Source organism: Trematomus bernacchii, unplaced genomic scaffold (genome assembly GCF_902827165.1).
Source record: "Trematomus bernacchii unplaced genomic scaffold, fTreBer1.1, whole genome shotgun sequence".
In the NCBI taxonomy this organism is placed as follows: Eukaryota; Metazoa; Chordata; class Actinopteri; order Perciformes; family Nototheniidae; genus Trematomus; species Trematomus bernacchii.
The window spans coordinates 10382-82470 of record NW_022987542.1 but is presented as its reverse complement, the minus strand read 5'-3'; the positions used below and the strand labels follow the sequence as shown (position 1 = coordinate 82470).

Here is a 72089-nt window from a genome sequence, read left to right as displayed (position 1 = left end):
TGTACGATATAAGCGGAAGTGGGCGTGGCCTACGCAATTTTTAACGTAAAGTTCCTGGGACCAATTAACACATCGCAATTTTGCGCACTTCTGACGTGCGTGCAACATTTGGTGAGTTTTCACACATGTGGCGGGGGTCAAAAGTGCGCTCAATGTATTAAAATAAGAATAATAATAATAATAATAATCGGACCAATATCAATAATGCGCAAGTTAGTCACATGGGCGCGAAGCGCCCATGTGACTAGGTTCGCGTGGGCTACCTACTGTCATGATTTAGGCCACTTTTAATGGGCTTTTACCCGTCTTTTCCCTGTTTTTAGTGGGTTTTGCATGGTTATCGCTCGCTTCGCGAGCGACTAAATTGATCGTAACGATATTAATTATGCGAGTTGCACTCACGTGGGCTTCGCCCACGTGAGTGGGCTCGCGCGGACTATCTGCCGTCACTATTTCCGAACCTTTTCTGTGCTTTTGTCGGTCGTTTTCCCTGTTTTTATGTGTTTTTCGCAGGTTTATCGGTCGCTGCGCGACCGATTTCAATAGGGTCTTCGCCGACCTATGGTCTCAGACCCTAATTAAAGCTGCAAGCAGCGTTGAGCGGGTCTTCGACGCTCCGCAGGCTGTTGTCCGCACGTCGACGTGTGTGTCTAGGTGTCTCAAGGACTCGGCCGTTGGCAAACGTGGGAAGTTTCAGGCCGATCGGACAATGTATTTAGGAGTTACAGCAGTATCATAAACATTGTGTTTGATGGCGAGTGATCTGTCGCCATGGCAACGGAATTTGATGACACCCGATAATACGCCTAGATGTGTTGAGGGCTGCATCGTTATCAAACCTGTGAAGTTTTGGGCCGTTTGGAGCATGTTAACTGGAGTTATGAGAAAACCGTGTTTCACGGCGACCATTTTGTTACCATAGCAACGACATTTCACGAATCTAAAAACTGACACATATATGTCTCGAGGGCTTGACGGTTAGCACACATGTGAAATTTGAACACTTTTTTACCATTTACACAGAAGTTAAAGCAATATGGTGCTTAACGGCGAGGGATGCGTTGCCATGGCAACAGCTTTTGACGAAAACTCACTATTGTCATATTGAGGTGTTGAGGGCCGGACCATTAACTGTCATCTGCAGTCTCGTGCCGTTTGGACCATTTTCCATTGATTTAAGACAACATTGTGTTTTATGGCGAGGGATGCGTTGCCATGGAAACGGCATACGGTGAGATCTCAGATTTCACGTAGAGTTGTTGAGGCATGCACCGGTGATATAAAAGTGAAGATTGGGGACGATGGGACCGTGTCCATTGGAGTTACAGCGACACCGTGTTTTATGGCGAGGGATGCGTTGCCATGGTAACGCCATATTAAGTAACATCACATTTGACGTAGAGCTGTTCAAGGCCGCAGTGTTAACCATCACGTGAAGTTTGGTGGCGTTCTGAGTATGTCAGTTGGCGTTATGACATCATCGTGTTCCATGGCGAGGGATCGCCTAGCATCGAGCGAATGCGAACTTTGGCGCCAAATCACGGCTACGCCGTGCGAAAGAAAAAAACTTCCGTGATAACTTTGAATTGCCCATGTCTCGAGACGCTACCCGACGAATTTCGAGTCGTACAGATAAAGTCCCTGGGAGAAGATAGATTTCGTGCGGAGGACGAAAAACGCGATAAATCGCGTTTTTCCGACGCCAAATTCAAAATGGCCGGCTTCCTGTACGTTATTTTATACACCTCCAAGAGGCCTTTTGGTTTGTCTCCGCACCCTAGATATGCGTAGCGAGTTTCGTTCGTTTACGTGAAAGTTAAAGTAGGGGGAGTTTACGTTAAAAACGGAAGTGGGCGTGGCCTACGCAATTTTTGACGCAAAGTTCCGGAACCAATTACACATCTGAAGTTGCACCACTTCTGATGCGCGTGCAACATTTGGTGAGTTTTCACATATGTTGCGGGGGTCAAAGGTTTATCGGTCGCTGTGTGACCGATTTCAATAGGGTCTTCGCCGACCTAGGTCTCAGACCCTAATAATAAATAATCGGACCAATATCAATAATGTGCTCGTTTACAGTGACGTGGGCTACGCCCACGTCACTGTAGGCCGTTGGCCTACCTACTGTCATGATTTAGGCCACTTTTAATGGGCTTTTACCCCTATTTTCCCCTGTTTTTAGTGGGTTTTGCATGGTTATCGCTCGCTTCGCGAGCGACTAAATTGATCGTAACGATATTAATTATGCGAGTTGCACTCACGTGGGCTTTGCCCACGTGACTGGGCTCGCGCGGACTATCTGCCCTCACTATTTCCGAACCTTTTCTGTGCTTTTGCCGGTCGTTTTCCCTGTTTTTATGTGTTTTTCGCAGGTTTATCGGTCGCTGCGCGACCGATTTCAATAGGGTCTTCGCCGACCTATGGTCTCAGACCCTAATAATAAATAATCGGACCAATATCAATAATGTGCTCGTTTACAGTGACGTGGGCTACGCCCACGTCACTGTAGGCCGTTGGCCTACCTACTGTCATGATTTAGGCCACTTTTAATGGGCTTTTACCCGTCTTTTTCCCTGTTTTTAGTGGGTTTTGCATGGTTATCGCTCGCTTCGCGAGCGACTAAATTGATCGTAACGATATTAATTATGCGAGTTGCAATCACGTGGGCTTTGCCCACGTGACTGGGCTCGCGCGGACTATCTGCCGTTACTATTTCCGAACCTTTTCTGTGCTTTTGCCGGTCGTTTTCCCTGTTTTATGTGTTTTTCGCAGGTTTATCGGTCGCTGCGCGACCGATTTCAATAGGGTCTTCGCCGACCTATGGTCTCAGACCCTAATTAAAGCTGCAAGCAGCGTTGAGCGGGTCTTCGACGCTCCGCAGGCTGTTGTCCGTACGTCGAGGTGTGTGTGTAGGTGTCTCGAGGACTCGGCCGTTGGCAAACGTGGGAAGTTTCAGGCCGATCGGACAACGTACATGGGAGTTACAGCAGTATCATAAACATTGTGTTTGATGGCGAGTGATCTGTCGCCATGGCAACGGCATTTGATGACAACACATAATACACCTAGATATGTTGAGGGCTGCATCGGTATCAAACCTGTGAAGTTTTGTGCCGTTTGAAGCATGTTAACTGGAATTATGAGAAAACTGTGTTTCACGGCGACCATTTTGTTACCATAGCAACGACATATGACGAAATCTCAAAACTGACACATATGTCTTTAGGGCTTGACGGTTAGAACACATGTGAAATTTCAACACTTTTTTACCATTTACACAGGACTTAAAGCAATATCGTGCTTAACGGCGAGGGATGCGTTGCCATGGCAACAGCTTTTGAGGAAAACTCACTATTGTCATATTGAGGTGTTGAGGGCCGGACTATTAACTGTCATCTGAAGTCTGGTGCAGTTTGGAAGCTTTCCATTGACTTAAGACAACATCGTGTTTTATGGCGAGTGATGCGTTGCCATGGAAACGGAATACGGTGAGATCTCAGATTTCACGTAGAGCTGTTGAGGGCCGGACCATTAACTGTCATCTGAAGTCTGGTGCAGTTTGGAAGCTTTCCATTGACTTAAGACAACTATGTGTTTTTTGGTGAGGGATGCGTTGCCATGGAAACGGCATATGATGACATCCCAGAATTGGCGTAGAGCTGTTGAGGGCCGGACCATTAACTGTCATCTGAAGTCTGGTGCAGTTTGGAACCTTTTCCATTGACTTAAGACAACATTGTGTTTTATGGCGAGTGATGCGTTGCCATGGAAACGGCATATGATGACATCCCAGAATTGGCATAGTGCTGTTGAGGGCCGGACTAGTAGGCATGATCTGAAGTCTGGTGCAGTTTGGAACATTTTCCATTGATTTAAGACAACATCGTGTTTTATGGCGAGTGATGCGTTGCCATGGAAACGGCATATGATGACATCCCATAATTGGCGTAGAGCTGTTGAGGGCCGGACCATTAACTGTCATCTGAAGTCTGGTGCAGTTTGGAACATTTTCCATTGACTTAAGACAACATTGTGAAGTTTGGTGGCGTTCTGAGCATGTCAGTTTGAGTTATGACATCATCGTATTCGTTTGATGGGCCTAGCATCGAGCGAACGCGAACTTTGGCGCCAAATAACGGCTGCGCCGTGCGAAAGAAAAAAACTTCCGTGATAACTTTTAATTGCCCATGTCTCGAGATGCTACCCGACGAATTTCGAGTCGTACGGATAAAGTCCCTGGGAGAAGATAGATTTTGCGTGGAGGACGAAAAACGCGATAAATGGCGTTTTTTGACGCCTTTTTCGACGCCAAATTCAAAATGGCCGACTTCCTGTACGTTATTTTATACCCCTCCAAGAGGCTTTTTTGTTTGTCTCCGCACCTTAGATATGCTTAGCGAGTTTCGTTCGGTTACGTGAAAGTTAAAGTAGGGGGAGTTAACGTTAAAAACCGGAAGTGGGCGTGGCCTACGCAATTTTTGACGTAAAGTTCCGGGACCAATTACACATCTCAAGTTGCAGCACTTCTGACGCACGTGCAAAATTTGTTGAGTTTTCACTTATGTGGCGGGTGTCAAAAGTGCGCGCGAAAAGTTCAAATAATAATAATAATAATAATAATAATCGGACCAATATCAATAATGTGCTCGTTTACAGTGACGTGGGCTACGCCCACGTCACTGTAGGCCGTTGGCCTACCTACTGTCATGATTTAGGCCACTTTTAATGGGCTTTTACCCGTCTTTTTTCCCTGTTTTTAGTGGTTTTGCATGGTTATCGCTCGCTTCGCGAGCGACTAAATTGATCGTAACGATATTAATTATGCGAGTTGCAATCACGTGGGCTTCGCCCACGTGACTGGGCTCGCGCGGACTATCTGCCGTTACTATTTCCGAACCTTTTCTGTGCTTTTGCCGGTGGTTTTCCCTGTTTTTGGGTGTTTTTAGCAGGTTTATCGGTCGCTGCGCGACCGATTTCAATAGGGTCTTCGCCGACCTATGGTCTCAGACCCTAATTAAAGCTGCAAGCAGCGTTGAGCGGGTCTTCGACGCTCCGCAGGCTGTTGTCCGCACGTCGAGGTATCATGCAGGAGTTTTCCGGACTCGGCCGTTGGCAAACGTGGGAAGTTTCAGGCCGATCGGACAACGTAAATGGGAGTTACAGCAGTATCATACAGTAAACATTGTGTTTGATGGCGAGTGATCTATCGCCATGGCAACGGCATATGATGACATCCCAGAATTGGCGTAGAGCTGTTGAGGGGCGGACTAGTAGTCGTCATCTGAAGTCTGGTGCAGTTTGGACCATTTTCCAATGACTTAAGACAACATTGTGTTTTATGGCGAAGGATGCGTTGCCATGGAAACGGCATATGATGACATCCCATAATTGGCATAGTGCTGTTGAGGGGCGGACTAGTAGCCGTCATCTGAAGTCTGGTGCAGTTTGGACCATTTTCAATTGACTTAAGACAACATTGTGTTTTACGGCTAGGGATGCATTGCCATGGAAACGGCATACGGTGAGATCTCAGATTTCACCTAGAGCTGTTGAGGGCCGGACTACTAGCCATCATCTGAAGTGTGGTGCAGTTTGGAACATTTTCCATTGACTTAAGACAACATCGTGTTTTACGGCGAGGGATCCGTTGCCATGGAAACGGCATACGGTGAGATCTCAGATTTCACGTAGAGCTGTTGAGGGCCGGACCATTAACTGTCATCTGAAGTCTGGTGCAGTTTGGAAGCTTTTCCATTGACTTAAGAGAACTTCGTGTTTAACGGCGAGTGATTTGTTGCCATGGAAACGGCATATGATGACATCCCAGAATTGGCGTAGAGCTGTTGAGTGCTGGACCATTAACTGTCATCTGATGTCTGGTGCAGTGTGGACCATTTCCCATTGACTTAAGACAACATTGTGTTTTATGGCGAGGAATGCGTTGCCATGGCAACGGCATACGGTGAGATCTCAGATTTCGCGTAGAGCTGTTGATTCATGGACCAGTAATATAAAAGTGAAGATTGGGGGACGATGGGACCGTGTCCATTGGATTTACAGCGACACCGTGTTTTATGGCGAGGGATTTGTTGCCATGGCAACAGCTTTTGAGGAAAACTCACTTTTGTCATATTAATGTGTTGAGGGCCGGACCATTAACTGTCATCTGAAGTCTGGTGTAGATTGGACCATTTTCCATTGACTTAAGACAACATTGTGATGTTTGGTGGCGTTGTGAGCATGTCAGTTGGTGTTATGACATCATCGTATTCCATGGCCATGGCGTTTGATGGGCCTAGCATCGAGCGAACGCGAACTTTGGCGCCAAATAACGGCTGCGCCGTGCGAAAGAAAAAACTTCCGTGATAACTTTTTAATTGCCCATGTCTCGAGATGCTACCCGACGAATTTCGAGTCGTACGGATAAAGTCCCTGGGAGAAGATAGATTTTGCGCGGAGGACGAAAAACGCGATAAATCGCGTTTTTCCGACGCCAAATTCAAAATGGCCGACTTCCTGTACGTTATTTTTTACTCCTCCAAGAGGCTTTTTTGTTCGTCTCCGCACCCTAGATATGCGTAGCGAGTTTCGTTTGTTTACGTGAAAGTTAAAGTTGCCGGCTGTACGATATAAGCGGAAGTGGGCGTGGCCTACGCAATTTTTAACGTAAAGTTCCGGAACCAATTACACATCTCAAGTTGCAGCAGTTCTGACGCGCATGCAACATTTGGTGAGTTTTCACATATGTGGCGGGGGTCAAAAGTGCGCGCGAAAGATTAAAATAAGAATAATAATAATAATGAATAATCGGACCAATATCAATAATGTGCTCGTTTACAGTGACGTGGGCTACGCCCACGTCACTGTAGGCCGTTGGCCTACCTACTGTCATGATTTAGGCCACTTTTAATGGGCTTTTACCCGTCTTTTTCCCTGTTTTTAGTGTGTTTTGCATGGTTATCGCTCGCTTTGCGAGCGACTAAATTGATCGTAACGATATTAATTATGCGAGTTGCAATCACGTGGGCTTCGCCCACGTGACTGGGCTCGCGCGGACTATCTGCCGTCACTATTTCCGAACCTTTTCTGTGCTTTTGTCGGTCGTTTTCCCTGTTTTTGGGTGTTTTTAGCAGGTTTATCGGTCGCTGCGCGACCGATTTCAATAGGGTCTTCGCCGACCTATGGTCTCAGACCCTAATTAAAGCTGCAAGCAGCGTTGAGCGGGTCTTCGACGCTCCGCAGGCTGTTGTCCGCACGTCGAGGTATCATGCAGGAGTTTTCCGGACTCGGCCGTTGGCAAACGTGGGAAGTTTCAGGCCGATCGGACAATGTAAATGGGAGTTACAGCAGTATCATACAGTAAACATTGTGTTTGATGGCGAGTGATCTATCGCCATGGCAACGGCATATGATGACATCCCAGAATTGGCGTAGAGCTGTTGAGGGCCGGACCATTAGCCATCATCTGAAGTGTGGTGCCGTTTGGAAGCTTTTCCATTGACTTAAGAGAACTTCGTGTTTTACGGCGTGGGATGCGTTGCCATGGAAACGGCATACGGTGAGATCTCAGATTTCACGTAGAGCTGTTGAGGGCCGGACCATTAACTGTCATCTGAAGTCTGGTGCAGTTTGGACCATTTTCCATTGACTTAAGACAACATTGTGAAGTTTGGTGGCGTTCTGAGCATGTCAGTTTGAGTGATGACATCATCGTATTCGTTTGATGGGCCTAGCATCGAGCGAACGCGAACTTTGGCGCCAAATAACGGCTGCGCCGTGCGAAAGAAAAAAACTTCCGTGATAACTTTTAATTGCCCATGTCTCGAGATGCTACCCGACGAATTTCGAGTCGTACGGATAAAGTCCCTGGGAGAAGATAGATTTTGCGCGGAGGACGAAAAATGCGATAAATCGCGTTTTTCCGACGCCAAATTCAAAATGGCCGACTTCCTGTACGTTATTTTGCACCCCTCCAAGAGGCTTTTTTGTTCGTCTCCGCACCCTAGATATGCGTAGCGAGTTTCGTTTGTTTACGTGAAAGTTAAAGTTGCCGGCTGTACGTTATAAGCGGAAGTGGGCGTGGCCTACGCAATTTTTAACGTAAAGTTCCGGGACCAATTACACATCGCAATTTTGCGCACTTCTGACGCGTGTGCGAAATTTGGTGAGTTTTCACACATGTTGCGGGGGCCAAAAGTTTGCGCAATGTGTTCAAATAAGAATAATAATAATAACAAATAATCGGACCAATATCAATAATGTGCTCGTTTACAGTGACGTGGGCTACGCCCACGTCACTGTAGGCCGTTGGGCTACCTACTGTCATGATTTAGGCCACTTTTAATGGGCTTTTACCCGTCTTTTCCCCTGTTTTTAGTGGGTTTTGCATGGTTATCGCTCGCTTCGCGAGCGACTAAATTGATCGTAACGATATTAATTATGCGAGTTGCAATCACGTGGGCTTCGCCCACGTGACTGGGCTCGCGCGGACTATCTGCCGTTACTATTTCCGAACCTTTTCTGTGCTTTTGCCGGTCGTTTTCCCTGTTTTTGGGTGTTTTTCGCAGGTTTATCGGTCGCTGCGCGACCGATTTCAATAGGGTCTTCGCCGACCTATGGTCTCAGACCCTAATAATCGGACCAATATCAATAATGTGCTCGTTTACAGTGACGTGGGCTACGCCCACGTCACTGTAGGCCGTTGGGCTACCTACTGTCATGATTTAGGCCCACTTTTAATGGGCTTTTTACCCGTCTTTTTCCCTGTTTTTAGTGGGTTTTGCATGGTTATCGCTCGCTTCGCGAGCGACTAAATTGATCGTAACGATATTAATTATGCGAGTTGCACTCACGTGGGCTTCGCCCACGTGACTGGGCTCGCGCGGACTATCTGCCGTCACTATTTCCGAACCTTTTCTGTGCTTTTGTCGGTCGTTTTCCCTGTTTTTGGGTGTTTTTAGCAGGTTTATCGGTCGCTGCGCGACCGATTTCAATAGGGTCTTCGCCGACCTATGGTCTCAGACCCTAATAAATAATCGGACCAATATCAATAATGTGCTAGTTTAACAGTGACGTGGGCTACGCCCACGTCACTGTAGGCCGTTGGGCTACCTACTGTCATGATTTAGGCCACTTTTAATGGGCTTTTACCCGTCTTTTTCCCTGTTTTTAGTGGGTTTTGCATGGTTATCGCTCGCTTCGCGAGCGACTAAATTGATCGTAACGATATTAATTATGCGAGTTGCAATCACGTGGGCTTCGCCCACGTGACTGGGCTCGCGCGGACTATCTGCCGTTACTATTTCCGAACCTTTTCTGTGCTTTTGCCGGTCGTTTTCCCTGTTTTTATGTGTTTTTCGCAGGTTTATCGGTCGCTGCGCGACCGATTTCAATAGGGTCTTCGCCGACCTATGGTCTCAGACCCTAATAATAATCGGACCAATATCAATAATGTGCTAGTTTATACAGTGACGTGGGCTACGCCCACGTCACTGTAGGCCGTGGGCTACCTACTGTCATGATTTAGGCCACTTTTAATGGGCTTTTACCCGTCTTTTCCCCTGTTTTTAGTGGGTTTTGCATGGTTATCGCTCGCTTCGCGAGCGACTAAATTGATCGTAACGATATCAATTATGCGAGTTGCAATCACGTGGGCTTCGCCCACGTGACTGGGCTCACGCGGACTATCTGCCGTTACTATTTCCGAACCTTTTCTGTGCTTTTGCCGGTCGTTTTCCCTGTTTTTGGGTGTTTTTTGCAGGTTTATCGGTCGCTGCGCGACCGATTTCAATAGGGTCTTCGCCGACCTATGGTCTCAGACCCTAATTATGTACAGAAACATTTGCATGCGATAGTCCACCTTCTCTTCCCTTCCCTTTCTAACACACGGCAAGTGCAGCAACAGTCCTCGTCTCTGTAATTAGCTCAGTCCGTAGTCCAAAAGTCACTAATAAATATAAACAATCTCATCTATTCAGGTGAAATCGCCAGCCGCCTCTGAAGGGAAGCCAGAGCCAGCTGGCTTCCCTTGGCATGGCCCTGACCAATCACAGGTTGGCAGGGGCATCACGTGGGCCTCATCTGATTGGTCAATCCCTCATTTTTTTTCACCAAGGGAAGCCCGATTCAGCTGGCCTCCTCTCGCAACAGTGAATGCAATCTACTGTTTCACCATAACATCTAGAGGGGCGCTGTTTGTTTCACTCTTTGTAAAATACTCAATGAGAGTGGGGGAGAGACGGGCCGGCAGCAACACACAGCAAAGGACAATTATCTAAACAAAACAAAGTGTTTTTATTTATTTATTTAAATTATAACTACAATCCGAAAAAACAGGGGAAGCCTGGCTTCCCTTGGCCTCCGGGAGAAAACGCCACTGTTTAGCTGTCCTTTCAGGTCCCTCACCTTTTGGGAGCGTAGGGCAGAATTAGGAGGGAATCCCGTCTCGTAGCGTTTGTGCACTGTTTTGAAATGCCGCTCCTAAATTACCCTTCTTCGATAAAGCCACGCTCGCATTGCAGATGAGACAGATGGACTTTGAATTGGAATAGATACAAAAATAATCATCCTCCCACTCGGAGTGAAAATTATATATTTTGGGCTTTTTTGCTTCTGCCATAATTGCGGTCTTGTGTGTGTGCGGACTGTCACTCCTGTTGCCACGGACAACGTCAGCGAAATAGTGCCCACTGCCCACCAGCCACGCCCCGACACATGGGGTCACGCCAATCACAAAGCTTTGATGCGTTCAAGTGCATTATTCTGGCACAGGAAGATTATGTTATAGGACATTAACGATAAAACTGAATATTGTTGTTCTATTTTTAGACACATCTCGCGATCGACTTGGAATCTCCGGTCGATCTAGAGTTAAAGACTTTTTTTAAATATCAATCTACAATTTTTCACCCTGCTATACCCTTGATGAGTATCAGCTCCACTAATGTAAAGAGCTATAAAGGATGTGTTCCTCTCCACAGAGGGAAGAGGAAGAGTCGTGTTCCTGTGAAGGAGCAGCTGTCCAGCTGTGCTCTGTGTCAGGACGTCCTGAAGGATCCAGTCTCTACCAGCTGTGGACACTGGTTCTGCAGACAGTGCATCGCCTCATACTGGGAGCAGGGACCTCCATCAGGAGACTCCTGCTGTCCTCAGTGTGGAAAAAGATGCAGCCTTGTACAAAGTAAGAGGCCGAACACATTCAAGGTTCAAGGCTTTTATTGGTCATACGAACATAGCTACAGTGTAGTTATGACCAGTGGTGTAGTGGGGATTTGTTTTACTGGGTGGACGCTATTTTAATTAGGTCATCCCAAACAATGCGCAGTGCACTCACAAAATGGGCAGACAGGTCTACAGAAACTACCGGTATGCTTAGTCCTACTTTAGTTACTGTACTGCAAAAAGCAGACGGCGCTGCGCTCAACACACACACACACACACACACACACACACACACACACACACACACACACACACACACACACACACACACACACACTCAAACCATGGACACTCCGGCACATAAGTTACATAAACAATTTATAGGCCTAAGTTGCATAAATGCTCTCTCTCTCTCTCTATCTCCACTTTCAAAATCTATTTAAAACTCATAACAAACAAACAAAATTCCCAAAGTTGTCCTGAAATTAACTTATTAAATAAACGAAACGAAAAATATAATCTACTTTTGCAAACAACATTGAATCTGGACTTGAAATGATTCTGATTAGGCCAAGCCTACATGCATGCCGAATAAACGGATCTTGTATGCACACCGCTTCGGCATTATTCCTGGCATGCGCGCTCTCTCTCTCTCAATCAAGTTGCATAAATGCTTGAGCTACGTCATTGCAAACAAGCAGACACTCACAACAGGAAAGAATGAAACAGAGAGGAATCAATAAAACACAAACACAGAAATAGTTGAAATTAATCATTATTATTTAGTTGTGCACCACCAAACAACAATGGGGAAACATGACCTGCCCTCAAGCAATCATACAGCAATGCTCCCAACAAAGTACAAGAAACACAGATATAGGTTTCCTAAATGACACACGAACATGTTCCCTAATCATTTTTAACGCACACACATTGTCAGTTCTCTTAAACTTGGACATGTTCCAGATGTTGAAAGGTCATCATCTCATGACATCTTTAGGAGTCTTGCAGGATATGAATTATCCAATTAACAAACTATATATAAGTCTGCACATGAACGCACATACATTTCTTTACATTAACTAACACACCAACCTCAATGTTTTCCCTCTAACTCTATCATAATCTAAACATCCTCTTTGTCATCTCACTTTAAGTGAATAATTAGCAAAGAGACGATTAGCCTCTTGGCTCTGAAAACTGTAATTCAATAACATACCTAGTTACTATGACTAGGTCCAAGATTGATATAACATTCCCTCCTTTTATTAATTTAAGTTTCCAGATCATCCAATAAATACTCTTACAAATAACCTTTTGAGATCCGCCCTGGATAGTCCAAAATGACTTTCTGAAAAATATTTATCAATTTGACTCAAGGCAGAAGTCACAGGGTTACCTGTCCTACTCACAAATAGCCAAAAAAACACCTTTTTGATTATAACACAAAAAGTGGAAGAAAACATAATTTGCGCTAATCTACTCCACTAAAATGGAAAATCATTAAAAAACCTCAGTATGCTTAAGAGGAAAACATCTATTTGTCCCATTCAAGTTTAACAAACTTACATACTGAAAAATCTTCCAAAACACTTATAGCAAACTCGTTCTGCTTCTGTTATATTGTCCAGTAAACACTTCTTCAGGGAGTGCACGTTCTGATCTCCATGCGTAGCCTTTAGATGGAATATCTATCTTAGCCTTCATGCTGTGATGTCCCATCTCATAGCAACATCCCTTGATGACATCTGAAGCAACATCATTACCATTTGAATTGGACGGAACTGTAGTCAGAAAAACTGAGACTTCTGTAAAAGAGCAGTTGACGGTAGATCTTCTTCTCTGGAGTGTTGAGATTACTAATATACTTGGCTGTAAATCATCTCAGACATCTTGGGTTTTGTTCTTCGTGTTGACCCAAACCCATAAGACAATAGCAGTGGAAGAATAGCTGGAAGTCCTCAAGATTGCAAGGGAAAGACAGCTTTGACCTGGGTAGAAAATAGCACTTGCATTCTGGGTTAACAGCCTACAGTCGACCACTAGGCCTTAGAGTCTTATCTATAATTTTTAAACTTCTTGAAACCATGAAATGTTGTTTATGTTGTGTTTTTACTTACCCACAATTTCCTAAACACACAACAAACATCTCCTGCAACATTGCTCAGCCATGGTGCTGAAACCAATCAGATCTCAACTTCAAACAATACATTTAATCATACCTGTCTTAGCAGAACCCAATCGAAGCTTGACCATGTAGGAAAAAAGTTGTTTAGGCAAAAAGTTGTTTCATTTGCCCTCTGGATCATGTGAGGATTAAAAGATTCACGTGACAAGAATTAAAAGACATCTGAAACCAATGTGTCACAGAAGAAATAATGAAAGATTTCACCTGGGATGGAAGCAAAATGGTATCAAGTACATTTTAAAATTCACTTACTAAATGTAACAATAAACCCATTATACCCCTCCTGGAAACATTGTCCTCCAAACCATAGAGACCATGTTTCCCATATAAGATACATTAGAGTACCCATCTTCACATACATTGTTATTTCAAAGTCCTCAGTCTGACTAGCAGCCCGACCCGGGATCCCCGCTTTGTCGTCCTCCTGCGTCTCTCAGGTAGGACAGTAACAGGTAGCCATGGCGAATATCCATTGTCTGACGGTGGGCTGTTGTCCACAAAGTTTCTGATCTGTAGAAGTTCCTCTCTGCTATATTGTATAGCCAGGGTTGTAACGGAATACATGTAATGGCGTTACGTAATCAGAATACAAAAATCAAGTAACTGTATTCAGCTCGTGTTACATTTGAAAAACGACTAATCTGATTACAGTTACTTTCGTAAACCTGAAGTGAATACATTTTGGAATACTTCTTGGAATTATTGGTGGAAAGGTTTCCTCACAAAATGTAATTCATTACCGGCAGAACAGTGTGCACGGCGCTGCAGAGAGAGAGAGAGAGAGAGAGAGAGATGCAGCGTGTCTGTGAGGCCCCGCCCCCGCACGCAGATGAGCGAGAGATCTCTTTTAAAATATATTGAAAGTTAGAAACGGCGATGGTTCGATAGAATGTGCAAGATAACGTTTATGTAGCATTTCTTTATTGTTGAAATGATGACATTTCATAACGCGTTCAAATCAAAGTGAATGGTCTGCTGCTGAATGCATCGGGCAAGTGACTGGAAAAAGTTAAAAAAGTTATTACATCGTTTCAGATTAATAATAATAATAATAATTAATAATAATAATAATAATAATTAATAATAATAATAATAATTCACTCTATTTAGAGGCGCCTTTCACAGCACCCAAGGACACCTTACAATTCATAAAATATTCGAAGGAAAGGTTTAAGACAGTACAAAAGGACTGTAACAGGGAACATGTTGGGAAACAGGAGACATGTAGCACTACAGTGAGTAGGCTGATCTGAACAGGTGGGGAGAGAGGAGGGAGGTGAATTTGGTGATTGTGTCAGACTGTCGGATGTGAAGGGGGAGAGAGTTCCATAGTTTGGGAGCAGCTAAAAGCCAGAGCCCCCATCGTGACTATAGCCGTGGGGGGGGGGACAGTTAGCAGGCCAGCAGAGGAGGAGCGGAGGGAGCGAGAGGGGGTGTAGGAGGTCAGCCAGATAGGTGGGGTCAGGAGAGAGGAGAGAGAGGAGAGAGGAGAGAGGAGAGAGAAAGGTCAGCCAGATAGGTGGGGGTCAGGAGAGAGGAGAGAAAGGAGAGAGAGAGAGGAGAGAGAGAGGGGGTGTAGGAGGTCAGCCAGATAGGTTGGGGCCAGGTGAGAGAGAGAGGAGAGGAGAGAGAGAGGGGGTGTGGTCAGAGGATGGGGGTGATGTGGTCAGAGGATGGATGGAGGTGATGAGGTCAGAGGATGGGGTGATGAGGTCAGAGGATGGGGTGATGAGGTCAGAGGATGGGGGTGATGAGGTCAGAGGATGGAGGTGATGTGGTCAGAGGATGGGGGTGATGTGGTCAGGATTTGGTGCGGGTGATGATCCGGGCAGCAGAGTTCTGAATGATTTGAAGTTTATTGAGGAGTTTGATGAGAAGGCCTGAGAGCATGGTATTACAATAGTCAATACGGGATGTGAGGAATGCATGAACCAGGACTTCAGTGCTGAGACAGGAGTCTGAAGAAGAATGCAGTCCGGGTGATGTTTTTTATGTGGGGTGCAAATGAGAGGGAGCTGTCCAGAATGACACCAAGATGTTGTGTTTGAGTTGTGCTCTTGATAAGCCATTAAAACAGTAACATAAGTGTCTCCTGTACACCAACACATACCCATCTGTTATGGGAAAAGAAAGTATTCTAAAAGTAATCTGAATACTTTTTTAAGACACGTAACTGTATTCGGATTCGGATTACTTTCAGAGCCATGTATTCAGTATTCAGGAACTAATTACATTTACAAAGTAACCCTCCCAACCCTGTGTATAGCAGAGTTGGTGCGGTCGGCTCACATGTTGCGGTCCAGAGGCCTGTACTACGAAGCAGGATTTTCGCTTAGCGAGCTAACTTCAGGGAAAACTCAGGGTTTCCGGTCCTACAACGCTGGTTCTCTTTTTAGCGGGCTAGATCTCCATGGTAACTTATGCTGAGCGGCTAACCTGCTCCGGAGCAGGTTAGGTTGCAGGCTAAGAGATCAACTCAGTGAAAGCACCGCCTGCTGACCAATCAGAGCTCAGTGTGCAGAGTTTAAAGCGATCAAGTCATATTACAGGATAGAGGAAATACAGAAAAACTGCCGTTGCAGGAAAGACGGCCGGCAAAAATCAACTGACTGTGTGAACGTGAAAATTAATAGAATATCCCCTCCCATCTTCAGAGCAATCTGACTATTATAACATTAGCGTTAAGAAAGCTTACTTAAATATCTGCCACAACATAAGTAACCGGATCAGAGTAACATTACGTACAGTCCGCGGCACGGTGAGTGCAGACGTCGATGTGTCCCATTATCATTCATATCATATCACATCATAATGTATCATATATTTCCTTATTTGAGTCAGCTTCTTGAGCCGTATCTGGCCGTGCAACACTCACAGTGTCACATACTGTATGCAGAAGTATTATTTTAAGCAACACATTAAGTTGACGAAACACTCCAGTCAAATGTAATTAAAGTCAGATCGTGTCTTAGACGGGGCAGTGATATCATAAACCTGTTAATGTACGCATTCAAACACTTTTTCTTTTACCAGCTGTATTCACCTTGCAGGTGCAGCTATGTGGCTTTTATCCTGGATAAAGTGTTTAAGTCATGGATGTTTAAAGTTTAACTTCTTCATATTTGACTAATATTAAAGTTCACTTTTCATTCAGGAAGTATGACGCTGCGCTGTCAGTACGCTTGTCCATGTTTGTGATTGGTCGAATGCTCCAGATACCACCCCTTTCATGTGAACGCGCACCTAACTAGATAGGACACGGCTGGCTTGAGCGATCCACTTGATAACCAGCGTCGGAGGACCGACGTATGTTTTGGATTAGGCCAACCGGCTAACTCAAACATATTCAGGTTATGTTGAACCGGCTTCGTAGTACAGGCCTCTGGTTAAAAGCACACGGCAAAAAGTAAATAAACACTGAAAAAATACGAGAAAAAGGCAAAGTTGGAGAGGAGCCAAAAGACAATGCAGCCATCTTCACCGGCTCATTCCTATCAGCATCTTGACCTGGGCGCTGGGTGTCTACTCTTCCACAGAAACACTGTATAATCTGATCTCTTTTTCAAGGCTTTGATTTAAAAGTGTGTACACAAATATTTCACGTGGGACAGCAGTGTTTCCCTAAAGAATGCTTTCTGTCTTACTCAGACATTACTACATCAGCCCAGCACTTATATAACATTTTTTTTAGTGTTGTAAAGTATAGACATAAAAGTGTTTTATAAAAATCATGACATTTAAAACCCTGACTGTTTTTTTATTTTATTTTCATCATCAGATTCTCAAAATAATTTTCCTGATTCTCTCATGTTTCCTTCTCTTCCAGCAGATAGTGGTCTGCAGAACGTTTTAGATGAACATAGGCTCAGTCTGAGGAGGAGATGTGAACGTGTGACTGAAGGATGTGAACGTGTGACTGAAGGAACTGATGAAAGTGAAACCCTCCTCAACAGCATCTTCACTGAGCTCTACATCACACAAGGCCTGAGTGAAGAGGTTAATACCCAACATGAGGTGAGGCAGCTGGAGACAGCTTCCAAGAAAGAGACCCTCCATGACACTCCAATCAAGTGCCAGGACATCTTTAAAGCCTTACCTGACCAACAGACTCTCATCAGAGTGGTCCTGACCAACGGAGTCGCTGGAGTTGGAAAAACCTTCTCAGTGCAGAAGTTCACTCTGGACTGGGCCGAGGGTTTGGAAAACCAAGATGTCAGTCTGGTGATCCCGCTCTCCTTCAGGGAGCTGAACCTGATCAAAGGTGAGCAGTACAGTCTTCTCAGGCTGCTCCATGTTTTCCATCCAACCTTACAGAAGGTCACAGCAGAGCAGCTGGCTGTCTGTAAAGTGCTGCTCATCTTTGACGGCCTGGATGAAAGCAGACTTTCTCTGGACTTCAGAAACAATGAGGTTGTGTCTGATGTCTCACAGCAGTCCTCAGTCAACGTGCTGCTGACAAACCTCATCAGGGGGAAGCTGCTTCCCTCGGCTCTCGTCTGGATAACTTCCAGACCTGCAGCGGCCACTCAGATCCCTCCTGAGTGTGTGGACAGGGTAACAGAAGTACGAGGCTTCACTGACGCCCAGAAGGAGGAGTACTTCAGGAAGAGATCGAGTGATGAAGACCTGTCCAGCAGAATCATCTCTCACATCAAGAGCTCCAGGAGCCTCCACATCATGTGTCTGATCCCAGTCTTCTGCTGGATCACTGCTGCAGTTCTGGACCACATGTTGACTACAGACCAGAGAGGAGAGCTGCCCCAGACCCTCACTGACATGTACTCACACTTCCTGCTGGTCCAGACCAAGAGGAAGAAGCAGAAGTATGAAGAGGGACATGAGATGAGTTCACAGCAGCTGACGAAGAAGAAGAAGAAGAAGAAGAAGAAGAAGAAGAAGAAGAAGAAGACGAGTCCACAGCAGCTGACGGAGGCTGACAGGGAGGTTCTTCTGAAGCTGGGGAGGCTGGCGTTTGAACATCTGGAGAAAGGAGACATCATGTTCTACCAAGAAGACCTGCAGCGCTGTGGCCTTGATGTCACCGAGGCCTTGGTGCACTCAGGAGTTTGTACAGAAATCTTCAAAAGAGAGAGTGTGATCTTCCAGAAAACAGTCTACTGCTTTGTTCATCTGAGCATTCAGGAGTTTCTGGCTGCAGTCTACATGTTCCACTGTTACACCAACAGAGACACAGAGGTACTGAAGGACTTCCTGCAGGGAGACTATAGCAACAGGTATAACAGAGATCAGGATTACCCATCCCTGGATGTCTTCCTAAAGGGAGCCATGGAGAAATCCCTCAGCAGTGAAAATGGCCACCTGGACCTGTTTGTACGCTTTCTCCACGGCCTCTCTCTGGAGTCCAACCAGAGTCTCTTAGGAGGCCTGCTGGGTCGCACAGACAACAGTCCAACATTCATCCAGAGACTCTTCAGAGGCCTGCTGGGTCGCACAGACAACCGTCCAGAAATCCTCCAGAGAGCCATCAGCAACCTGAAGAAGATGAGCAGTGATAAAATCTCTCCTGAGAGGAGCATCAACATCTTCCACTGTCTGACAGAGATGAAGGACCACTCAGTACATCAGGAGATCACAGAGTTCCTGAAGTCAGAGAACAGATCAGAGAAACTCTCTGAGATCCACTGCTCTGCTCTGGCCTACATGCTGCAGATGTCAGAGGAGGTTCTGGATGAGTTGGACCTGAGGAAGTACAAAACATCAGATGAGGGACAACGGAGACTGATTCCAGCTGTGAGGAACTGCAGGAAGGCCAAGTAAGTCCAAATGTTATTAACTTTATAAGCTAATTTGGATCAGAAGTTTCATTATTCAAATAAACACTTTAAAATGTTTGATGTTTTAAATACTTTGAGAGCGAAATTAAATTATCCTAATTATTCTATTTATTTATAATAATGTGGCATTTTAAAGTGTTCTCCTCTTCATATTCCTTTTGAGTGATGGAGGCGACATGTCAAACAAATGAAGGACTTTTTTCTCAGAGCAGCATGTGATCACACCATACAGCAGTATTTACAGTTATCAGTGAATTAAGTTATTAATATATCATTGCAGTTTCTTCAACATTAAATCAGATCTGTTTTTACCACAATGCTTAAAGGAGAGGTGTCATGGCCATTTCCACTGATCATAATTCCATTGTTGAGGTCTACTAGAATAGATTTATATTGTGCATTTTTCCAAACTCACATTGGTTTCTCATACAGCATCTCTGTAAACTACGTATTCACTGAATTTCACTCTCTGCCTTTAACGGCTCGTTGTAGCTCCAAAAGCTCCAGCCCCCACCCTCCCTGTGAGCACAGTGTGCTCTGATTGGTCGGGACGTTGTGAATCGCGCTGAGCTCCGTGGAGGTGTTGTTTCCTTGTTTAGGATACATAGCGAAACACAGCCAAACTCATCCTGAGCACAAACAAACTCACAGCCGAAGTAAAAACAATAAGTGTGGCTTGATATTGAGTAAGAAAAAGGTTGATAAACACTGTGAGAATGGGTCTGCAGAGAGAATGGGTCTGCAGAGAGAATGGGTCTGCAGAGAGAATGGGTCTGCAGAGAGAATGGGTCTGCAGAGAGAATTTCGCCGCGATCCCAACTGTCTGTTATCAGCCTGCAGCCAGGGAGGAGAAATCAGCTGAGCTGCCTGCTCCCTGCACACAGATGTGTGTGTGAGGAAGTCCGTGGATTGGTCAATTTGGACCAATCAGCGGGGGCTTAACGTAACGGCTCCGCGGACGTAACGTAATGGCTCCACGGATTGGTCCATTTCGTTCCGGGTACGGGTTGACATCATGCCGTACCCGGAAGAATCAAATGGACAATGACGTATCTCCAACGAGGCGTTTTGGGGAGGTATTTTCTGTGTTAGAGTTTTACTCGCTATAGGGTGTACTTTGAGGGTTTTGACTTTGCACACCGTTTGCATGCATAAAAACCTTCATAACACACAAGGGGACGGGTAATAACCGGAAAAGCATGACACCTCTCCTTTAAGAGTTTAAAATAATGTCTGACAGGCTGACAATAAATATATAAAACTCTGTTATTAAATTAAATTGACGTGATGTGTCAAAAGTTGTTCCATCAAATTCAGTAAGTTAATTAAATGTTTCCTCTGTTTTTATACTAACACGTGTTGTAATATATGTGTTATTATAGACTTTCTAACTGTGGACTCTCAGAGACTCATTGTGAAGTCGTAGCCTCAGCTCTGAAGTCTGAGCCCTCCCATCTGAGAGATCTGGACCTGAGTCAGAACAAGCTGCAGGATTCACATGTGGAGCTGCTGAGTTCTGGACTAAAGAGTCCAAACTGCAGACTGGAGGCTCTCAGGTCAGTTCACTGACTGCAGTTCATATAGATCTGTTTGTATTTATCATTTTCAGAATTTGCCTGAAGACATTTTAATGGTTTTATTTTTTTTCTGTATTTCCAAATGGAAATGGAATCCAAACTTTAAGAATAACAAAGATCAGAGAAGGTGAATGTGTGAGGGAGAGTGTTTGAGCTTCCACAGACTCACTCTGTGCTCCATGAGTCAGTGGAGATGCTGTCAGTACTGATGAGCTGTGAGGGAGATGAAGGACCCGGTGGAATCTAGGGGTTACCCCTAATTTCCACCGGGTCCGTCTGCGTCGCGTTACGGCCGCGTTACGGCCGCGTTACGGCCGCGTTACGGCTGTGCCGCGTTACGGCTGTGCCGCGTTACGGCTGTGCCGCGTTACGGCCGCGTTACGGCTGTGCCGCGTTACGGCCGCGTTACGGCTGTGCCGCGTTACGGCCGCGTTACGGCTGTGCCGTGTTACGGCTGTGCCGTGTTACGGCTGCGCCGCGGCGTTCGCAAAGATCGCGGCCACTCTAGTCAATGGGTGCTATTCCACCACACGCGGTGCGTTACGGCTCAGAAGCGTCCCAGAAGCGTCTCGGCGCAGGGCTCCTCTAAAATTAGGATGAATCCTATTTTTGACATGACGCAGCCGTAAGGTAATGTAGGAGAATAAATGTCAGCGTTCTCCTCCGGTTTACAGGCACTGTAAATTATATATATAGAATAATTATGATGATGAATGCATTTGTTTATCACTAAAATACAGCAACACATCTTTGATTCATGTCGTTTATAACTGGACTATTACAATTATTATTAACTGTGTCTGTAGTCTACAACACAACAAAATAGGAAATAACAACAATAAACACAATTTAAACAGACACAAAAATGAACCATTTAACTACGTAGCCTACTTACTTGCTTGTAGAAGTACAAATGTCCAGGACGCCCAAATCAATAACAAAAGTGCGAGCCTGCATGCACGACGCTCCGCTTCTGAAACGCGCCCGGTGGGTTATGACGCTAGAGGAGGTCGGACCAAAACCGCGGCGCAGCCGTAACGCGACGCAGACGGACCCGGTGGAAACTAGGGGTTAGCCTTCCGTAGCATGGCAATGCTAACCGGCGATAGACCCGTTGTTCCCCGCGAGCTGAGGAGAAGGAGACGGGGACGCCGTGCCGGGGCAAAGCTGCGAGCCAGGAGGAGACGATATAGACCTGTCCTTACATCCATCATCATGGGGAATGTAAGATCTCTCCCTAACAAGATGTGGCGCTGACCCGACATCAGAGGGAGTATCGGAGAGTAGTATCCTGGTGTTTACAGAGACGTGGCTAACGGAGCTAACCCCGGACACTAATGCTACACTGGATGGTTTTCATCTGCTGCAGGCGGACAGGACGAGAGAGAGCGGTAAGAGGAAAGGAGGGGGGCTGGCTGTGTTTGTGAACGATAGATGGATCCAGGGCACATCACTATTCTGAAAAGTATGTTCATGTGTATGCACTCAGTACTTGGTTGGGCCTCCTTTTGCATGCATTACTGCATCAATGCGGCGTGGCATGGAGGCGATCAGCCTGTGGCTCTGCTGAGGTGTGATGGAAGCCCAGGGTGCTTTGATAGCGGCCTTCAGCTCGTCTGCATTGTTGGCTCTCGTGTCTCTCATCTTCCTCTTGACAATACCCCATAGATTCTCTATAGGGTTCAGGTCAGGTCAGTTTGCTGGCCAATCAAGCGCAGTAATTCCATGGTCACTAAACCAGGTCGTGTGTGCAGGTGCCAAGTCCTGCTGGAAAGTGAAATCAGCATCTCCATAAAGCTCGTCAGAAGAAGGAAGCATGAAGTGCTCTGAAATGTCCTGGTAGACGGCTGCGTTGACTTTGGACTTGAGAAAACACAGAGGACCAACAGCAGCAGATGACATGGCTCCCCAAATCTTCACTGACTGTGGAAACTTCACACTGGACTTCAAGCAACTTGGATTGTGTGCCTCTCCACTCTTCCTCCAGACTCTGGGACCTTGATTTCCAAATGAAATGCAAAATGTACTTTCATCTGAAAAGAGGACTGTGGACCACTGAGCAATAGACCATCTCTTTTTCTCCTTAGGTTCAGGAGCTGCTTGACACGAGGAAGGCTCAGTTGTAGCCCACGTCCTGGATACGTCTGTGCGTGGCGGCTCTTGATGCACTGACTCCAGCCTCAGTCCACTCCTTGTGAAGCTCCCCCACATTTTTGAATGGCCTTTGCTGACAATCCTCTCAAGGCTGCGGTTATCCCTGTTGCTTGTGCACCTTTTCCTACCACACTTTTTCCTTCCACTCAACTTTCTATGAATATGCTTGGATACAGCACTCTGTGAACAGCCAGCTTCTTTAGCAATGGCCTTTTGAGGCTTACCCTCCTTGTAGAGGGTGTCAATGACTGTCTTCTGGACAACTTTCAAGTCAGCAGTCTTCCCCATGATTGTGAAGCCTACTGAACCAGATTGAGAGACCATTTAAAGGCTCAGGAAACCTTAGCTGATTAGAGTGTGACACCGTGAGTCTACAATATTGAACTTTTTCACAATATTCAAATTTTCTGAGATACTGATTTTGGGGTTTTCATTAGCTGTAAGCCGTAATCACCAAGATTAAAACAAATAAAGCCTTGAAATATTTCACTTTGTGTGTAGTGAATCCATATAATATGAGTTTCACTTTTTGAATTTAATTAATGAAATAAATGAACTTTTCCACGATATTCTAATTTATTGAGATGCACCTGTAGAGCTGTTAGCCGTTAGCATGAGGCCCCATTATTTACCTCGAGAACTCTCACATGTTTTCCCCCCTCTGCCGATGCTGACGAGGCATGTGACGTCATCAGCTCTACTAAGCAGACTGCAGACACAGCCCCCAAATGCTCTTCTCCTGATCTCTGGAGACTTCAATCATGCCTCTCTCTCAAAAACTCTGCCCACTTTCAAACAATATGTTACCTTCACCACCAGAGACAATAAACCACTGGACCTACTCTACGCCAATACCAAGGATGCATACAGCTCATCCGCCCTTCCTCCCCTGGGCAGATCTGATCACAACCTGGTTCACCTCCTGCCTGTGTATCAACCTCTGGTCTACAGACAGCCGGTGCCCACACGCACCGTGAAGAAGTGGTCTGAGCTCACAGACACCTCTCACACCAGCTCCTGTTTCTTCTTCCCCCCTATCCCCCACCCGCTGACGACACCTCACAACCAACCAGGTGAGGAGGGAGCTGCAGAAGTGTAAAGGCCCTGACACACCAAACTGACACCAAAGAACACGTCCCGACAGACCCGACTGTTGTGTCGCCTCACGTCTCCTGCGTCTTGGCCAAAAAGTCGCACTGGAACACACCGCAAAGACTTCAGCCGACGGCCAAGTAGCACGTACGCACTGCGCATGCGTGAGTGGCAATAACTCTCCTTACCAGCAGGCGGCGGTAGTGTGTATTCGTCATTCAAAAGAGGCAACCGGAAGACAGACTGCGTGATACACCGAGAGAAGAAGAACAGACTGCGTGATACATACAAACTTCAGATCTCTGAAGCAGAAGTAAACTATTTAAGCATTGTGGCTGGCAACCTTGAAGTACTGCTGCTACCACATTCCATGCATCAGTAATTATAATCCAAGATGATATTAATATACAACATCATCACACTGACAGGCAAATGATGACATCGTTACAAATGAGTGAACTGTCTGTTGAGGTTTCATTTTCCAAGGTCCTGTCCGTTAAATACTTGAAGAAGCTATTGTCCACCTCATGCAGGAAGTGTGGCAGCAAATTACGTGGCAACTGAGTTTCAGTTTCTTCATTCCAGATCGCCATGATGTAAAATAAATGTTTCTGCTGCTGGGATGTTACATGAATGTATAAATAATAATAACACCATGTAACCATGTAATAGTTTCAGAAAGGCTAAACAACAACAAACTATAACAAGTGTAGTTCACTGTCTGTGGCAGAGCAATGTTGATCTTTAAATTAAAATAACAAGAAAAATCATACACTGTTTAATTCACTCTGAACCTTTAAAACACCTGAGATACATTTTATATTCTCCATCCTGCTTTTAAAAATACATTATAAAGAAAATACATGAGTAGAATTGTTTTATATTTCTGTTAAAACTATCAACCACTAAGAAATCATTTTAGTTTGTTCTGTTTCCAACATGTTCCTGGATCTACATGATGTTTACACTGACTGAATACTTTAAACTGAAGTAGCAGCACGTTGTCTTTAATATTAATGAGAGCTCTTTTCCTCTTTCTGTATCTCACAGTTTTTAACCTGTTTGGAGTTTCCACTTTCTAAACTTCTTCAGCTCTGAACAGATTATTAAACCTGGAGTTATTTCAAACAGGAACATTGTTTTCTAAAGTTACATCATGTTTTCTTTATTCAGACTGATGCTCTGCAGCTTGTCAGAGATCAGCTGTTCTGCTCTGGCCTCAGCTCTGAAGTCCAACATCCATCTGAGAGAGCTGGACCTGAGTCTCAACGATCTGCAGGATTCAGGAGTGAAGCTGCTGAGAGATCTTCTGGAGAGTCCAGACTGCAGACTGGAGACTCTCAGGTCAGTTCTCCATCTGTAACTTCTGTGCTGAGATGAATATGTGAGAGTTGTGTTGACTCTGAGCTGCAGACATCAGGCTGATATTACTCTGATCCTCACTGAGCATCTTAACCCTCTACAGTCTCAGCCCTTTGTTCATATTGTTGGTGTCCTGGTCTGCTTCAGTGAGAATGCTTGTAAAGCCTCAGCCCTGCACTGCACTCATGTTATAAACATCTTTCTTTTTAAGACAAACTAAGCTGTCAGGATGTTTCTGCTGCAGGGATGTTACATTAATGTGTACATAATAACAACAACATGTGACCATGTAATAGCTTCAGAAAGACTAAACAACAACAAACTATAACAAGTGCAGTTCACTGTCTGTGGCAGAGCACTGATGATCTTTACATTAAAATAACAAGAAAAACCCTACACTGCATAATTCACTCTGAACCTTTAAAACACCTGAGATTCATTTTATATTCTCCATCCTGCTTTTATAATATAAATTATAAAGAGAATACATGAGTAGAATTGTTTTATATTCCTGTTAAAACTATCAACACTAAGAAATCATTTCAGTTTGTTCTGTTTCCAACATGTTCCTGGATCTACATGATGTTTACACTGACTGAATAGTTTAAACTGAAGTAGCAGCACGTTGTCTTTAATATTAATGAGAGCTCTTTTCCTCTCTCTATATCTCACAGTTTTTAACCTGTTTGGAGTTTCCACTTTCTAAACTTCTTCAGCTCTGAGCAGATTATTAAACCTGGAGTTATTTCAAACAGGAACATTGTTTTCTAAAGTTACATCATGTTTTCTTTATTCAGACTGAGAGGCTGCAGTTTGTCAGAGATCAGCTGTTCTGCTCTGGCCTCAGCTCTGAAGTCCAACCTCCATCTGAGAGTTCTGGACCTGAGTCTCAACGATCTGAAGGATTCAGGAGTGAAGCTGCTGAGAGATCTTCTGGAGAGTCCAGACTGCAGACTGAGGACTCTCAGGTCAGTTCTCCATCTTTAACTTCTGTGCTGAGATGAATATGTGAGAGTTGTGTTGACTCTGAGCTGCAGACATCAGGCTGATATTACTCTGATCCTCACTGAGCATCTTAACCCTCTACAGTCTCAGCCCTTTGTTCATATTGTTGGTGTCCTGGTCTGCTTCAGTGAGAATGCTTGTAAAGCCTCAGCCCTGCACTGCATTCATGTTATAAACATCTTTCTTTTTAAGACAAACTAAGCTGTCAGGATGTTTCTGCTGCAGGGATGTTACATTAATGTGTACATAATAACAACAACATGTGACCATGTACAAGCCTCAGAAAGACTAAACAACAACAAACTATAACAAGTGTAGTTCACTGACTGTGGCAGAGCACTGATGATCTTTACATTAAAATAACAAGAACAACCCTACACTGCATAATTCACTCTGAACCTTTAAACACCTGAGATTCATTTTATATTCTCCATCCTGCTTTTATAATATAAATTATAAAGAGAATACAAGAGTAGAATTGTTTTATATTCCTGTTAAAACTATCAACCACTAAGAAATCATTTCAGTTTGTTCTGTTTCCAACATGTTCCTGGATCTACATGATGTTTACACTGACTGAATACTTTAAACTGAAGTAGCAGCACGTTGTCTTTAATATTAATGAGAGCTCTTTTCCTCTTTCTGTATCTCACAGTTTTTAACCTGTTTGGAGTTTCCACTTTCTAAACCTCTTCAGCTCTGAACAGATTATTAAACCTGGAGTTATTTCAAACAGGAACATTGTTTTCTAAAGTTACATCATGTTTTCTTTATTCAGTCTGGAGAGCTGCAGGTTGTCAGAGATCAGCTGTTCTGCTCTGATCTCAGCTCTGAAGTCAAACATCCATCTGAGAGATCTGGACCTGAGTGACAACGCTCTGAAGGATTCAGGAGTGAAGCTGCTGAGAGATCTTCTGGAGAGCCCAGACTGCAGACTGGAGACTCTCAGGTCAGTTCTCCATCTGTAACTTCTGTGCTGAGATGAATATGTGAGAGTTGTGTTGACTCTGAGCTGCAGACATCAGGCTGATATCACTCTGATCCTCACTGAGTATCTTAACCAGTGGCGGCTGGTGGAAAATATTTTAGGTGGGGCTGTGGAAATGGTGATCAAACAATACTAGGGAGGTCCTGGGGGATGCTCCCCCGGTAATTTTTTTTGAGAAAAGACCCCTTAAATTATGACTTCTGGTGATGTTAGAGGGGGGGGAAGGACAATTTGAGGCTTAAAAATATGAGAAAACTGATCAATACCTCCATAACTTCAGTGTGGTTAGAGCTATGAATCTTCCAAAACTTCCAAACACCTTGTCCTGGACATAGTTTCTACAGCATAAACTGTGCAACAGTACAGTATGCCCACACAAACTGCAGAACACCGGGGCTTTGGGAACACTGATTTAATTCCCATTTAACCTGTTAAGGGGCTTTTTTCCCCCGTTTTTTTTCTCACAAAACTGTGTCTCAGGGCTTCTTAAAATGTAATAAACTATTCATGTGTCCTACTCAGAGGAAACGCAGCTAACTGATGATATGAACCATGTTTACCGAAACAAAACACAAGTCTCACAAGAAGCGTCTAAATGAGCCCTGAGCGAAAAAATGCTAACGCACTCTAGGTATAAATCAATCGATATACTTATCGGATATGCACAAACAAGCTTACAAGCTGAGATTCCACAAATTCTAGAAATATAAGTATCATCACTGAGCGATCAGAACTCGCGACAGGGGAAGCAAATACAGACATCACACAATGTAGCTTTAAGTAGCAAAACATGGAGATATGCTCACCTTTTGCAGAATAACAATTCTGATCAAAAACGAGAAAAACGCATCTGAAGGTTAATCCATAGGTTAATCCAATGTGTCTGTCACTTTGAAAAATGATTGATGATCCATAATTCCATTTTTATGTCAAAAACTGAGTTTTCATTAGCTGCTAATGGTAGCTTCCAGAGTGTATGACAGCTTCCTGTTTTGTCTCCTTGGATACGAGTCCAAACAACTCACAGACTGCACCGGGCGCTCACGTAGGAGCCCTGTGACCATCATATTTGACAACGCTGATTGGCTGAAATTATGTTTCGGCGGCATAGTTTAAAGATAGCAACAGTTGGCTTCTGCTGCACTTGCTGCACTCTCGTCTGGGCGCTGTGCATAGCGCCCAGACGAGAGAGAGTAATGATACACGGGCAAGGCCAGGCAGGAAACATGTGACTTATCAGTAACTTTAGACATCGTAACACAATTTTAAACGAGATTTTATTGTAGATTATACATTTTACTGATACCAATTATATAATATTTACCTTGTTTATTAAAAATAAAAATAAAAATAAAAAATATTTTTTTTAAATATATATATTTTCATTTTTTATTTTTAATGTGGGAAGAGGGGGGCCCCTAGCGCCCCTATGGGCCGGCCGCCACTGATCTTAACCCTCTACAGCAGACGTGTCAAACTCAAGGCCCGCGGGCCAAATGTGGCCCGCCACGTCATTTTATGTGGCCCGCGAGAGCTCGCAAAGAATATAAACAGTTTATTATACGGTTACATGCCGTTTAAGCACGTTGCCCATAAACTGCATGTCCCAAAATGCATTTCGTTTTGTGACGTGCGCACTGAAGCGACTTCCTATCAGCAGCGGCACTCTGAGGCGGTGAGTGACCAGTGTGTGACTGTGAGTGACACAGAGTTGAAGGAACATAATTTACAGCGGCACAGAGACACCAAACACGGAGCAAAGTCTGCTTCAGCAACCGAGACAAGCAACTCCAGTCCCAGAACAAACAGACAGAATGACCCGCTCTTTAAGAATCAGTCGGTGTTGCTGCGGCTCAGAGACACACATGGATTTATTATGTTTTAGAAAAACTCGCGTTACGGTTATTTCCGGTTTCTGGTTGATTAAAATATATGAGGTCTTGGCTTGCAGAGTATGAACGTCTTTTTGCTATATTCAGACGATAAATACTTATAAATACTTGTGTAAAGTTTGTAAAGGAAGGAGGAAAACTTCCGCGATCCCTGTCCCCTCTCACTCTGTTCCTCCTCAACACGCCGCCGCCCCCCCCCCCCACTCACTGCTTACTGAAATAGTGAGTGACAGGTGATAGTAACACAGCAGGATCTGGGACAGGGGGTTCTCAAAGTCTTGGCTTTCAGACTATTAAAATATTATTGCTGAATTCAAATGAAATATAGCCTACTTAAATAATGCTTGATATACAAAAGAAAAATACTTTATTATTCACAAAAAATAGATTTCACAAACATTGTATCTCTTTTTGATAAGATATGATGAGGCTAACTAAATTTCATAAATTCATGGGATTTATGTAACAGTAAGATAGTGAAATGTTAGTCTGAGCCCACATACAGTATTTTTGTGTCTACGTGCACAATACATTAATGCACAACCATGTGCTTTCAGACGTAGTTATTGCCAAAACCAATAATACTCCAATGCAGAGGCAATATTGTTATACAGTATAAAACATTATTTTGATATTTATATATGTATATTTATATAGTGTTAAAATTACAACCGGCCCTTTGAGGGCAACCATAATGCTGATGTGGCCCGCGATGAAATTGAGTTTGACACCCCTGCTCTACAGTCTCAGCCCTTTGTTCATATGGTTGGTGTCCTGGTCTGCTTCAGTGAGAATGCTCTTAAAGCCTCAGCCCTGCACTGCACTCATGTTATAAACATTGTTTGTTTGTTTGTAGCCTTTATTTAACCAGGTTAAAAAATCCCATTGAGATCAACGATGTTCGGCAGTGGCTCAGTCAGTAGGGGCTTGGACTGGGAGCCGTAGGGTCGCTGGTTCAAGTCCCCGACCAGACCTAAATATGGAGTGTGGACTTCTACTTGGAGAGGTCCCAGTTCACCTCCTGCCCTGCCGTGGTGCCCTTGAGCAAGGCACCGGACACCCCCCCTTCCCCCCCACTCCCATTGCTCCCCGGGCGCTGTACAATAGCTGCCCACTGCTCCTAGTACTAGACTCCTTGTACTAGGATGGGTTAAAAGCAGAGGCCACATTTCACTGTGTGTGCTGTGTGCTCTGCATGTGTGACCATTAAAGAGGGTTTCATCCCTCCCTATTCTTCTATTCGATCTCTTTTTCAAGGGAGACCGGCGGTACATTAGTTACACATAAAAACAAACAGAAAACAAAAGGACATCACAACATAATTACAGGGGTATACATTAGCAACCTATTTACATTGACAGGTATCCAATAACATTTCATCCAGCCGTGCTTTAAAACGATGCAAGGGAATCAAAATGCTCAGTTTCAATATTTTTTGCATGGTGTTCCAAGCTAGAGGAGCAGCGCACATAAAAGCTTTCGTACCTAAAACAGTCCTAGCACTTGGCACATGTAATAAAAACACATCCTGGGATCTCAGGCACAGTGACATCTAGAGGTTGTTTTGTGCATAACATGTCAACCAAAGGGTAGAGCTGGCTGAATCAGATGGAGTAAAACTTTTTAATTTATTTTTCAACAAGATATGATGACACAAAATGAGCTCTACCAAATGGTGGCGCTGGCTGTTAAAGGGTTACAAATATTCTTCATTTGCAGTATTTTATTTTAAAAGTGTTCAGAAAGACTGCATCAATGATATGCTATATATATATATATATATATATATATAATATGAATATTTGTATTAACTTCAACCAAAGTCAATTTAAATAGTGGGCAAAAATGGGTTAATTGCCATGGATGTGGTGTTTGATATAGTTTACGTTCAATTTCAACTATATTAGGCAGAAAAACGTCTATTGACTAAACGCTTTTTATTAATTTACTATTTAGAAAGGTTTTTGTGAGAAATCATTTCAAAAGTAAAAAATGTTTTCCTTTTGTATTTAAATTTGAAATGTTTGCACCAAACATTATTAATTTATACATTTTTATCAATCGTTTAAAATTATGAATCCATTTATTTTATTGTATTTCCTTGAGGCTGGGGAAGATATCCAGCATGTAGTTCAACATGCAAATGTTCTAATGCAAGTAAGTATAAGTATAATGGAAAAGTAAATAAAATACGTTTCATAGGAGGATGTGGATTTATTTTCTCTCACCTTGTAAGTACACAATCAAACAATCTATAATTTAGCTCTGGCCTTCACAAAAACATTTTGTTGAATTGGACACATTTTTCCAAGCTCTATTGACTGACGTGCAATGACTGGGACTGATGGAAGAATCTGCGAGGAACGAACTAGGAGCAGAGAAATAATCATATTTTAAAAGACAGCAGCCCCATAAGAGGCCAACAATGCCCCTTTCACACCAACGCAACTCCGGTTCAAGCTCCGTGCTAGAGCTTTTCTGGTTCAGAACCGGTTCTTCGGTTTAGCGCCGGCTCTTTTCACACCGCTCAGAGCCCGACTGGTGCTGCCGCTGCTGCGTCATGACGTCACAGTTTACGTCGCTGAGTTTCTCCCCAACGCCGGAGCTCACCTCACAACAACAACGGGCCGGGGACTGCGTTGCTTTTAATCATACGAAGCCAGATTAAATTAAATAACGACTTCTCCAACCTTATACTTTTCTCCAGAGTGCCGTGGTTCATTGTTTATTAATGTGTTTCAGCGGCATTTACCGACCGCTGCAGTGCTGGCTGCTCTTCAACGGGAGTGTATTCTCCCGTTAGCTCCGGGTTAGCTCACACGGCTCTAAAGTATTCACTGTCTGACTGTCACACAAGCAGCTGATACATATCCCCAGTTCCCCTTAAGTGAATGTGTGTCAGTCTGAATTGACGCTGTTTGGCATCACAACGCTGTTATGAAAGTTTCTCTGGTATAACATGGGTGATGTTAGCATAGCAACCGAAGCTAAACTGACTACTTGCTAAGCAGTTTTCTACAGGCACTTTTTTACCGACGTATTTTTCATTATGATTCTACTTGTGATAGTCGGACATGACAACCTGTGCAGCCCATGTATTGATTCCATCCGATAGCTGCTATAATAACAAACAAAACGTCTGCCTGCTCTCCACAATGATCAATAACAGCGAACGGATGGTCAAAGTAAACAGAATCACACGAAGCCTGGTTAGTGTTGCCTGACTTTATAAAGTGTGTTTTTTTTAACAAGTGTGTGGTTGCGTTCTAGTCACTTTGCTCAGCACTACTGCTTGTTACAACTTTTATTTGCCGTACTCGCCTTAAGTGTTAGCTCAGGTTAATCTCGCCCCCCTCCGACGTAAGCGTGACGTATGCGGTTCTTGCTTCTAGACGGACAACTTTTTGGTGCTCGAAACGAACCGGATTCCGGAGCTATGACGCTGCTCCGCTGCGGTGTGAACAGGAAAACCCGGTGCTTTTCAAGCACCAGCACCGAACCGGCCCTGAAACACCGTTGGTGTGAAAGGGGTACAAGAGTCACAAGGGTGTGTCACTTTGCTGAAGGATAGTTGACCAGCTCCAGGCCAGACTCTAAAGACTTTCCATGGTGTAAAATGCTGCTGCTGGAGTACTAGTGCTGATATCATGTCAACCATCCTCTTAAAATACTCTGTCCAACAATATCAGTCTCAGGAAGAAAGGTGTTTAAACGCTTATTCAAAATAGTAGAGAAACATGCATTCTTGTACTCAGGAGGGGACATTGACAGAGGATTACTGGAAAAGTACACAGGAAAAGTACTATTTGTGGGAGTAGTTTCGCTAGTAGCCTACTGAGTCCAACAGGATCAATCTCACGAAGAACTAATGGCAAAAAATTGCATTTTTCCCCTCATCAAACTTAGCAGAAGTGGCTTGATTTTGTTCTCAGGAGGGGACTTTGACAGAGGATTTCAACAACAACACTACTGAGTCCAGCAGTATCAATTAACTAATGGTACAATTGTCTTTTTATCATTCATCAAAGATAGCAAAAAAGCATGCAGTGTACTCAGAAGGGGACTTTGACAGAGGATTACTAAAAAAGTACACAGTAAAAGTACTTCAATGTATTGTTAGTAGCAGGCAAACTAGTACCAAGTCCAACAGTGTCAGTTTTATTAAGAACTTGCGGTAAAAAATATTTGTAAAAGAAAAATGAAGAGCAGCTGATTTGAAAAAACAAAGTGGAGAGACGGCTGAGTGACCGCAGTGCAGAACCGCTGCATAGTTTAAATCTCCTAACAATGTTGTCCATTTTAGACAAAGGCTTATTATATTTACAGCCCTTAATAACATTCATTTTCTGGGCTCAATGTGTGTCTTGGCCGTTTTCGTTGTGATCGCTAAATTCACCTTGTTTCCCCTTGTTTATAATATTATCAACGTTCCAAGCAAACGAGTGCTTTTGTTTTGAAATCACTTCCGCGAGTTTCACGCCCCTCGCTCCAACGACCACTAGACCATTTAGTAAGGTACAAAACTAAAAGCAAAAACGCCTCGCAGAAACTCTTCCGTTCACTTGTTTAATAAAGAAAAACAAATGGTCCGTAGATACACGGATTCATCTCCCTCCATCACGTTGATTTGAATCAGAAGTTCTGAACATGAGCCCGCCCCGCTCGACCTTCTGAGCCAATCACAGCGCGATAATGACCTGCCTTCCGTTTCAACCGTACTCCTTCCGTTTCCACTATACTTTCTCTCACACATACATGCATTCTTCTCTTGCATACATATATTGTCTTCAGACTGATTCTATAATTTAGGGTGCATTTCACATCAACAAAACAGTACAAAGAAAGTGTTCTTTCTCAATAGAACAATCAGTGGTTCAAGTTAGTATATTCCTCAGTGTAACATATCCACTAGTTGCAAAGCTTAAACATTTTTATTATTATTTTAATTTTAAGGGAAAGGATGTTTTCACTACTCAGTTTGTCAACTATGTTACGGACAAACTTGATGTCATTACAATCATTTGATTAAGTCCTGCACTTCAAGTAAAATCAAATTTGAAAGGCTCTTGAGTCTATTCTACCATATATCCAAAGATTTTTTAAAGTTTAAAAAATAATTGTATTAAAGTTTTGTTTTTTCATGTGATATGTTCAGCACTGTCATTAAGTTTAGGGATATTTTGTATTATAAAACTACCATACAGGTCATTTTGATAGTTTTAAGAGATGTCATGTAAAACTCCAACCTGTATAGATATACATTATACTATAAAGGATATCAGAAGCACTATTTTAGATATTTTAAATTTGAAAAAATGAGGTGCAACATAGTTGACAATGAAAGTCAAACATTTGACGCAAATAACATAGTTGACTGGACACATTATTAACCATCAGCACTATGTTCATTTCAAGGCAGAAGTGCAAAATTCCATTGATAATGATGTGTAATGACGTCTACATGTCATACAAATTGTCAACTAGGTTACCTGTCAACTAAGTTACTACAGTTATTACAGTACTGGGTAACTTAGTTGACAGGTAACTTAGTTGACAATTTCCCTATCTTGACCTATAATTTCAATGGTAGGCCTTGCCTGGATGACCACATGTCATTTTCTTGAACAGGTTAACATCACATTTGAACATATAATTGAATTAAAATCATTAAACAATTGTAAACCATAACAATGTACGTAACATTGTTGATGGTCAATTATTATACTCATTGACAATGTGCTATTATACATAAAATATTGTAAAAAATTAGAGGACAATCACCACAGTGTGTTCAAAATGTGTGCCAAAGAGGAACATGGCATCATGTGATGCTGGTGACATGGTATTGGGACAAACCATTTTTTAGTTAAAGGGGGGAGTTCTGTTAGTAACATAGTTGACAGAACTTTTGCGGACATTCATATATTAAGATATTTAAATTATTTAAAGGAGGAAATCAATTAAAAAGATGTTATTATTCTTTAGTATTTAGACTTTTGAAATAAATGAATACTTTTCTTTATTTACTTCAATGGTTTTTATTCATTATTTTGAAACCAAGACACCCTCAACTGAAAAACGGACATAGCAAAAACTGACAATTTAAGAACATCATGACACATTTCAAGCTAAATAAAGCATAGGATGCACATAATGTTTGTGTGATATTATATCATGCTTTCCAATAATAGGCAAAATATGATATTTTTGAAGAAAATAGTTAGAATAATTATAATTATCATCAATGGACATCAATGGACCTGGAATGTACCCTAAATTGTAGAATCACTATGCATATATTATTTATAATATTAAATGTAAACATTGAATGAATGTGCAAGAGAGCAAAATGTATAAATATGAGCATTAAAATATATGAATATGAGAACAAAATGTAAAAATGTGTGAGTGAAAAACGTATAAATGTGTGAGTGACAATGTATGAATGTGTGCATTGAAATATGATAATATGAGAGCAGAATGTATGAATGTGTGAGTGTAAATATATACTGTATGTGTGTGAGAGTGAAAATGTATGTATGTAAAAGGAGAATGTATGTGTGTGAGAGGACCAGTATGAATTACGGCCTGTACGGCCCCTCATACCAATCCGCGGAGCCGTTACGTTAAGCCCCCGCTGATTGGTCCAAATTGACCAATCCACGGACTTCCTCACACACAGGCAGCTCTGCTGATTTCTCCTCCCTGGCTGCAGGCTGATAACAGACAGTTGGGATCGTGGCGAAATTCTCTCTGCAGACCCATTCTCACAGCGTTTATCAACCTTTTTCTTACTCAATATCAAGCCACACTTATTGTTTTTACTTCGGATGTGACTTTGTGTGTGCTCAGGATGAGTTTGGCTGTGTTTCGCTATGTATCCTAAACAAGGAAACAACACCTCCACGGAGCTCAGCGCGATTCACAACGTCCCGACCAATCAGAGCACACTGTGCTCACAGGGAGGGTGGGGGCTGGAGCTATTGGAGCTACAACGAGCCGTTAAAAGCAGAGAGTGAAATTCAGTGAATACACGTAGTTTACAGAGATGCTGTTTGAGAAACCAATGTGAGTTTGGAAAAATGCACAATATAAATCTATTTTAGTAGACCTCAACAATGGAATTATGATCAGTGCAAATGGCCATGACATGTCTCCTTTAAAACTATCAACCACTAAGAAATCATTTCAGTTTGTTCTGTTTCCAACATGTTCCTGGATCTACATGATGTTCACACTGACTGAATACTTTAAACTGAAGTAGCAGCACGTTGTCTTTAATATTAATGAGAGCTCTTTTCCTCTCTCTATATCTCACAGTTTTTAACCTGTTTGGAGTTTCCACTTTCTGAACTTCTTCAGCTCTGAGCAGATTATTAAACCTGGAGTTATTTCAAACAGGAACATTGTTTTCTAAAGTTACATCATGTTTTCTTTATTCAGACTGGAGAGCTGCAGGTTGTCAGAGATCAGCTGTTCTGCTCTGATCTCAGCTCTGAAGTCCAACATCCATCTGAGAGATCTGGACCTGAGTGGCAACGATCTGAAGGATTCAGGAGTGAAGCTGCTGAGAGATCTTCTGGAGAGTCAAGACTGCAGACTGGAGACTCTCAGGTCAGTTCTCCATCTTTAACTTCTGTGCTGAGATGAATATGTGAGAGTTGTGTTGACTCTGAGCTGCAGACATCAGGCTGATATTACTCTGATCCTCACTGAGCATCTTAACCCTCTACAGTCTCAGCCCTTTGTTCATATTGTTGGTGTCCTGGTCTGCTTCAGTGAGAATGCTTGTAAAGCCTCAGCCCTGCACTGCACTCATGTTATACACATCTTTCTTTTTAAGACAAACTAAGCTGTCAGGATGTTTCTGCTGCAGGGATGTTACATTAATGTGTACATAATAACAACAACATGTGACCATGTACAAGCCTCAGAAAGACTAAACAACAACAAACTATAACAAGTGTAGTTCACTGTCTGTGGCAGAGCACTGATGATCTTTACATTAAAATAACAAGAAAAACCCTACACTGCATAATTCACTCTGAACCTTTAAAACACCTGAGATTCATTTTATATTCTCCATCCTGCTTTTAGAAAATAAATTATAAAGAAAATACATGAGTAGAATTGTTTTATATTTCTGTTAAAACTATCAACCACTAAGAAATCATTTCAGTTTGTTCTGTTTCCAACATGTTCCTGGATCTACATGATGTTTACACTGACTGAATAGTTTAAACTGAAGTAGCAGCACGTTGTCTTTAATATTAATGAGAGCTCTTTTCCTCTTTCTGTATCTCACAGTTTTTAACCTGTTTGGAGTTTCCACTTTCTAAACTTCTTCAGCTCTGAACAGATTATTAAACCTGGAGTTATTTCAAACAGGAACATTGTTTTCTAAAGTTACATCATGTTTTCTTTATTCAGTCTGAGGTACTGCAGTTTGTCAGAGATCAGCTGTTCTGCTCTGGCCTCAGCTCTGAAGTCCAACCCCTCCCACCTGAGAGATCTGGACCTGAGTCTCAACGATCTGCAGGATTCAGGAGTGGAGCTGCTGAGAGATCTTCTGGAGAGTCCAGACTGCAGACTGCAGACTCTCAGGTCAGTTCTCCATCTGTAACTTCTGTGCTGAGATGAATATGTGAGAGTTGTGTTGACTCTGAGCTGCAGACATCAGGCTGATATCACTCTGATCCTCACTGAGCATCTTAACCCTCTACAGTCTCAGCCCTTTGTTCATATTGTTGGTGTCCTGGTCTGCTTCAGTGAGAATGCTTGTAAAGCCTCAGCCCTGCACTGCACTCATGTTATTAACATCTTTCTTTTTAAGACAAACTAAGCTGTCAGGATGTTTCTGCTGCAGAGATGTTACATTAATGTGTCCATAATAACAACAACATGTGACCATGTAATAGCTTCAGAAAGACTAAACAACAACAAACTATATCAAGTGTAGTTCACTGTCTGTGGCAGAGCACTGATGATCTTTACATTAAAATAACAAGAAAAACCCTACACTGCATAATTCACTCTGAACCTTTAAAACACCTGAAATACATTTTATATTCTCCTTCCTGCTTTTATAATATAAATTATAAAGAGAATACATGAGTAGAATTGTTTTATATTCCTGTTAAAACTATCAACCACTAAGAAATCATTTCAGTTTGTTCTGTTTCCAACATGTTCCTGGATCTACATGATGTTTACACTGACTGAATACTTTAAACTGAAGTAGCAGCACGTTGTCTTTAATATTAATGAGAGCTCTTTTCCTCTCTCTGTATCTTACAGTTTTTAACCTGTTTAGAGTTTCCACTTTCTAAACTTCTTCAGCTCTGAACAAATTATTAAACCTGGAGTTATTTCAAACAGGAACATTGTTTTCTAAAGTTACATCATGTTTTCTTTATTCAGACTGAGGGACTGCAAGTTGTCAGAGATCAGCTGTTCTGCTCTGGCCTCAGCTCTGAAGTCCAACATCCATCTGAGAGATCTGGACCTGAGTGAGAACACTCTGCAGGATTCAGGAGTGAAGCTGCTGAGAGATCTTCTGGAGAGTCCAGACTGCAGACTGGAGACCCTCTGGTCAGTAAGGGGTCTCTGCTGGTTCAGCAGTATTGTATGAAACACAGGGAGGTGTTTCTCTCACTGGGGAATCCCAACAGATCAGTGATGTTACCCACTGACTGCAGGCTCTCTCATTCTTCCATCAACTATATATTGTAAGCTGAAAATGCAAAGCCACATTTAGTTAGTTAGCAACTTTCTAACAGACATATAGGATTTTACAGAAGAGTGGAAAAGGTTCTCTGTTTTGTTTCCTGTCATGTTTTTAGTTTCTAATGACTGGTTACTTCCTGTAATGCAGCTGAGAGCAGTGGCAGTCAGTCGTAGTGTTTGCAGAGAAGATATGATGGGATGTAAAGCATGAGATCAGGACTCTGAAGCTGACTCAAAGAACAAACACTTATTTTAAACTGGATCTAAAACTGTTGGATTGTGTTCATCCCTACAGGATCAGAAATGAGACGATCAGAGCCAAGATCCAGAAGACCTGTGAGTACTGAAACCATATCCTCCATTCATCAAGATATTGAACATTCAATCTGATCTTAAAAGGTCTTTATAGAACAACAACAACATATTTTAATTCCATTTTGTTACAGCTCTATCAAATCATTTTGGCTGCTAATGTTTCTCTTTGTTCAAGTTTAATTATTATTATTTTTCTGTGTCACCTCTTCTCTCCATCAGGTGACTCCGATGTGAAACAGGAAGTGAAGACAGACAGAAAGGTGAGAGAGGAGCAGTTGAACAGAGAGAAGTGTATTTATTTCACCACTGAATTAAAATATAATTGTTAGGGCTGTCAAGTTAAACAATAGAGCGCTCGTAATTGATCTAGAAACCTTAATGAGTCAAAAGAAAATCGGATGAACAAGTTCGTACATTTGTATTTACCGGAGAAATAGGAGATATTCCTGTCGACTATTGTCTGAGTTTATCTTTCAACTTAAAAACAATTCATAATGAAGGCTTTATAAAGACTGACATCATAAAGACATGTCGATGTATGTTATTGAGAAATTCAAGCCTACATAACCGCTGAGCGCTGTCAGGGATGAAGAGCAATTTGCACTGCAGCTGCTGAGCTGCTTACTAACTATGTGAGCAGGTACGAGAGAAGATATAAATCACTATCCCTTCATACAAGTCTGTTCTACTATACTAAAGATTAGTTTAATCACAGATCATCAATGTGATTAAAGCGATCACATGTTTTAATTGATTGAGACTGCTTGAAGGTCAGGATCCTCTCTATGGTGCACCTGTAGAAGGTGAGGATGCTGTCTATGGTGCACCTGTAGAAGGTCAGGATGCTCTCTATGGTGCACCTGTAGAAGGTCAGGATGCTCTCCATGGTGCACCTGTAGAAGGTCAGGATGCTCTCTATGGTGCACCTGTAGAAGGTCAGGATGCTCTCCATGGTGCACCTGTAGAAGGTCAGGATGCTCTCTATGGTGCACCTGTAGAAGGTCAGGATACTCTCTATGGTGCACCTGTAGAAGGTCAGGATGCTGTCTATGGTGCACCTGTAGAAGGTCAGGATGCTCTCTATGGTGCACCTTTAGAAGGTCAGGATACTCTCTATGGAGCACCTGTAGAAGGTCAGGATGCTCTCTATGGTGCACCTGTAGAAGGTCAGGATGCTCTCCATGGTGCACCTGTAGAAGGTCAGGATGCTCTCTATGGTGCACCTGTAGAAGGTCAGGATGCTCTCCATGGTGCACCTGTAGAAGGTCAGGATGCTCTCTATGGTGCACCTGTAGAAGGTCAGGATGCTCTCTATGGTGCACCTGTAGAAGGTCAGGATACTCTCTATGGGGCACCTGTAGAAGGTCAGGATCCTCTCTATGGTGCACCTGTAGAAGGTCAGGATGCTCTCTATGGTGCACCTGTAGAAGGTCAGGATGCTCTCTATGGTGCACCTGTAGAAGGTCAGGATACTCTCTATGGTGCACCTGTAGAAGGTCAGGATGCTGTCTATGGTGCACCTGTAGAAGGTCAGGATGCTCTCTATGGTGCACCTTTAGAAGGTCAGGATACTCTCTATGGAGCACCTGTAGAAGGTCAGGATGCTCTCTATGGTGCACCTGTAGAAGGTCAGGATGCTCTCCATGGTGCACCTGTAGAAGGTCAGGATGCTCTCTATGGTGCACCTGTAGAAGGTCAGGATGCTCTCCATGGTGCACCTGTAGAAGGTCAGGATGCTCTCTATGGTGCACCTGTAGAAGGTCAGGATACTCTCTATGGTGCACCTGTAGAAGGTCAGGATCCTCTCTATGGTGCACCTGTAGAAGGTCAGGATGCTCTCTATGGTGCACCTGTAGAAGGTCAGGATCCTCTCTATGGTGTACCTGTAGAAGGTCAGGATACTCTCTATGGTGCACCTGTAGAAGGTCAGGATGCTCTCTATGGTGCACCTGTACAAGGTCAGGATACTCTCTATGGTGCACCTGTAGAAGGACAGGATGCTCTCTATGGTGCACCTGTAGAAGGTCAGGATCCTCTCTATGGTGCACCTGTAGAAGGTCAGGATTCTCTCTATGGTGCACCTGTAGAGGGTCAGGATACTCTCTATGGTGCACCTGTAGAAGGTCAGGATCCTCTCTATGGTGTACCTGTAGAAGGTCAGGATGCTCTCTATGGTGCACCTGTAGAAGGTCAGGATGCTCTCTATGGTGCACCTGTAGAAGGTCAGGATCCTCTCTATGGTGCACCTGTAGAAGGTCAGGATGCTCTCTATGGTGTACCTGTAGAAGGTCAGGATCCTCTCTATGGTGCACCTGTAGAAGGTCAGGATGCTCTCTATGGTGCACCTGTAGAAGGTCAGGATCCTCTCTATGGTGCACCTGTAGAAGGTCAGGATCCTCTCTATGGTGCACCTGTAGAAGGTCAGGATCCTCTCTATGGTGCCCCTGTAGAAGTTGCAGAGTATCCTGGAGCCCATGTTGAACCTCAGTGATGAGTCCATGTCAGGTCCTCAGAGATGTGGACCCCAAGGAACCTGAAGCTGCTGACTCTCTCCACCGTAGTCCCATTGATGGCGATGGGGGCGTGTCCCTCTCCCTGCTGCTTCCTGTAATCCACAATCAGCTCCTTTGTTTTGCTGACGTTGAGATGGAGGTTGTTATCCTGGCACCAAGATGTCAGGTTTTCGACCTCCTCTCTGTACGCCGTCTCGTCGTCGTCTGTGATCTGGCCGATGACGGTCGTGTCATCAGCAAACTTCACGATGGTGTTGGAGCTGTGTGTGGCCACGCAGTCATGTGTGAACAGGGAGTAGAGGAGAGGGCTGAGCACGCAGCCTTGAGGGGCACCGGTGTTGAGGATCAGGGTGGAGGATGTGATGTTTCCCACCCGCACTGCCTGGGGTCTGCCCGTCAGGAAGTTCAGGATCCAGTCACAGAGGGCGCTGTTGAGCCCGAGGTCTCTGAGCTTGATGACCAGCTTGGAGGGCACAATGGTATTAAAAGCTGAACTGTAATCAATGAACAGCATTCTCACATATGTGTTCCTGTTCTTCGGGTCCAGGTGTGAGAGGGCAGTGTGGAGGGTGAGGGCTATGGCGTCGTCTGTGGACCTGTTTGTTCTGTAGGCAAACTGCAGGGGGTCCAGAGAGTCAGAATCAGAATCAGAATACCTTTATTAGTCCCACAGAGGGGTAATTTGCATCGTTACAGCAGGAAAGAGTCACAGACATCTTAATGTTACCTATGTTAAGAAAAAAGTACTAAGTTATGATGTAATAACGTGCTTTAACCAGTAGGTGTCCCTTTCTATCAGCTGTGCACCGTTATGGTGTAAATACAGCCTATCTACCAATTGGATCAAATATAAAAGTCAGCCGAATTAGTGTTGATACTGCAAGGAGACGTATTGTGTGAAAAGAAATGTAAGATGTTGTTTAATTGCTTATATATTTAAGATCCACGTCAAGTTTTCAGTTTAGGCTGCAGTTCCTGTTTGTCTAGAAGTCTTGTCATCAGGGCTCTATAAATAGAGTTAACTACGGCAGATATGTCATATTTAATGCAGCCGAAACGTGTATTACAATGCCGTTATGTGATGACTTTCAAAGAGAAAAGCAAGCACACTCGGAATAATGTATTATTTAATTTTTGTATACAGTCTATGGTTGCTACAGAGGATTGTGGGTAATGTAATGTCTTCGGCCATCCAAAACTCATAGAAAACGACTTGTTTCTCAGAATTGAAGGGGAAAACGTGACAAAAGCATTGAACACACACTAAAACCTATCAATGTCGTTTAATTAACAAGGATAATCTGGTGTTTTTGAGTTGATGAGTAGTGGAGATATCACTGTCAAATCAATCGACAGTAAGGGGAATACTTACTTCCGGGTGTACAATTCTCCGTTATCCAATGGGAATGGACGCTCACATTGCCTTTAACAGCCTCCGACACAAACGAATGCCGTGCTTCCCTAAGCGTCAAATACCGCCTACGATGGGAATACATTGCAATCAGTTGAAAGCTCTTTGCGTCCGTTTATGAAGCTGAAGGAGCCTCGGCGCGTCACAACTGGACGCCACGGGACCCTGACCAAGCGTCGCTCCTGGACGCTTGGGGAGTGAGAGTGTGTTGAGTTGAGAAACACTGTGCAATGGTTGCAACAGAATCAATGAAGTAGTGGTTTAAAACTTCAGCTACGTCAGCTGGATTGTTTATAAGCTTTCCATTGTCTTTAAGTTCAAGCTGTTTTCTTTCCCTATATTTATTTCCAGTGAATAGTTATGACTGTTTCCAGATCATTTTTTAATTACCCCCTGCCTTGTCCATTATAATCTAGAAGAAGTCTGCCTTAGCCTTCCGTAACTTCTTAATGACTTTGTTCCTCAGCATAGCAAAGTGATGCCTGTCATGGCTTGATTTAGTTTTGATGGATTTGTTTTAGGACTAGATCACGTTCATTCATTAGTTTTAAAATATCCTAATTTATCCAAGGGACAGTGTTTTTTTTTTTTTTTTTTGCTTGAATTTGCAATTGAAATCTCTGATAGTGCTCTCTAATGTTTTTGAGAACATTTGACTGTCTTCTTCGTGGTCTATTCCCAGCAAAAGATCATCCCATTTAATATGTTGAACAGCATTTATAAAGGTCTCATATTTGTTTTTGGGAATACCATAAGAATCATTTTTCCTGAATGAAGGGCTACATCGCCTCTTTGTTAGGTTCCTGGCGACTAAAATCATATTGTGGTCAGAGAGACCAGTTAACATTAAAATATTTAAAAATTCTCTCTGGTTTGTTACAAAAAATGAGATCAATTTGTATCCTGGTGATTCTTGTAGGTCCATTGATCAGTTGCACAAGGTCAAAGTTATCGGTTATCTGTTTAAGAGTCTTCTAGCAGATTTATCCTCCCAGTTGATGTTGAAATCGGCCATTATAATAACTTCTTTGTTAAAATTACATTCTCTTAATAATTTCCTAAAATTCTCATAAAAAAGATTGTTTGAAGAAAGAGGCCGATAAATAGCTATTAAAATAAATGACATTTGTGGTGACAAAGTTATATTGACACCAACACATTCTAATTCATTGCAATTACAATGAATTTCATTGCAATGGATGCTATCCCGATTGGCTGGTACTACTGTGCTGTGATTGGCTGGTAATACTGTGCTGTGATTGGCTGGTACTACTTAGTGATAAGAGTTTACAGGTATTTTCTTAATGTAATTGGTGTCTTATTATTTGGTATCAGGCACACAAGCTGGGAGCCAGAGGAGAACATCCTGGACCCCAGACTGCTGGCAAGCGTTCCACAAGAGGTGTGTGTGTGTGTGTGTGTGTGTGTGTGTGTGTGTGTGTGTGTGTGTGTGTGGTGTGTGTGTGTGTGTGTGGTGTGTGTGTGTGTGTGTGTGTGTGTGTGTGGTGTGTGTGTGTGTGTGTGTGTGTGTGTGTGTGTGTGTGGTTGTGTGTGTGTGTGTGTGTGTGTGTGTGTGTGTGTGATCCAGACTCATTTGCATTTTTCAAATTGGTCGGAATATGTTCTAGAATTGTGGTTTGGTTTCATGAAGCTAGAACTTAACTTGATTTATATTAAAATAACTAACTTTGTTTGTTCCAGCCTCCTGAATCCTTCTCACCTGAACACACAACTGAGTCTTCATACAGGTAATCCCATAACATGACCAAACATTATTTAAACACATTACAAATATATATAAATGTTTTTGTGTTTGATTTCATGTCTTTCACCTTGAGGTATTGCATCTCTTTCCAACAGACATAAATCAAATAATGCCTCTGTGTGTAGGAAGGATTGTTTTCTTGTACCAGTCTAGATCCTTGCTGGACTAGACATTTTGTTAATTTAATGAAAAGTTGTGTACACACACATCCTGATGCATGTGGACACATCTTCAGTGATGTTCCTGTAATCATCAGGGGCCTCATTTATAAAGGGATATACGCTAAAAAAATGGCGTACGCCAGTTTCTACGCAATGTTTGCGATTTATGAAATACTAACTTGACGGGAAAATGTGCGGTCCTCCACGCAAACTCTAACCCATGCGTACGCACTAAGCACACAAACGGGAGAGACGAGAAACTGTGACACCGTTGGCAGAAGGAAGAATGGAGAAATATGTGGAAATAATACCATCAATAAAATGTTACCTCTCATTTATCAAATATGAAGAATTCATTTTCACACATTGATTAAAGCCAATCTTAAAATGATTAAACAAACGCCTGTTTGAGACTCCTCAGTGCACACAAAAACATAACTTGGAGAAATAAATAAATACGGAAATGTTATTGATCACCCCTCGATTATGTTCTCTTGGTATGAAATGTTTTCTCATAAATGATGCGGTAAGCAGGAGGACAGAATTACTTTAAACTGACGCCGTTTTGCTTTTCTATAGGTTGTAGATACGAGCATGGTTTTATATACTATCACGTTTAATCATGTTTTATGCCGTTTGCCAAGACTTGATAAGTCGCTCGTAAAACACAGGAGGTATGGAAACTAGGAACACCATATGTGGTAAATTGTACAGCTAATATAACACAACACATTAGTTGTATTTCCTTTAACTGGTGGATTATGGATATATAGTTGCTGATCGACAGCTGGAACACAAACCACCAAATACAACAAAATAATTCAGATCCAGTCGTCATGACTACACTACGGAGGGATTCCCCAATCATTTCTTACAGTTTCTCATCAAGGGGGGGGTCTCCTGTCCCCGTACAAACACACTGCCTGAGGAAGGTTATGTGTATTTTCTTTGTCATTAACTTTTTTCGGACCACTTATTTATTTATTTTGGTGACGATCCGACCTCCATGCTGCTACTCTGGCTCAAACTGCATCCACCAAACAATATGATTTATCTCGACCTCCCCAAAATAACCAAAATCTGACACGGTGTGAGATGTCTTTTTTAGCTGTTCTGTCCTCATTTCCTGCGATCTTCTTCATGCAGTCAGTCAGAATTAATATGAATACGGGGCATTTCTTTGACTATTTATAGGCAAATATGGGCGTTACGTGAAGCCCGCAAAAGCTGCGCCGCATTTCGAGTTGATTTATAAAGGGAAACCGGCGTAGGATGTGCCGTACGCAAGTCCTGTGCCGGTACGCAGTCTTTTATGAATCGGAAAGTGTCGGTGCCTATTTATTTGCTTTGTCCTACGTAAGCAACCTTCCCACGCCAATCCTACGCAAGGCTTTATAAATGAGGCCCCTGGTGTTTCAGATCTTTCAACAAACCCTCCTCCAGGTCAGATCCAGCTGGATGAACACCTGTCAGTCAGAACACAGGCCAGTGAAGGCTTGTTGTAGTAACTTGTCCCCCGTGTGTCTACAGGTTCAGGTGTCCTGGTTCAGGTGAGTTCCAGTGTGCTTCGACTGGCCTGGTGTTCGTCATGGCTCAGAAGGCGGAGCTTCTGTACAGGACGGTCCCTTGGGGGGAGAGCCTCCTCCAATCAGCTGGCAAGCAGGCAGCAGGGCCGCTGTTCGATGTGAAGAGTTCTGTTGAAGCTGCCGTCGTCCAGCTCCACCTGCCACACAGCGAGACAGAGGATGGTAAAGACATCTAGTGTTAACAAATACACACTTATATAATGAGTAGCACCTTATACTATCCACTAGCGTTCAAAGGTTATGAAGCAGCTTTATTAAACTAGTTGAACAAAGATAAGATCATTCAAACACCAAATCTGTTCTTTACATTCAAAATAGTTGTGTCCCCAAAAAAAGAAGAATGAAATTATAAAACATCCATTTAGTCGATGTGTTGCATGACATTATTGATCATTATTGAAGCAGACGATGCAATGCAGCTCTAAATACTGAGTTGGATTGTCTTTGGGCCCTCTGCAGTCTCCTCACTGTAATATTAAAGAGATGTAAACTGTGATTGGTCAGTCCACAGCATGCTCAGCTGCTAACAGTGCTAACTCAACGCTAACTCTCTGTTACTGTTGTGATGCTAAGCTAGCAGTTTGATTAATTCTTACTTAGTTATCCATCTGTTGCTCTTTCTGCTCTTTACATTGTCAGTCTGGCTGAACCATGAACAAAACAAAACAACAGACAACAACATTTATAAGTTAGACTTTCTACGCCCTGAAAGCTTTAGAAAACTCTTCACACATCTAGAGAGTCACTCAGACATGAGAGCGGACTCAGTCAAGCTGTTCTGGCTGCAGATTACTAACATCTCAGCAGTCTTGAAGATTAGAGAATAATGAATAAAGTGTATGCATAACAGTAAATGCTCACATCCAGAAAGATCACAGGGGGCAGATCAATAATGAAACATTAGAATAAAAGGTGGAGGATATAAACTGGAGCATCCTAGTGAGGCTCCAAAGTGAATGACATTAGATGAACATTAGCTCTGAACTAAAGTGGTGAGACATTGAATATGATGAAGCTGTTTCAGCAGCAAAGCAACAGATGACCAGCTCTTTGCTCCACAGCGCTGCTCCTGGACGGCCTGTTGTCTGTCGTCCACATCACTGATGAAGGCCTGAGCATCTTGGAGCCGCTGGAGGTCACACGCACTCACGTGGTGGTGAAGGTGCCTCACCTCTCTAAATTTGGCCTTACCATCGATCGATTGAAAAGGCTTTTAAAGAAGCGGATAAAGGGTCAAATTCTGGTGTTCCTACGACCCCCGGTCAGAGAGGAGCAAATACTGGATGTACATCTGCTGCAGAAAAACGTCCTTGTGGAGAAGGTAATGTGCTCACCATCAGACTAAACTCTGGTTTTTAACCACAGCCGTTTCTTCTCAAACCTTCTCGTGCTGGGAGAAGAGTAAGATCTATCTGAACTGTAAATCTTCAGACCGCTCTTTGTGGTTTTGTATGATTCTCTCTCAGCATGTCTTTCTGTCTGCGGAAACTGATGGCATGAATAGTAAACACATCACACAGAACTGAAAGACCTGCTGAGATGAATCACTGCCACGTGATCTCATCCCTACCAGCCATACTTTACAGCTTGGGCAGCAGCCTGTTGTGTTGTATACAAAGCAGATGGTTTGTGTTTTGGTTAACGTTGGAATAGCTTCTTCAATACGATGTACGTTGTGACACGATACTCAGAGACACTCTGTCCTGTTACAGGACAGAGTGTCTCTGAGTATAACAAAAAAGATCATGGTTTGGATTAATGGGACATTGTGAATACAAATAACTCAGCTTTTGGTTTCACTCAGGACACGAGCTCCGCCCCCCGGTGTCCTGTGTTTAATCCGCCCCCCCCCTGCACTCCCTGAGCTGACTTTCTAGCTATTTTAGAAACGCCCGTCCTCATAGCCTCTAGTACAATTACAACAAAGTTAGCTGACATCCTGGTGTGTCTCAAACAGACACTGAAGTGAGCCCTGTGCCAAAGGAATAGCTTCTTCAGTAGCTTATATCCAAGAATTAAAAGAATCTATTTTGAATATTCCTTTAGAAAGGCAATATATCCTTATAATTATGTTGTGATTGATTGTGTATCTCATCACTTTGTGGAGCAGGTCTGTCAACGTTTGTTGTTGTTTGATGTGATCTTTAAATAAAGTTGCCTTGACTATCTGAGCATAACTAAAGTTACTCTGTTACTGAAGGTTGCTGATCAACACAGACGTGCTGAGAACATCACAAACTCCTCCAACTGTAAGCTGGACATTCATCACAGTTACAGTGTGCACTGTGAACCTGAACCTGTCTTCATTCAGCCTGAGGTGAGTCACTGATGCTCCTCTAAAGAAACACAATGATCATTAACACACATTTATCTGCATGTGGATCCACAATCAGGAAAGAAACAGATAAACATTTAACTTCTGCTTCTGGTTTTCAGAGTGAAACATTTGAATCATGTTTTGGACCAAACTACCATCCGACATTTCAAGTTTTCGTGACGACGAGCACAGAGACAGTGGTTTTGAAGGTCAAGGACCAAGGTGGAAACGTAGTCTGGTTTTGTCGCGTGTTACTGAAAGGTAAAGACTCCATCTGATGTCATGTTATATATTATAAATGTAATCTTTTTGTGAACGAATATCCCCCCCTGGAAATGTCGAGTTACTTTAATTTTGAAGAGATCTGTTTAATGTGATTGTTGGATATTCCACAAAAGTATTCTCCCTGTTTATCTACCAGGTCCAAGTCAGGAAATCTCCCAGATAAATGTCCCAGCAGAGAGCAGAGTCCCAGCAGAGAGCAGAGTCCCAGCAGAGAGCAGAGTCCCAGCAGAGAGCAGAGTCCCAGCAGAGAGCAGAGTCCCAGCAGAGAGCAGAGTCCCAGCAGAGAGCAGAGTCCCAGCAGAGAGCAGAGTCCCAGCAGAGAGCAGAGTCCCAGCAGACCAGTGGCGGCTCTTTCGGACACAGTTCATTCAAAGAGTGACTCTACCTGTGCTGGACGACCTTCTGGATAAACTCTTTGAGTCTGAAGTGATCAATGATTCTGAAATGGAGATAGCCAGAACCAAACCCCGAAAGGACAGAGCACGAGAGGTGGTGGACGTGGTGCGAAGAAAAGGAGCTGACGCCAGCAGGGTTCTGATCAATGCTCTCCGTGAGCTGGACCCGCATCTTTACGATGTGCTCAAGGAAAAAAACCTTGTGGAGTGTGTGTGAAAGCCCCTGCTAGTTTTGTATTACCTGTAACTAGAGATGGGTGTCAGGTACTAAATTGTTACCGTACCTGATTGGTCAGGTGATGTGGTGGTCTGACCGCCGTCAGCCAGCAGACCCTAAAGCCACCTTTTCTTTAATTTATTTTATACAGAAACATATATGAACATCATATATTTTGAATGCAAACCAATTGACATCAGGGGGAGACATATGTTATAAAAACAAATTATATTATTATTAATTCTCTGTTCATTTTTTTTTATATCACACTACCAGAGCCCATACTGTGTACCTGTTTACTTCCTGTCTGTCTTCTTCTGCTGTTCCCTTTAGTGTTTACTTCCTGTCTGTCTTCTTCTGCTGTTCCCTTTAGTGTTTACTTCCTGTCTGTCTTCTTCTGCTGTTCCCTTTAGTGTTTACTTCCTGTCTGTCTTCTTCTGCTGTTTCCTTTAGTGTTTACTTCCTGTCTCTCTTCTTCTGTTGTTCCCTTTAGTGTTTACTTCCTGTCGGTCTGTTTAATTACTTTTTGCGCTTACTGAGATAAAGAGGATGATTTAAATGCAGAAATCCTAAATTTGATATGTGATTCAACTTGTAACACTGTTCAAACTGCCTCTGTGAATAAATGCATTAGTATTAAAAACATGAATTAAAAACAAAGTAAGCTTCTTCAAAAGATTTACACACACACACACACACACACACACACACACACACACACACACACACACACACACACACACACACACACACACCACACACACACACACACACACACACACACACACACACACACACACACACACACACACACACACACACACACACACACACTCTTTCTCTTAAACATATTTTTAGAAGTTTGTTTTCCCTGGGTTTATTTATTTGTAGATTTACATATTTAATAATTTACTTTTTTTAAATAATTAATTAAAGTTGACTTTCCCCCTTGTTTAAATGTGTAGATTTTGTATAATTGAAAACATACTTTAAGCTCCATTTCTTGATTGTAAAATACCTTATAGAGAGTCTGGAGACGGCTGACTTTATTCTCAGTCATCCTTTGACATTTTATTTCAGAATTTATTTGGAATTGTATTGAAAAAACGTGTTTTAACTAAAAGATTTAAAGCTTTAAAAAAATATTTAATAAAGTTTGTCGCACTTTGAAAAAACTCAGAATACCTCCTTTGATTTGAAAATAATATTTCCTCACATTTAAGACAAGTATTTTTTAATTATTAGATATTAGCAGCTTCATTTGATTGAATAAAAGATCCTCACCGCTGATTGGCTTTAAGAGACCAGCCTCACGCAGATGTTTCCCTCGAGTTTAACATTAAACCGTCCGGGCGAATGAAGCGTCTATCCACATCTTTCTCTTTGACTTTAATCACGTAAACGCGCCTCGCAAATAGTGTGCTTTGCGTCCGGTGTGAACGCAGCATTACAAACAAAAACCTGGAAAGAGAGACAGAGGTTGGATCATATTTTACTTCATATTGAGAAACATATCACAGTTTTGCACAAATAAAAAAGATTGAATGTTTTGGAAACATTGAAAATATATTTTTATTTTCTAGTGTTCATGTTTTCAGGCCAAAACCTAAATAAATTAAACTTTCAACTGCTAGAACTACATTTCCCAGAAAGCACCATGTCCTATAAAGAGAAGACGACCCCCCGGTGAAGAAGAGAATACATCCACATTAAATAAAAATGGTAAATAAACCTTTTTATTACTATTTTGAGGAGATTCTCTTGTGAAACCCTTGAAGTGCTGACACTGATTAAAGGGTTTTTATATTGGAGATATTTAAAATGACGTCTCTAAGGCACAGGATGAGAAAGATGCATCTTTACTAGAAAGTGTGTGTACCCTGAACGCACCGCGTAGTGCATTTCGAGGCCGGAATCCACATTTTAGCATCAGGATTTTCAACAGGAACTTTATTTATTAATATTAAATATGACAAGAAAAAAGCATTTGTCATCAGCTGTACAAATACCATTTAATTTAAAGAACCAGTGTGCTCAGGAAGAAGCATAAAAAAAAACAAGCACAGATCACAGAAAGCAAGCCCGTGAAGTGGAGGTGTAACGACACGTTCATTACTAATTCACTGGTTTTTGGTTCAGATGCTTTGGTCACTTTTGCAGCTGTACTTCCCCTCTGTTGGTCCGTACCCAAAGGAAATGAAAACATAGTAAATGTTCCTTTAAATGAGAATTAGAAATTAGTTAGAAAGATGCTGTATAAATAAACTTGCCTTGCCTAGAGCGGATCGGAAAAATAGTGTAATAATAATAACAATAACAATAATGTTTAAATCACATAAAACATTTGAGGGACTTTCTCTTATTCTAACTATATTTGGGATTGATGATATTGTAAAAGAAAAGTAAATACAAATCTCACTTTTATCAAAACTTTTAGAAAAATGTGTAAAAACACCAACATTTTCTTTAGTAAATGTATATTTGTAAAAGAGACATTTTTCTTATTAAAGTATATGTTAGGATGGCGTGGAAGGGTAGGACCCAAATGCAGACTATCAAAAAGGTAACAGGTCTCGTAACAAAAAGCGAGCTTTATTTTAAAAGCTGATCAAAACAAGGCATGAAACAAATGGGTTGTACAAAAAACTGACCGTGACCCACATGGAGGGAGACAGGAGAGACAACCGTGACTGACATGGAGGAAGACAGGAAAAACCAACAATGAACCGACAGGGGAACACAGGAAGAGACAAGACTAAATACAGGGAGGGGTAATCACAAGACAAGCCACAGCTGGGGTAAGAGAGGCAGAAACACAAGGGCAACAGGTGAACACAATCAGACAATCAGACACACCAGGGGAACTAATGACAGGAAGGCAAACACAGGAAGAAGGAACAGAGAAGACACAAGGAGGAAAACATTTCAAAACAAAAGGTGGAAAATGAAAACATAAATACAAAACCGTAACAGAACCCCCCCCTCAAGGGACGGATTCCAGACGTCCCAAGAAAACCCCCAAAAGTCCAAAAAATTCCAGCAGGGTGGGTGGAGGGGGTCTGGAGGACGGGTTTGGGCTGACAGCCCAGGGGCACAGCGGAGGACCCGGAAGGGGTCTGGGGCGGACGGCCCGGGGGCAAGGCAGAGATCAAGGAGGGGGTCTCGGGCGGACGGCCCGGGGGCAAGGCAGAGTTCAAAAAAGGGCGAAGACCACAGCGGGCGAACTCAGGGGGCCGGGCATGAGAGCAAAGGCAGCGGCTGAAAGCGTCAGGAGGCCGGGCTCGAGGGCGAAGGCCACAGCGGGCGAACTCAGGGGGCCGGGCATGAGAGCAAAGGCAGCGGCTGAAAGCGTCAGGAGGCCGAGCTCGAGGGCGAAGGCCCCGGCACTCAGGGGGCCGGGCTCGAGGGCGAACAAGAAGGCGTCGACGGGACAGCTCCGGAGGCCGGGCAGGAAGGTGCTGACGGGACAACTCCGGAGGACGGGCAGGAAGGCGCTGACGGGACAGCTCCGGAGGCCGGGCAGGACCCGTTGTCGGCCAGACAGGAACCGGAGCCGACGGAACAGGCGTAGACGGGATCCTGGACATGACATGGACTGGTGTCAATGGGACCCCGGATGGAGCAAGGGCTGGTGTCGACTGGACCTCCAACGGAACAGGACACAGAGTTGGCAGGACCCCCGGTGGAACAGGTGTCGGCGGGACCTCCAACAGGACAGGACACAGAGTTGGCAGGACCCCCGGCGGGACAGGTGTCGGCGGGACCCCCAACAGAACAGAACATGGAGCTGGCAGGACCCCCGGCGGGACAGGTGTCGGCGGGACCCCCAACAGGACAGGACATGGTGTAGGCAGGAAATCTGGTGGAGCAGGTGTCGGCGGGACCCCCAACAGGACAGGATCTGGTGTTGGCAGGAAACCTGGTGGAGCAGTAGTCGGCGGGACCCCCAACGGGACAGGACATGGGGTTGGCAGGACCCACAGCTGAACCCCCAACGGCACATGACACAGGGTTGGCAAGACCCCCGGCAGAAGAGTAGTCGGCGGGACCCTCAATGGGACAGGACATGGAGTTGGCAAGACTCCCGGCAGGAGAGTAGTCGGTGGGACCTCCAACAGCACAGGACATAGGGTTGGCAGGACCCCCGGCAGAAGAGTAGTCGGCGGGACCCCCAACGGGACAGGACATAGGATTGGCAAGACCCCCGGCAGAAGAGTAGTCGGCGGGACCTCCAACGGCACAGGACATAGGGTTGGCAGGACCCCCGGCAGAAGAGTAGTCGGCGGGACCCCCAACGGCACAGGACATAGGGTTGGCAGGACCCCCGGCAGAAGAGTAGTCGGCGGGACCCCCAACGGGACAGGACATAGGATTGGCAAGACCCCCGGCAGAAGAGTAGTCGGCGGGACCCCCCAATGGGCCAGGACATGGAGTTGGCAAGACTCCCGGCAGGAGAGTAGTCGGTGGGACCTCCAACAGCACAGGACATAGGGTTGGCAGGACCCCTGGCAGAAGAGTAGTCGGCGGGACCCCCAACGGGACAGGACATAGGATTGGCAAGACCCCCGGCAGAAGAGTAGTCGGCGGGACCCCCAATGGGACAGGACATGGAGTTGGCAAGACCCCCGGCAGGAGAGTAGTCGGCGGGACCTCCAACAGCACAGGACAAAGGGTTGGCAGGACCCCCGGCAGAAGAGTAGTCGGCGGGACCTCCAACATCACAGGACATGGGGTAGGCGTCGGCCATAGAGCCAACAGGACACGGGGTGCTGGAGTCGGCCGGACCACCGACAGAACACGAGGGGCTGGAGTGGGCCGAACCACCGACAGGACACGAGGTGCTGGAGTCGGCCGGACCACCGACAGGACACGAGGTGCTGGAGTCGGCCGGACCACCGACAGGACACGAGGTGCTGGAGTCCGCCGGACCACCGACAGGACACGAGGTGCTGGAGTCGGCCGGACCACCGACAGGACACGAGGTGCTGGAGTCGGCCGGACCACCGACAGGAGACGGGGTGCTGGAGTCGGCCGGACCACCGACAGGACACGAGGTGCTGGAGTCGGCCGGACCACCGACAGGACACGAGGTGCTGGAGTCGGCCGGACCACCGACAGGACACGGGGGGCTGGCGTCGGCCGGGGAGCCAGTACTGGAGCCGAAACTGAAGTCGGGACCATGGCTGCTGGGACCGGAACAGGGGCCGGAACCATGGCTGCTGGGGCCGGAACCATGGCCGCTGGGGCCAGAACTGGGGCCGGAACCATGGCTGTATGGGCCGGTTCTGGAGCCGGAACCATGGCTGTGTGGGCCGGTACTAGAGCAGGCACCATGGCTGCTGGGCACGGAACCGGAACACGGAACCATGGCTGTGTGGGATGGTACTGGAGCACGGTACCATGACTGTGTGGACCGGCACTGGAACATGACTGTAAGGTCCGGTTCTGGAGCAGTGACTATGGCTGCTGGGCACGGAACAGAAGCCTGGACCCTGGCTGTGTGAGCCAGGTAATGGAGCACGGAAGCATGGCTGTGTGGGCCGGTACTGGTGCACGGATCCATGGCTGTGTGGGCCGGTACTGGACCACGAGCCGGCCTCCCGACCTTGCGTTTCTCCGAGGCCCCCTGGAGGCTCCGTGGACCTCCAAACGCCAGGCGGGATCCCAAAAAAGGGCCAGAGAATGGAGCTGGAACCACTGGAGCACGGGCTGGAATCTTGGTCTTGCGTCTCCTAGAGATTCTTTGGAGGATCTGTGGGCCTCCCCAGGCCTGGTCATACCCCAGGAAAGGGTTAGAGGCTTCGGACAAGTCCTCAGGACTACTTGTGAAAAGTTGTAGCCACTCAGGCAACATGCTCCTAAGCCAGGACTGGCGAGCAACCTCCTGACGTGCCTCCTTCAACGCAGCCTCTCTACCACGTCTAGAAGAGGCGCCATTCCAGGTATAAAAAATGTACTCCAGAGAGTACCCAAGACATTCTGCCTGTAGAGCAAAACGATCCGAGTCTGCTGAGTCCAAAGCTGGTCGGTTCATTCTGTTAGGATGGCGTGGAAGGGTAGGACCCAAATGCAGACTATCAAAAAGGTAACAGGTCTCGTAACAAAAAGCGAGCTTTATTTTAAAAGCTGATCAAAACAAGGCATGAAACAAATGGGTTGTACAAAAAACTGACCGTGACCCACATGGAGGGAGACAGGAGAGACAACCGTGACTGACATGGAGGAAGACAGGAAAAAACCAACAATGAACCGACAGGGGAACACAGGAAGAGACAAGACTAAATACAGGGAGGGGTAATCACAAGACAAGACACAGCTGGGGTAAGAGAGGCAGAAACACAAGGGCAACAGGTGAACACAATCAGACAATCAGACACACCAGGGGAACTAATGACAGGAAGGCAAACACAGGAAGAAGGAACAGAGAAGACACAAGGAGGAAAACATTTCAAAACAAAAGGTGGAAAATGAAAACATAAATACAAAACCGTAACAGTATATGTAATCCTCTAGTAGTCACATGTGTCCAAACATTAAATATACAATAAGAAAAACTTCTTCTGATGATTTTTGGGGCCAAAGAAATTGAACTAAAAGTGATTTTATTAAATATCTTTAACCCAGGTCTGATTTCCTCATTTGATATCCCGTCTATTGGAGAGCTGCTGAAATCATTTTTAGTTTCTTAACTGTGTTTTATATCAAATGTGTGTTTTGGTGTCAACAAAACGGAGAGGAAGTCCGGCTGCTAACATTAAATATTAATTATCAAGAGAGACATTTCTAATCTTCAACGACTGCTGGTACATTTTTGGGTAAAACGAAATAACTGCAAAATAGAAATTAAATCATTAAATTGACAAAAAGTTCAGTTTTCATTTTCATTTCACTCCTAAACATTAGAGCGCCTTAATAATATAAATAATAATAATAATGTTGACATCAAATGAGAATCTTTTTTTTACTTTTATTTGCAGACAATGAGGATTTTAAATATAAATAACGCCCTTTTCTCCACATCATTTACTAACAATGATCCAGGTAAAACTAATTATAATCTGTGTTTAATTTAGATGTATTGTTTATTATCAGGAAGACTTTCGGGTGTACAAGAATTGTTCTTTTAAGATGATTAAATTAGTTTTGAAAACCTTTAAAGCTGTTTTTGTGAGCTGTGCACACACACCTCAAGGTTCAAGGTTCAAGGCTTTTATTGGTCATACGTGCATAGCTACAGTAGTTATGACGATGACAATCTTAAATCACAGGCTCCTCCAACAGTGCAACACAATAAAACAGATAAACAGTGCAAGTAAATAGTAAATACAAAAGGAAAAATAGTAAAAAAGTGAAATAGTGAAATAGTGCAAGTGATTGGAATGATATATTAGATACATAATTCCTAAGTAGCAGCCATATTAATGTTATGATGTTCTTTCAAAGGTTCAGGTGTTTAATAGTCTTCTGGCCTGTGGGATGAAACTGTCTCTGAGTCTGGTGGTTTTAGTCCGGATTGAAGTAAACAGATATGGTTCTAAACTGTATTGAAGTAAAGATGTATTATTTTGAATTGTATTTTAGTGAACATGTATTGTTTGAACTGTTTTAAGTAATCACATATATAGATATTGTATTCTCACTTACAACTCACTGACCCAGAGATCCTGTTACACACACATACACCTTCTCCCACCAGCACACACACATATTCTTTTCAAGGTTCTTTCTGGGCATCATTATATCTGTGCACAATGTTTAATTGTCTGAGAAAGAATAGTTTATGTGAAATATTCCATGGGAAAGTAAGGGAGTGATTATAGGTGCAGAGATAAGATTGACTCTGCCCTTGTAAACTTCCGAATCTCACGCTGTGGTCAGAAGACAACACGTTCTGCTCAGAACTCTGATTCGCTGTATTGGACCCGACCAGAAGTGAATCCAACCAGTAGAAACACCTGGGGGAGTGAGCAGCTCACACAGCTGCTCCTCACGGACTCTCTGATTCGCTTCGGAGTAAAATGGGAAGGAAGAAGTCAACACATCTCCGCCCCAAAATATGAATATGAATACTGTTGTTTTTGCATGTAAAATGCTTCCTGTTGCTGACTGGCTGGTCCCGATACCTGTATCGCACAGCAGTGGAAACCTGAAGTCCGGAGTACTCTGTAAAACTTGTATACGTGTTTTGTTTCTTACCAGTAAACTCAGATTATTGTTATAACCTTTAATTCCGGTGTTTTCAATTCCTTTCTTTATTAAATAGAATCAGCCTCATCTAACGAACGGCGCGTAGCGGAGGGGGGGGGCTTTCAGCCACCACCTAGGTGTTTTGCTACAACAGGATGCTGCGGTACCGCCCGCCAGCCGGCAGCAGACAGAACAGTTTGTGGCCGGGGTGATGGGGGTCTTTTATAATCCTGAGGGATTTCTTCCTGAGCCGCTGGGAGTAAAGATCCTCCATGGATGGCAGCGCCGTCCTGGTGATGTGCTGTGCAGTTTTCACCACCCTCTGTAAAGCCTTACGATTGAGGTCGGTGCAGCTGCCGTACCAGGCCGTGATGCAGCCAGTCAGGATGCTCTCTATGGTACACCTGTAGAAGGTCAGGGTCCTCTCTATGGTGCACCTGTAGAAGGTCAGGATCCTCTCTATGGTGCACCTGTAGAAGGTCAGGATGCTCTCTATGGTGCACCTGTAGAAGGTCAGGATGCTCTCTATGGTGCACCTGTAGAAGGTCAGGATCCTCTCTATGGTGCACCTGTAGAAGGTCAGGATCCTCTCTATGGTGCACCTGTAGAAGGTCAGGATGCTCTCTATGGTGCACCTGTAGAAGGTCAGGATGCTCTCTATGGTGCACCTGTAGAAGGTCAGGATGCTCTCTATGGTGCACCTGTAGAAGGTCAGGATACTCTCTATGGTGCACCTGTAGAAGGTCAGGATGCTCTCTATGGTGCACCTGTAGAAGGTCAGGAGCCTCTCTATGGTGCACCTGTAGAAGGTCAGGATCCTCTCTATGGTGCACCTGTAGAAGGTCAGGATACTCTCTATGGTGCACCTGGGTCAGGATGCTCTCTATGGTGCACCTGTAGAGGGTCAGGATACTCTCTATGGTGCACCTGGGTCAGGATCCTCTCTATGGTGCACCTGTAGAAGGTCAGGATGCTCTCTATGGTGCACCTGTAGAAGGTCAGGATCCTCTCTATGGTGCACCTGTAGAAGGTCAGGATACTCTCTATGGTGCACCTGTAGAAGGTCAGGATCCTCTCTATGGTGCACCTGTAGAAGGTCAGGATGCTCTCTATGGTGCTAATGTTGGGTTATAAAGGAACTACAGCACGGTCACATCAGACGCGTAGCTGTGGGTGGGCCTACCCACCTGGGACCAAGGCCCACCCACAGCTACGAGTCAGCACCCACCAAAAGGCTTAAAAAGTATCTGGAAAATCTGTCACAGCAGCCAGTGAATGTAGCATATTGTAAATTGTCTGACTTTCAATACTTTTTTATTTTTCGAAAATCATTGTATCTTACTACTTCTTTACAAATTCAGATATTAGCGTCAGTTTATTTGGAACTCTCACTCCCGCCAATCGCATCCACGGGCGCGAGCGGCGCTCCGATTCCATCCACTGCGCAGGCGCCAATTAATTGTTATAGCCTTGAAAGTTTTAAACTAGCTTGACAATGACAACATGGAAAAACAAAGTACTCTATTAAAATTCTTAACAAAAAGACGTAGAACGGAGAAGGATGACTCTGAAGTCGCTCAGACATCATCCTCAGCAGCCCAGACTACTTCAGCAGCGGTTTCTGTGGAGCTGGAAGAGGATGCTGGTTTGGAAATCAAGGCCCCATCAGATTTGTCCACAATAGATGAACCAGCGACACAGCCCAAACACGGTTCTTTCCCACCCACAACCTTAGCCGGCAAGCTCCGGTGTTTTTCTGTCAGGTGGTATGGACTTTTCCCATGGCTGGAATACAGCACCTCAAGAGATGCTGTCTTTTGTAAGGCATGTCGACATTTTCCCGAAGCTACCACTGAGGACCGATTTATAAAAACGGGCTTTAAAGACTGGAAACACATTTCACAGTGTTGTGTGAAACACGGGGCTAGCAGGGCACATTCTGCGGCGCTCGGCAAAACCGAAGGCTTCAGACAAAGCCATCAACCAGGACGGGGAAATATTGTCAACCAGCTGAACAACGATGCTTGCAACAGGTCGTTTGTGGAAAGGAATAGAGAGCACATTAAGGTAGTAATAGACCTCGTTTTATTTTGTGCAAAGCAGGGGATTCCGTTACGTGGGCATCGGGAAAACGAAGAGGTATTGAACAGAGGCAACTTTCTGGAGTTATTTCAAATGATCTCTCACTATGACCCAGAAATTAAACGGCGACTGGACGACCTGCCGGGGAACGGGAAACTTACAAGCCCCGATATCCAGAATGAGATACTGCAAATAGCTGCTTCTTTACTCATCCGAAAAATAAAGACGGAATTGCATGATGAGACGGACACCTTCTATGCAATTTTGGCAGACGAGTGCAAAGACGTGTCTAAACGAGAGCTTGTGGCAGTATGTATCCGATACATGCACAAAGGTATGATCAAGGAAAGGGCTGTGGGTTTTTTGGAGACTGGAGACATGCACGCAAATGCCATATCAGCGAAAATCCTGCAAGTGCTGGAGCCTTTGCAGCTTGACCCCAAGTTGTGCGTTGGATTTGGTTTCGATGAGGCATCGGTCATGTCCGGCAATAAAGGAGGGGTGCATATGATTTTAAAGAAAACGTTTCCCCACACCATATATGTCCATTGTCATTCCCATCGCCTAAACCTCGTCCTGTGCGCAGCATCAAAGGTTTCTCCCGGCATTTCAACATTTTTTGATGTCATTAACAACCTGCACAGTTTCATGACGGGGACCCGAAGACATGCTAGATTTATTGAAATCCAAAAGGAGTTGCGTCCCGGGAAACCAACTTTGGAACTGGAGAGATCCTGTGATGTCCGATGGAGCTCATGGTCTTGTGCTGTCAGTAAAGTATTGACACTCCTTGGACCAATTTTGGAGACACTGGCTGATTTTTCTCAGAGCTCCGGCCACTCCAAAATCGAAGCTGACTCTCTACTTCAGCAGATGCAGGCGGACACATACGAGTTTATGAAAGCCGCTGCTGCATTGTTACCTCGGTCTAGCACCTTTGGTAACAATGAATCAATTCAGCCTGCCAGCACACACTTTTCCATCTGTGTGGAAGATGCAGAACACGAAGTGTTTGTACAGCAGCTAAAGAGAAAGGTGACAGCGGGCATAACCTTCCCATCACTTGTGGAGGTGCTCGACTCATGTCCCACTGACATTTTCCCTCAAATGAATCGTCTCCTTCGGGCTCTCGTCACGTTACCCATAACAAGCTGTACTGTGGAAAGAGTCTTTTCTACTGTCAGTAGAGTAAAAACGGGGATGAGGGCATCAATGAACACAGACAGACTGAACTCGTTGTCCCTGCTCTCCTTTGAAAGAGAACTGACTGAATCCTTGGACTACAAGGACATTATTTCAGTGTTCAACACAAAGCCCCGTCGACTCCTGCTGTAACCATCAAAGGTATTTGGACTGTAGGCTACATGTATATAGTATATTTCATTTATTTTTTATTTGATTAGATTTATTTAGAATGTGTAAAACAATAAAACAAAAAATAAAATATGAAAATGAAATGAAACATGAGAATTATATACAAATTTAAGCAGTGTCAAATTGATAAACAAACATATTACTGATTCTAAATTATATATAAACAAATGATCTAATTACACATCCGAAAAGGGTCCATATGAAGAAGTTGAAATGTATTTAATCCCACCCTTTCTCCCAAAAACTAAATTTTTAACATATATATTTTTGTTTTTTTCTTGTTATTTTTGTGTTAATGAAAAACAAACAAACAAAACAAAAACATAACAAAACTAATAAATAAACAGATAAATAAACAAACAAATAAATAATTATTAATTAGTTATTGTTTTTTGGTTTGTTGTGCGTGCGCGCCAGTGTATGTTTATGTGGCCGCCGTTCCAGAATGAGTATGTCCGCACCGCTCTGTATCCATGCTTTATTGTTGATGCTGTGCATGTGTTTGCTGTGCAGCTGTTGGCAGCTGTGTGTTTGTGCAGCGGCAGCCGTGTCATGTTATAGGCTACTGTGCTGGTGTTGTGTGCCTGTAACATGACTTCTAATATATATGTGTCCGTCTGAATAACCTTTTCTGCAATCAGCCAAGTATAGTTGGCTTAATGGTGGCTTATTTCAGTTAAAATGCGTTTTAGGACATATTAAAGGGCCCATGTCATGGCCATTTCCACTGATCATAATTACATTGTTGAGGTATACTAAAATAGATTTATACTGTGCAATTTTCCAAACTCACATTGGTTTCGCATACAGCATCTCTGTCAAGCATGTGTATTCAGCAATATTCACTCTCTCCACTAAACGACTCGTTGGAGCTCTTGCCCCCCCCTCCCTGTGAGCCTAGTGTGCTCCGATTGGTCAGCTCGGCCACTCTGTTCTGATTAGTCAACCACCAGAGAGGCTGCGCCCATGTCTAAACGGCTGCTCTCAGCCGAACATCAGTCTTATCATGGCGTCGGTACAGCCGTATATTTTATACGCCAACTAACCGAACTGTAGCTACAACTGTTGTTATAGGAGAGTGTGACGGCCCCAGGGCCTTTGTCTTACGATGGGGTGGAGCTGAAGAGGCTAATCAGCGCGATCACGGACACCTGGCCGGAGCCGAGGTGCTAGCCAGCTGCCCGGAGTCAAACGGCAGCCCCTCTCTCCCTCCAAGCAGCTCAGCGATCCTCTCCCCTGACCACCTATCTCTGCATTTACCACAATAAATGTGCCGTGGTTTTGTAAACTCGTGTATGTCTCCTTGTCTTTCCGTTGTGGCCTACGAGCCGGTCATAACAAAGAGTAAGTTATTTTTACCCGTTATAAACTACTACTGTTTGATGAGAAATCAAATCATGGTTTGCTATATATGAATGATATGTTATAGGAGCAAATAATTCAGGGAAGAAAGGATAGGCCTACTAAGTATTTCCATTAAACTTTATTTTTAGAAATGTACAAAATGAACGTAAATATACATATATACACGGTATATCGTCAATTACTCCCCGTTGTCGGCATCTTGCTTATAGCAGCCGGGGCTTTTTGAGACGATGCCTCAGTGTGGTCGTCCAGTCATGTATTGTCCGACAGGATCTGGCTGGACGAAATAAAATGCAAATCACAAAATATTAGAGAAACTTAGTTGTTTTAGATTCGTTAGTAGTAGTTGTGGTAGGAGTGTGGATCTATCTAATGAACAGCTTGCCTGCTAATATGCTAACCTAGCTTTGTTTACCTTGGTAGCTAACACGATATGAACGTTAGCTTGGAGGAACGGCAACTATAATGGAGTGTAATAAAACTACTATGAACAAAAGTTAGTGGTTCATATTAGGCTAGCAATAACATGTTTATAATTGCATTATTCTACGGGTAGTCTGCTACGTTCGGTCATACAATGTTTCCCGCTAGCATGTATAGCTAGCCTCGTTAGCTATACATGCTATCAGCGTCGGAGGAAAGCCAACTGTAATGTACCGTCCTTTGGGGGTCTGTGAGCGGGCAAAGAGAGGGGATTTCCCCGTTGTCTCTGTTTATTTCACACTTCCAGCAGAGTCCCCATTTCAGGGACACCTCTTGGAGGTCTCTAGGCCGTCCGTTGGGGGTCTGTGAGCGGGCAAAGAGAGCTAACCTAGCTTTGTTTACCTTGGTAGCTAACACGATATGAACGTTAGCTTGGAGGAACGGCAACTATAATGGAGTGTAATGAAACTACTATGAACAAAAGCTAGTGGTTCATATTAGGCTAGCAATAACGTGTTTATAATTGCAATATTATACGGGTATTCTGCTACGTTCGGTCATACATTGTAACTTGCATGAATACATTGTTTTGCGCTAGCATACAGCTAGCCTCGTTAGCTATACATGCAGTATGTACATGTACTGTCACAATGTACGGTAAATCACCCGGAGTATACTGTATGAGTATTCCGTGTGTGTGACTCCAGACATTCTCCTGCCATGACAAACATGTAAGGCCATCTGCTGACATTGTAGTTGATATATTTAAACGCTAGCAACGTAGCATAACAAAAATGTTTTTCCGACCAAACTAAGGTCTAGCTCCGTCGGTTAGATCGGTAGCATACCATACACCAGCTATAATGTAATTACGTTTCGCGACTGACCGAACGGTAAATCACCAGGAGTATACGGTCTATGACTATTTCGTGTGTGAATGCAGACATTATCCAGCTATGAGGAACATGTATGTAAGGCGATCTGCTAATATTGGAGTTGATATATGGAAACGCTAGCAACTTAGTTAGCACAGTTAGCACTGGCTTAGCAGTCCGAAACATGTTTACACATTTAAACAGTCGTGGTAGATACCTTGTTTGATAAATACACAAATAACAATGCAAACTTACAGGTTGTGTACCCGAATCTTCCCCTGCTCCAAACGGTCCAAACAAGCTGTGCATATCCGGCCTCAAACTGGGCAATGTTTTGGAAGCTTTCGTCTGTGAAATGCCGGTTCTTCGAACCTCTGGAGGAACAGTGTTAAAAATAAATTTCAACCACTGACTTCGTCGTGGTTCTTCCGTCGGTAGGACAAACAGCTCAGATTTCTCCTCACATTTCAGGAAACAGGTCCTTGGCAGTGGCATGACTGGATCGATTGTGAACTGAACCAGAGCTTCCAACAGTAAATGTTAGGCTGGCAGAGGGTGCGGCCAGCGCCGCTGGGTGTGGCCATAGCTCTTCGGGATTGGTCCATTTCGTTCCGGGTACTGCATGACATCAGGCCGTACCCGGAACTAAATGGAAGACTCAAATGGGCAGTGACGTATCTCCAACGAGGCGTTTTGGGGAGGTACAGGGTGTACTTTGAGGGTTTTGACTCTGCACACCGTTTACATGCATAAAAACCTTCATAACACACAAGGGGACGGGTAATAACCGGAAAAGCATAACATGGGAGTTTAAGTATGTTTGGTCTTGAACGGGCTGGGCCCACCTGATTTTTTTTTGGCCCACCCACTCTTTGATTTCTGCCTACGCCACTGGTCTAATAACTGCCACAGGTTTTTATCCTCTACAGTCTGCACTGCTGACGTTTTCCCGACACAATAATACTAAAACACTTCATGTTATTGCATTTTTTAATTGAAAAACCAAAAAGGAAACACTTACAGAGAACGGTCACCGAGATATAATCCTGTTTACTGATGTTCTGCAAAGCTGGGCCTCATTGAGCATCTTTAGCGAGGTGTTTGTGGATGATTGAATGACTAATGAATGAGCCCTGCTTCAGTTGATCACAGAACTAGTCACTAAACAGCTGTTTCATCCACTGTGTGAAACAAAAGGCTGATCTCTAATCTAACGAACCAAACCATCCTTCAATAAACCAACCAGTGAGTATTCATCTGAGGAAGTGTTCTCGCTGGTGAACTGTAGAAGAATATTGTTTAAAATGTCATCACCAGTTCATCTATTAATACACTTTGGTGTGGGCTTATGTGTTATCTAGTATGAACACTTTTTTTTTTTAAAGAATATGTGTATTTATTTTTAAGTAACTGACAGCAGAACTGTTGACGTACAACCTTCAAATCAACCGTAAACCCACCCTAACTCGTACAAACAACACATGAGACCTGCAGCACACGATATCAAGTTATTATTGATGTCTTTGCACAGGTCTCAGAAGGGTCTCCTCTGTCAGCGTGCCTCTCTAGTTTGTGCAGGTCTCAGAAGGGTCTCCTCTGTCAGAGCGCCTCTCTAGTTTGTGCAGGTCTCAGAAGGGTCTCCTCTGTCAGCGCACCTCTCTAGTTTGCACAGGTCTCAGAAGGGTCTCCTCTGTCAGCGCGCCTCTCTAGTTTGTACAGGTCTCAGAAGGGTCTCCTCTGTCAGCGCGCCTCTCTAGTTTGTGCAGGTCTCAGAAGGGTCTCCTCTGTCAGCGCGCCTCTCTAGTTTGTGCAGGTCTCAGAAGGGTCTCCTCTGTCAGCGCGCCTCTCTAGTTTGTGCAGGTTTTCTTTGTGCAGGTTCGTCGTGAGTGCAGCAGCATTTTCCTCAAGTCTGAATCCATCAGAAATGAAAAAGTCTTCTGACCGGAGGACGAGGACCGGGGACGTCTCTTCCTGCCTTCTTCACAACCTGCAAATCAACCGTAAAGCCACCTTAACTGGTACAAACAACACATGAGACCTGAAGCACACCATATGAAGTTAGTATTGTTGTCTCTTTGCATGTCTCTGCTCCTTCCTTTACATCCTGTTCCTGCACAGGTTTCAGAAGTGTTTCCTCTGTCCTCGCACTCTCCCTCCCTTTACGTTGTTCACACATGTACGTCGTGAGTGCAGCAGCATCTTCCTCCAGTCTGAATCCATCTGAATGTCCTCTGACAGGAGGACGAGGACTGGGCATTTGTCTTCTGTCTTTCCACTCCTTCATTTTCTTTCTCTCCTTCCCGTTCTCCATTCCAAACACACTGTAACGGTTTGTTTTTTCTAATCTACGTCTGGTTAACTTCCTGAACCTCTGTTAAAGAGCCGAGCACAGCCTGTCAGCAGTGGAGCTCCGAACCTTAGACGTACAACCTTCAAATCAACCGTAAACCCACCCTAACTCGTACAAACAACACATGAGACCTGCAGCACACGGTATCAACTTATTATTGATGTCTTTGCACAGGTCTCAGAAGGGTCTCCTCTGTCAGCGCGCCCTACTCTCTAGTTTGTTGGAGTCCCACTGTCCCCTCCTCTCTGTCCCCTGGAAGCTGTCTTTTCATTGGCTGTTGCTCTCGCCCAGGAGCCAATAGGTGGTCATCTTCCCTTTGCCCTTCACGTCGATCTCTCTTCTCCTCTCCAGCTGGAAGCAGTTAAACTCCTGCAAGATGTCGTGAGTCGCCGCCGACACGTGGATCTTCAGTGCTGCACACGCACACACACACACACACACACACACACACACACACACACACACACACACACACACACACACACACACACACACACACACACACACACACACACACACACACACACACGTTAGCTAGCTAGCTTTCAGCCGATCTGCAGTAACATCAGAAGGAGTCATGTGATCACATTGTTAAAATAAGACCATAAAACATTTTAGGTAAGTTTCCAACAACAGAGACAGTTGTTCAGCTTTTTGATCCGCTCCGTCCCAGCTGTGCGCGTCACTCTTTAGTGTCCCCTGGTCTCCCAGCTGTGTGCGTCAGTCTTTAATGTCCCCTGGTCTCCCAGCTGTGCGCATCACTCTTTAATGTCCCCTGGTCTCCCAGCTGTGTGTTTTTTTTTTTTTTTTTTTTTTTTTTTTTTTTTTTTTCTTTTTTATTGAACATTTTTTTAAACATACAAAAGCTCGGTGAGGATATCATCAACTTATCAACATAAGTTCAAGACATTCATTCACAATAAGACAAAAAAACATAACTAATACATCCAGTAAGAGCCAGGGGGAAAGAAAAAAGCATAAAGGCACAAAAACATTTAAGAGGCATTAAGCTTACTTAAAATAATAACCATTTGGAAATGTCATTGCAAATCTTTATAGACAGGTTACAAGATTGTATTTTTCTAAGGGACAGAAAAAAGGACTTGAACTCATTTATGAAACAGGGAAAGGAGGGCTTGCCTCCTCTCCATTTACTACAATGTAAATGGTATTTACCCAAAATAATAATTATATTTACCAAATCAGAAATGGGAGAGTCCAAATTATCAATATAATATAAAATGTGATATATTTTGAAGGCCGGAATATTTGTTAATTTAAGTAACAACCAATCTCTCACATTCGACCAAAACAATTCAGAAAAGGGGCAAGAGAAAAATAAATGTTCCAACGATTCATCAGATAAATTACAAAAGGAACATGGTTCCACTTCAAATTTAAATCTTGAATTTAAAAAAGTAGAAACCGGGTAGATTTTATGAACAATTTTAAAATGAGTTTCTTTTGCTTTAGGGGAAATAGGCCATTTTATAAAATCAGATAGAGCTTTTTCCATTACAGATAAAGTGTCTAAATCGGTCACTTGAGGAAATAAGCCTCTGTTAAAATTGTGAAAAATGTGGGATTTCAGGGAAGCATTAATAGATTTGTTATTCTTAAGAGTATCGCCAATAATTTCCAAATTAGGTAAAACTGATACAACATTTGAGTACAGTAAAGTATTATGAATCATTCCAATAAGTGGTACAGGAATTGCTTTACAGATTTTGTTATAATCTTTAGCAGTACACGTTATATTGTATTTCGTTGAAAAGGCCAAAAAATCTAGCAGTTTACCATTGCAATCTAGTAAATCTCTAACAAACAAAATACCCCTCTCATGCCAATCACTCCTAAACAAGGATTTTCTGTTTATGATAATCACTCTATTGTTCCATAACGTAGATCCATGAGGAGAAAAATTGTGGGTAAATATCATCTTCCAATAATGAAGTATCTGCTTATGAAAATTTGACAATTTGGTCGGAATCTTATTAACCTCAAAATCACATTTTAAAAGAAAATCAAACCCTCCTAGACGTTTAAATATGGCCTTTGGAATATGGAACCACATGGATTCTGGCTGGGACAAAAAGGCTTTCAACCATTTTATTTTAATTGTTCCAATCATCGATTCAAAGTCTAAAGCTTTAATTCCGCCTTTATCATATTCTTTAACAAGCTGTGACTTTTTAATGTAGTGAGTTTTATTTCTCCACAAGAATTGGAAAATAATTGAGTTGGCTTTTTTTATATTAGCCGAAGAGACAAAACATGAGTGGCATGGATAAATAAGTTTAGATATACCTTCTGCTTTAGTAAGAAGAACTCTGCCAAAAATAGTAAGATCTCTAGTTAACCAACGACTGAGAGATTTCTTCATATCTGTGATACGGTTACAAATATTAAGATCTTCTCTCCTGATATAATTTTTAGATAATGTTATTCCCAAATATTTCACCTCAGGTACCACTCTAATAGAGTCAATAGTGGAATCATCACATGAATGGATAGGGAGTAATTCACATTTTGAAAGATTAAGAGATAACCCTGATGCTTTTGAAAAAATTGAAATTGTGTTAAGAGTTTCCTTTACCATGGATTTATTCTTTAGGAAAATGGATGTGTCATCTGCAAATTGACTAATTTTGAACTCTTTGTCAAAGAGGGTAATGCCTAATATTTTGTGATTCTTTATAATAAGCGTTGTTAATACTTGGGTGGTCAGAATAAATAATTTGGGGGGAAATAGGACAACCCTGTCGAATACCACGTAAAACCTTAAACCTAGGGCTCATTCCAGGGTTCAAAGATACAGAACTATAAATGTCCGAGTAGAGCATCCTAATTATGTTGCAGAAATGTTCACCAAAACCCAGAAATGTCAGAGTTTCCATTAAAAAGGAATGTTCAACAGTATCAAAAGCCTTGTAAAAATCCAGAAATAGTACGAGACCTTCAGTATCAATAAACTCCTGGTAATCAAGCATATCCAATATCAGTCTGGTATGGTTATGAATACTTCTGCCCTTTATAAAGGCTGATTGACATTCATCTATTAGTTGATTCAGACCCGAGTTTAACCTGTTAGCATAAACATGTGCTAAAAGTTTGTAATCATTACATAACAGGGTAATAGGTCTCCAATTATCCAACAAAAGATTATTTTTATTTGGTTTTGGAATTAAGGTAATAAGGCCATGTTTCATGGTTGGCGAAAGGTTTCCTGCTGAAATGCAATCTGAACGCCTTATAAAGCATTTCTCGCACATCTGACCAAAAACATTTATAAAACTCTATGGTTAAACCATCCAGCCCTGGTGATTTGCCACCAGACATTTGCAGTAATGCACTATCTAATTCTTCAATTTTTAGTCCATCGTCCATATACTGTTTAAAAGAATAATCTATTGTCTTTTTGAATTCTGTAATTTTACTAAAAAAGTTATCACAATTTTCTTTAGAAAACTTTGAGTTATATAAATTGCTATAAAAAAGTCTAATTTCTTCATTTATCTGGTCTTGATTTTCAATAGTGACATCATTAATAATCAGTTTTTGGATTTTCTTTTTCACTTGTCTTTGCTTTTCAAGATTGAAGAAATAAGAAGTGTTTTTCTCTCCTTGCTCAATCCATCGGGCTCTCGAACGAATAAAAGCTCCCTTTGCTTTTTCCAAATACATGTTGTCTAATTGAGTTTGTAAATTGTTCAGTTGAATTTGCTCATCCAATGATAACTCAGCTTTAAGGCATAAATTATTAATTGCACTTGTCATCTCTTGTTGTTTTTGTTTCTTTAATCTAGAAGAGTATTTACAGGATTTTATCGCAATCTGTCTCACACTAAATTTAAACCATTCCCATTTACTGAGAGATGACATATCCAAAGCCAGAGTTTCTTTTATCAGTTGTTTGATCTCTCTACAAAAATCTGCATTCTCCAAAAGACTATTATTGAATTTCCATATAGGGTTAAGATTGGGACTGAAGTTGCATAGTAAAAGGGACAAAGAGATGACACAGTGATCCGTCAGAGGTGATGCTGAAATGTCACACTTTGAGACATTATTAGTTAAACTAGTAGAGATTAACCAATAATCGAGCCTAGAGCACTGACCATTGTTAGAAGAGTTAAACCAGGTATATTGTGATTTTGAGGGATTATTTATTCTCCAAACATCAGTTAAATTAAGTTTAGAGGCCAAGTGAATAATAGAATCATTAAAATTATGACATTGTCCCCTTAAAGGAAGACGATCTAACCACTCATCAGGAACTACATTAAAATCCCCTCCGATTATAATCTTATCAGTCATATAAAGTGCTTTCCATTCCTCTAATTTTTGGCACAAGATTGAAAGAAAATTATTGTTTTGAATCTTTCTGTTATACCCATAAACACACACCAGTATGTAATTAGACCCATTAACATCAGTCACAACCATTAGCCAATGACCGTTTGTATCACTCCTGTGGTCAATTATATTTCCAGGTAACCTGTTAAATAAAATCATCACTCCAGCCGAATGTGTTGTTCCATGGCTGAAAAAAATGTTGTCTCCCCATTGTACTTTCCAGAACTTAGTGTCTGCCTCTGCAGAATGAGTTTCTTGCAGAAAAACACAATTTGCTTTTTGTTCCTTACAAAAAAGAAAAATTGCCTTACGTTTCACATTGTTTTTTAGCCCCCTAGCATTTAAGGATATGAAAGATAACATTGAAAGAGCAAAGATAGAATCTTTAAGAAAATGCGCAAAGGAATGTTATATCGATGCGCAGGAGTGAGTAACGTAGCCCTTAACAAACATATTTAGTGCAATAGCTCACAACATTTTGAATATAACCTGAGACAAGTCCAATCAAACACTCAAACTGAGAACTTCAGCATACCTACTGAGGACAGAAAACCTGCTCCCTGTCCTTCCAGTTAATTACTGCGGTGTTTTTCACTTTATTCCGGGTCCACTCTTTTGTTGTCAATCAGCGCGAAGCCTTCCTTCAAAAAGGCTCTCTTCCCCTTTCTCCTGGCTTCTTGAACCAGTGGCCACAGCTTGGAGCGAGCCTCCCGGTCCTCCTTGGAGAAATCCTCTTTGAAACGAATGTGCATCTCGCTGCAGACTCTCGCATCTTTGGACTTTTTCCAGATCTCGTCACGAACAGTCCTCATCCCGAACTGAATGATGATTGACCGCGGTGTGTTGTTGGAAGTAGCTGCATTACCCTTCATACCCAGCCGATGGACAGTGTCCACTGAGTCACGCAGCTTCTCCACAGACAGCGGAACAACTCTTGTGAGTATCCCGATCACAGCTTCTCTTGTGTTTTCTCCTTCTTTTTCAGGCAGACCATTCATCCTCAGATTCCACCTCCGTTTGTAGCGGGCTTGCTCCTCGCCAGACTTACGTAGTAAAGTGTTATCTTTTAGAAGATCATCAAACTTTTTCTGAAGAGCAGAAATGTCTTTCTTATTTTCTTTAGCTGCTTCAGTGTTTGCTTCAATGCGTTTTTCAAACTTTCTTAACAGCTCT

At 43.3% G+C, this 72089-nt stretch overlaps 2 protein-coding genes across 2 annotated transcripts in view; one reads left to right on the top strand and one right to left on the bottom strand.

The window, feature by feature from the left end:
- The first annotated feature begins 15025 nt into the window (after positions 1–15025).
- Positions 15026–50558, top strand: LOC117476207 (protein NLRC3-like). Its single transcript, XM_034122582.1, has 16 exons — positions 15026–15103; positions 17363–18179; positions 18255–18731; positions 18786–19122; positions 20526–20699; positions 25140–25310; positions 36657–36827; positions 37644–37812; positions 37939–37993; positions 39474–39514; positions 44880–44926; positions 46635–46852; positions 47752–48011; positions 48891–49007; positions 49127–49268; positions 49429–50558. Exons 1-16 carry the CDS (start codon positions 15026–15028, stop codon positions 49902–49904), a joined length of 3750 nt encoding a protein of 1249 aa, XP_033978473.1. The 3' UTR covers positions 49905–50558.
- A 16181-nt stretch (positions 50559–66739) lies between these two features.
- Positions 66740–72089, bottom strand: part of LOC117476204 (atrial natriuretic peptide receptor 1-like) — a gene marked incomplete at its 5' end in the record, with an annotated part of 14661 nt that continues 9311 nt past the window's right edge. Inside the window, one exon of the mRNA XM_034122578.1 lies at positions 66740–66973. Coding sequence (XP_033978469.1) covers positions 66828–66973 — 146 coding nt within the window. The remainder of the gene's footprint in view (positions 66974–72089) is intronic.

What these genes read in the sequence shown, in the direction of transcription:
- LOC117476207 (XM_034122582.1), top strand. Translation starts at nt 15,026, where the DNA reads ATGGAGGTGATGAGGTCAGAGGATGGGGTGATGAGGTCAGAGGATGGG. An exon ending in TGCAGACTGGAGACTCTCAG is followed by an intron (nt 25,311 to 36,656) that starts GTCAGTTCTCCA and finishes TTCTTTATTCAG; the next exon opens with ACTGGAGAGCTGCAGGTTGT. An exon ending in CTGTCTTCATTCAGCCTGAG is followed by an intron (nt 49,008 to 49,126) that starts GTGAGTCACTGA and finishes TCTGGTTTTCAG; the next exon opens with AGTGAAACATTTGAATCATG.